The following is a 68,930-nucleotide window of genomic DNA, read 5'->3' on the forward strand; positions in this document are numbered from 1 at the left end:
TTAGGAAGATTCAAATATAACATGAGTCAAATTCGTAGAGCCCCTCCATTTGCCCATGGCTTGTTTTCCTTTGTTTATTCAGTACTGCAAAACATAACATATTGCCCACGTATGCTGTGCTAGATCTGCTCTGGGCACTGGGGATACAGCCAGCGACAAGACAGTCAACATCCCCGCCGTTGTGGAACTTAGGACTCTTGTGGAAGTCAGGCAAGAAAAAAGGAATGATGTTGAGCACATTGAAGGTAATTAGAGCAGGTTAAGGGACCTGAGTGGGGATGGGGATGGGGCTAGATTCAAGCCCTTAGGGTGGTCAGGGAAGACTCACCTGAGGAGGTTTTAGAGCAGACCTGAATAAAGCGAAGTAAGCAGGTGACCATCAGGAGGAAGAGCATTCCGGAAAAGGGACCAGCAAATGCAAAGGCCCAGAGGTGGGGAATCAAGCTGCAAGTCTGCAGCTGAGTGGGTGGGGGGAGACTGGACATAGCTGAAGTCAAAGTAGTCAAGTGCCAGATCATCGGGGGTCCTGTAGACCCTGGTGGAGCCCCCACCATTCTAAAGATGGGCCACCTTACAGCTCAGGCGGACGGGGGGGGGACTGAGCACCGATGGTGCAGGGGAGTCAGGATCCCTACAGAAGCAAAATCTGTGAGTAGGTGAGACGAGATGCCATCTCGGGAACACCTTCAGGGTGGCCCTTACAGGAGTCAGAGAAGGCGACTTCCCCTCACAGGAGAAGGTGGAGCTCTCTGGTACTGAGGAAGACAGGCTGGTGGATTTGGCAATGAGATGAGAGAGTTTTCTCCTTATTTGCTGATTGTTTCTTTTTCTTTCTTTCCTTCGGTCTTTCCTTTTGTTGTTTCTTGTTTTGTTAGATAAGAAAGTCATCAGTGACAAGTGAGGAGCTGAAGGCAGAAGAGAGAAGACGCAGGAGAGCCTCTGGGAGAGCGGGACAGGATGCACCAGGGAAATGTAACGACATAGGGTTGCCCCCCAGTGCAGAGGACCCACTTGGGCCACAAAAGGGCCTGTATTTCCCTCTGAGCCTGTCCATTGCTGGACACAGGTGGGAAATGGGTGGTGAGCTGAGTTTAAGCAGAGTTGGGACTTTCCAGGTGAGTCAATGGAGAGAGAAGGGACCACAGGAGATGAACACGAACACAAGGGGAGTCATTGTAGGGGAGACCAGGCTTCTAAGCGAGAGAAGGACGGAAATGAGGCCACAAAGGGGATGGCAGACTATCCGAATGTGGAAGGTCTGTGGGTTAGAGAAGCGGGAGGGGTATTTCGATACCCTCCAGTTTCAGATGTGGTTTCAGAGGAACTCAAAATATTCTAGATAATTCCCTCACATAATAAATACTTATTGGAGGCCTACTATCATTTTTAAAACTACCTACAATTTATTGAGCACTTGTTATGTCAGACACCTTGCCAGATGTTGTTTATTTACTGCCTCTCATTTAATTCTCAGGACAATCCATTAGGGTCCGTACTGTTATTATCCCCATTGTACAGATGAGGAGACTGAGGCTCACAGAGGTCTGGTAGGTTCCACAAGCACACCCAGCTGGGAAGTAACAGAGAGCTCTGTATGGTACCAGGCTCCACCACGTGCCAGATACTGTGTTGGGTTTATGTAATCATGACATTCAGTGTCAGGTACTTCTCCTACTTGCTCTCATCCTGAAAACAGAGCACTGGCCTCAACTGCCCAGGGGTAGCGGCTGGGAGTCGGGGTGGAGGAATCTGGAATTCTTCCCTTGTGTAGTCTGGATGGGGCTGTCAGTGAAGGTGTCTGCCTTCCTCAGCTGAGGGCAGGACATGTTGCCTGAGCTCAGACAACCGGACTCTTGCTCCAGGGACTTTGGTTCTGATCAAAGAAAGATCTGTTTGAGAAAGGGGAGAAAAGGATGGAACTAATTCATTCTGACTACCTCAACACCCGCAGCATCTCCAGTCTCTGTCCTTCCCTAACCTGGCTCCCCAGCTTCCTGTCACCTCTGTGAGTTTGCCACCAGCCTGCCAACAAAGTCCTTTTCTGCTGAAGTTAGCTAGAATTGGTTCCTGAGACATGCCGTGAAAGACCTGCAGTGGCATATCAGGGGAAAAAAAAAAAAAAGACAAAGTAGTACAAAGCTAACGTGAGTGACTCATTCCTGGGATTAATGGGTACCGAGCAGGGCCAGGACTAGGGCGCAAAATTAAGGAGGTATCCCCCTCAGGCTGTGTAAGTGCAGGGCTTGCTCTAAGAGATGCCCTTCTCCTTCTGGCCCCCAAAAGTGAATGGCCTAAAGAACAAAGATTAATTCTCTTTTACATAAGAGCATGAAGTGACCGGGAAGTATTCCAGGTCACCAGGTAGCTTTCTGCTCCACGTGATCATTCGGGGACCCTGGCACCCTCTGTGTGGTGGCACTGTCATCCCCCTGCAAGGGCAAGGCTGGGTCCAGCCAGAGAGAAGGACAAAGAGCGGGGAGGAGGCTGGCCCACTGACTAAAGGCCTTGCCTGAAGTTTCATTTCCACTGGCAAGAACTTAGTTACCTGGCCATTCTTTTGTTTTTTTTAAGATTTTATTTATTCATTTGAGAGAGAGCACAAGCAGGGGGAGAAGCAGGGGGAGAGGCAGAGGGAGAGGGTGAAGCAGACTCCCCACTGAGCCTCTATCCCAGGACCTGGAGATCATGACCTGAGCCCAAGGCAGATGCTTAACCCTCTGCGCCACCCAGGTGCCCCTCCCTGACCTTTCTTAACTGCAAGTGGGGCTGGGCAGTGAAGCTTAGCTGGGCAGCCATGTTACGAGGGAGGCAGGGAGAGGGATTTTGGCAGACAGCTGGTGGACCCTGACAGTCACTGACCACATGGAGACCATGTCTCAGTAATAATCAAGGCTGCTGGGTATAAGCACCATGGGGGCTCAGGGAGGGAGAGCTGTTGATGGGCTGGAATAAATGGGGAAGGCAGGAAGGAGCAGAATGTTCCTTGGGAGGTTCATTATAGGAGTTCTCTTTCCCTGGAGCCCAGGAAAGGTAAGGTGAACATGGCTTGCCACTTTCGATGGGGCAGGAAGGAGTGTGGGATTTGGAGTAAGCGAAAGCTGGATCTGACTTCTAGTTCTTGCATTGACCTCAGGTACACCCTTAACCATGCCACACCTTTGACTCCTCCTTTGTAAAAGGATTAAGATGGCAGCAGCATCAGCAACAACAATAATAGACAATAACAGTATGGGTACCAACAAAGTTGTCATGAGGATCCCACAAAGCAATCGTCTATACGAGACTCTGATATCCAACAAACATGTAGACCGGGGTGGGCAAACTATGGCTCCGGCCATCCCCTAGGACACAGTCACACTTGTCTGTGTATCTGTTGCCTGTGCTTGCTTTCCCACTCCAACAGCAAAGTGCAGTAGTTGTCAGAAAGACCATATGGCCGAGGTTTCACTATGTGGACCTTTGCGGAAAGTTCGCTGGGGACCTCGGCGGGGGCTGCACTGATGTTAGCTCTTACTGACCTTCAACTTTCCTGAGCACCAGTTTCTTTACCGGTAAAATAAGACTAACAAAAGTCATCTTCGATGTTTCGGGGACCAAATGAAACAACACATGTAAGACTGCTTTGTAGACCGCAAGGTGCCCTATAAAGGGTGGTCATTGTTTAATCCTTTCTGGATATTATCAATCTCCTGCAGTCTCTGCCGAGCATCTGTAAAATGGACAACAAAATACATACTTCTCGGGATTGTTGTAAGGATCTGTGAGACAAAATGGTGAAACCATAAACTTTAGAATCAAACCAGCACAGTGTGGCGGCTTGATCTGCGGGCCACTAGCTGTGTGATCTCTGGCCCGCTCGAGCCTCAGTTTTCTTATCCACAACAAAGGGATCGGCATAATACCTACATTAGGGTTGCTGTGAGTATATAGGGAGATAGCACGAGTGAGGCCTTGGCTCGGTGCCCGGCCTTGCTCTGATCCGCAGGTGCGGTGACAAATGCCACCTCCCACGGGACTTCACTGACAGTACAGCTGAGCGGTAGCCCTCTGCCTCTGCTCAGCGCCCACGGTCAGCCCCGGGTGCCGGTATAATTAGCTCCATCTCGGTGGTGAGTAGCCACGGCTGCTCACAGCCTCTGACACGACTGTCACCTCCCACTCAGTTATCCCCACTGTTGAGTGTGCATTACATGCCCGCGGAGCGTGAGGCTGAGTGCCACCAGAGGACAGCTCAGCCCTCAAAATCTCCGAGTTGTCACAGGGAACCGAAGCCTTTTCCTTCACTCCCGGGCTGTGCCAAAAGAAAAGTTTGAGGGAGAAAAGGCCGCCTCTTGGATCGGCTGCGAAATCCCGCTCCTTCTGACCCCACAGCCCGCAGGGTGGGTGGTGAGGGTGGGAGGGAAGGAAGCCTGTTTCTTTAAGAGGCCTCCGCCAGTGGGGCGGGGACAGCCGGCGCTTCCCCCGGCAGTTGGGCCCGCCCTCTCCTGAGTGACAGGCAAGCAACCCAATTGAAGAAAGAGAGTTCAGCGTGACGGCGAAGCGGAGCAATAGGAGCCCGGGTCGGCCTGCGGGGGCGGGGTCCCGGGCAGGCGGGGCGGGCGGAGGCTGGAGGAGCCGCGGAGGCGAGACCCGGGCGCGGGAGCTGGGCCTAGGTCGGCGCCCTGGTGAGTGAGGGGCGCGCCGGGCGCCGGGGTGTGGCGGGCGGCGGAGAGGGGCCTGGCCCGAGGGATGCGGGGAGGAGAGGCCGGGCCGGGAAGAGGGCCGGAGGCTGCGGCCTGCATCTGCCCCAGCGGTTGAGGGGCTGGAGGGCGGGCCCCGGCTGCACCGCGCCGGTTCGGCAAGGGGTCGCGGCCCTGCCGGGCCGGAGGGGCGCGGGTCCCCGACCCGGAGGGGCGTCGGGTGGGGAAGAGGGCGGGCCGAGCCTGGAGGAGCGGAGGGAGGAGGAGGGTGAGAGGATGAAGCCTGCGGGCGCGAGGAGCAGATGGGGGAGGGACGGGGTGGGAGAGCGCTCGATGGGAGCCGGGGGAGTGTTTGCGGCCGGGTGGCCCTCGGCCGCGGCCGGGGAGTCTCTCTCGACATCGCCGCCGCCGACGCACTCGCTGCCCATCACCCCGCCCCGTCGAGCCGGCCGGCTATGTGGCCCCCAGTCCATCTACTTCTCATCTCCGCCGCTCCCCTTCAGTTCAGGCGTCTGTCGCCTCCTACCTGGGCGATTGCATTGTCCTACCTGATGTGCCCCCCGCGCTCGGGCCGCTCTGCTGTGGGCCTCGCACCGTGGCCGGTGGGATGTTTCAAAATGCACATCAGATCCGGACACTCCGCTGCTTAAAACTGGCCAGCTGCCCACCTCTTGCAGGGTCAGCCCCAGATCCTCGCCCAAGCCCTGGAGATCTGGAACCTCCAACCTCTCCCTCCCGCTCAATACTCTTCACACTGTCCTTTTCCTGTTCCTTCTACATACCAAGCCCTGGCCCTCCTCCGGGTCTTCACACTAAGCCTTCTCTGCCTGGCTGGCTCTTCCCCGCCTGTCAGTTCATCCTTCAAATCTTCACTCAAGTATCACTTCCTTAGGAGGCATGCCTGAGCCCTGACTCCTCCTCCAGGTGAATTCCCCACTTTTGTCACCCTGTGTACTTCTTCACCACACTTGAACAACTGCAGTTTTACTTTTATTTGTGAAAGTATTAAAATGTCTGTCCATTCCAGCAGATAATAAGGTCCAGAAGATAGTGTCTGGTTTTGCCCCTTGTATCTCCAGCGTCTTGCACAGGACCAGGCACTGTAAATATTTATTAAATAAGGGGATGGAGGACATGGCTTTGACAGGAGGAAGGGGGTGTGAATCGTGGTCCCTGCTAGCCTGCCGGTGGGGGAAGGAAACCAACATTGGAATACTTTCTTTGCAGAGCAATACCCAGCGTCCAATAGAAATAAAATGCACTATGTGTAGTTTAAATTTTTTAGTAGCCACATTAAAAAAGTAAAAGGAAACAGGTGAAATTAATTTTTGGAACACATTTTACTTAGCCTATTATATTCCAAAATAACATCATTTTGACATGTGATCAATATAAAAACACTATTAGTGAGATAGTTCACAGTTTTGTGGGTGCACTAAGTCTTTGAAGTCTGGTGTGTGTTTTCTACCTACGGCCAGTCCGTTTCAGTTTGTGGTGACCACATGCCCAGTGCTCGGCGGCTGTACAGGACACAGGTTAGGTGCTGCCGTATTGGACTGTGCAGTTCTGGAAGCTTCGTATACCTGTGGCATTTAATCCCCTTTAGAGTCTTTTGAGGTAGTTATTGTTACCTGCATTTTACTAATAAAAATGAGGAAGCTCCTAAAAGTTACATTGCCTGCTGGTGCTCATCCTAGAGTTTGTGAGTGGAGGAGGGAACATGAGGACCAGGACCTCATGTGTTAATCTGGAGTCTGGTCTCTCTATACCTTGTGCTGCCTCTGGGAGGTGCCAAGGAAGTTTGGGGGTGCAGGAAGTGGGGACTGAACTTGAGAACAGTGGCACCCGTGGCTATATTGTGTATTCTGTCTGGTTTCATGCAGAGCAATGTGTCTGGACGCATCAGTACCACCTGTCTAGGTGGCTCAGGAACAAGCATATTTGATGCATTTGGAGGAAAACCCTGCAAGGCAAGTCCTTCTTTGACCCAGTCCCTGTACCTCTCAGCAGTCTACACCCTGGTCCCAGGATCTGGGGAGAAAAATATGCACGCCGTGCAGCATCGCAGCGGTCCTGGGAGCACCACGCTCGAGTTAGCATCCTGGCTGCTCAGTTCCACAACTGCTCACCGAGTTAGGTTCCCCTCAGTGCGAGGCCAGCACAGTTCTAGGCTATTTAGGGGGACTGGGGAGTGTAAGTCACAGCCTTCATTTTCAGGATGCTTACCGCGGAAAGACAAGACCAGATCACAGGGTGATCTAGATGATGCGCAAGACAACCTTGTGGTGTGATGGAGAACCAGAATCAGCAGTCTGCAGAGCCTGCAAAGTTGCTGTCGAGGCCAAGCTGTGAAATGTGTTTGAAAGTGTTGAATTTGAGTTCCTTTAGGTGAGGTGGGTGCTTTGCAGTTTGCCTCCGTGCCTGCATAGACGCTATTTGGCTTATTTACTTATCTGCCCAGCTGCTTAAGGCGTTTGAGTTTGTCACCCCACTAGGCATGCTGGTTTAATGAGTCACCAGGCAAGATTTGTTGAGCGCCTGTTATGTGGCAAGCCTTGTATTGGCCATGGCTCTGGCACTGACTAAAAAGTCTCCAAGGTGCTTTTTCTAGAAGAAAATAATAATAATAATAATAACAGAACACCCTTACCAGCAGTGCTTTGCCTTTGTATTGATTTGTCTCCTCCTCTGCCTTCACATATGTTCTCATTTTGTCATCAGTATCCTGCAGCCTGGAGGGTAGGGGTTTTTTTTATGCTGGGAAATGTGGTTACAGTGTTTTTGCAACTTCTTCAAGTTCACACAGCTGGAATTCTGCTTACTCTGTGTCAGAAATTGTGCTTATATGATTAACATAGATTATCTCACTTAATATGCATAACCACTTTAGAGAGTAGGGTTGATTCTAATCCCCATTTTACAGATATGGAAATTGTTAGAGCTGGAATCCAAATCCAGGTCTGGCCCACTCCAGAACAAAAGCTCCTAACCATTAAGTGACACTGGTTCACCAGAAGGTCAAGGTAGGAAGAGACCCCAAAAACATCTAGTCTGACCCCCTCACGTAGATCAGGACAAGAGGGTTAGAGAGGCTCGTGGTCGTGGTGAATCTGGGCAGTCGGGTCTCCTGTGCTGCAGAGAGGGAACTAACCCAGGCATGGGGGACCAAGACCTTCTTTTGTCCCCAACTGGTGGTGTGGCCTTGCCAGCTTCTCTGGACCTCAGTTCTCTTATTTATAAAATGAGAGGGCTTGGCCTGATTTTACAACGAGAACAGTGCTGTTTTGTTATGGTCGGTATTGAAAGAGTTGGGCCCAAAGCCCGGGCCTTCAGCCCTAACCCAGGACTCTTCTCAGCTCACCATGCCCCCTCCCCCCACAAGCCCTGCCACCCTGTTGCAGCCACAGTGGTCTGTTGAAGGGGAACAGTTTCTTAAAGTTCATCAGTATTTTCCATCTCAGTGTCTGTTTCACTTCCAAAAACTGAGGCAAGCAGTCTGTAAATACTGAGCCCTTCTAAATCTGTCGATTATTATAGTTAGGGATTTGTAAAGTTCTAGGCAATGGACAGTCCTCTGTAGTGTTTTTTATTCTTGTTGAAAGGCCGTTAGGTCTCAGGACATCCTGGAGGGTATTTTTATTTATTTTATTTATTTATGTATTTATTTTTAGAGAGGGAGAGGGGGAGAGAGAATCTTAAGCAGGCTCCACGCCCAGTGCAGAGCCCAAGGCGGGGTTCAATCTCACAACCCTGAGATCATGACTGGAGCTGACATGAAGAGCCACCCAGGTGCCCCATGGAGGGTACTTTCAGTGTGGAATTCTGCAGGTGCTGCAGCGTGCCAGGCATTGTGCTGCCAGCTTTGGGGAAGGGGGGCGGGTAGGAGACCCAGGCTGGATGCGTCCCTGCTCTCGGATGGCTCTCAGCCCTGACCACCGTTAGGATCACTTGGGTGGGGAAGGGGTTCGGTGGCGTGGGGTGAGCATTGATGGTGCACAGCCAGAGTTGAGAACCACTGGTCTAGAATCTGCTTCTCAGGCTTGACCGTGCGTGTGAACCCCCGGGGGTCTTGTTAGAAGGCAGATTCTGACTGAGTGGGTGATCCTCCATGACTGCCGGCTCCCGGGCGCTGCCGATGTGTTTGTGTGCAGCTCACACTTTACTAGCAGGGGAGGAGGCCGCACATAGAGAATTACAAGTCAGTGGGACTGTGAAGCTTTGTATAAAAGACTGGGAGCGCAGAGGAGGGTGCAGTTAATTCTGCCTGAGGTGCGGAGACGAGGAAAGCCACACCCATGAGTGATTGTGTGAGCTGGGCCTTGAAGGATGAGTAGAAGTTTGCCAGTTGGCTAAGGGGGAAGGCATAACGGCTCAAGCAAAAGCTCAGACTCAGAAGAGCATGATGTTTGAGGGAACAGGATGGTCTGGTGCGACATACTAGCATCTCCACGGGAGAGTCTGGAAGGCAGTTCCACCCTGAAGAGCCACTGAGTGGAACTGGGGTCAGCCTAGTGCTCTGCTAGGGAGTTTAAACTCTGGTCTCTACGTATAGGAAGCCTGTAGAGGGTTTCTGTGCAGGGTAAGAGGAGACCTAGGTGATCCTTAGGGTAGGTGTTCAGGGGAAGAAGCCCGAGCAGTTACCCAGTTCTCATACCCTTCCTCACTGTGCTTTGGCCCAAGTTAGTGGCTTTTGGGTGAGTCTGGTGTTCAGCAAATTTCTACAAAGAGAAACGTTAGCCACTATTGGCATGTGACGGGCCCTGGGCGTTTCGAGCAGTGCGTGGCAGAAACTGAAGCTCTGTCAACCCACTTCCCCCGCTCTGGACCCGAGAGCTCATCCTCATCCAGCGGTCCGAACTCAGGGAAGTTGAGTCACTCCGCAGATGAGAATATTTCAGAGGGAGAAGCCTCTAGTGAGATTGCGGTTTCAATTAGAAAGAGGGTGTGACCTCTAGTTCCCTTCCTGGTATGGTGGACTCTGTTGCAGGAAACATAAACCAGACTCACCCACACCGTCCCCCCACTGAAGCAAAAGCAAAAGAAGAGAACAAAAAAGCACACATCAATCCTTATCCTTAAAAGAGTGGGAAGGAGGGGGGAGGGAGGATGGGGAGCTGGAAACCGGGAATCTTCATTCTGAATTCCTTACTGGTGGGAAGGGATCCTCTTTCACTTCCTTCCTTCAGATGGGCTGTGTCACCCTGCCCTCAGAATCCAGCTCTTTGGAGCAGTCACTGCATGGGTGATGATAAAGCTCCACGGGGCCTTTTTTCATGGTGTTGATTTCATAAGCACGCCTTCCAGAGGCCACTCCGGGAATGCTCCATTGGAGACACCGAGGTTACTATTTCTCTCGTTTCCCCAGCTTTGCCTTTGAAACCGTGCACTTTCATTCTCCTGCCTTACAGAATTACCTTCCTCAGATCAAATGTGTGCCTCTCTCCTGTTTGTGGCATGGTGAGTTTTCCCAGCCGGCTTGATGTCTGCAACACTTGCTTTAAAGGGGGTGGGAGGTGAGGGGTGGCGAGCGGTTTCATCTGGAAGAGGGGTATCACTTCTTTGCCCCTTGGGCCTGGATGTAAACCACAGCTCCCTTATCCCGGCTGTTTGCTGTTGAACTCAAGAGCACCACTGAGCGCCGAGCAAGAGGCTATTTATAACCCCAAGAGTTTTGCAATGTTATTGAATTGCTTCGACCTAATTTCCACTTCCTTTCTAAAATGAAAATGAAAAGTAAGCAAGCAAGTACTGAAGGAGTTCCCCACAAGGAGACCCTTCATTCAGGAATGTGCTTGGGAGAACATGACCCATCCTACTCTCCTGTCCCCTGCCCCCTCTACTGAGCGAAAAGCAGAGGGATACTCGCCCCTTTCTTTTTGGTAGAGTCAATCAAGGGCACTAAACCTGGTTTTCCGGTGAGACGCGTTCTTATGTCGGAGATGACAACCAGACTCTCGACAGTGGAAATACTGTGTAACTGGAAGGTGGTGGGATGTGCAGGGAACACCAAATTCACGCCAGTCCCTTTCCATTCAGAGGCAACCCTGATTCACAGGAGTTGAAGAAGTCAGAGGTGATGGATTTGCGCAGACACCGGTGCTTACTGAGCCATAACTGCGTGCCAGGTGCTGGGCTAGGTTAGTGGGCAACAAGGGTACCTTCCTTGGAGGAAGAGCTAGTGAGGAAGAGAGATGCATAAATACTTCACTGTGCTTTGGCTCCAAGTTAGTGGCTTTTGGGTGAGTCTGGTGTTCAGCAAATTTCTACAAAAAGAAACGTTATTATACAGCATCAGCTGTATAATAATAATAATACCTGTAACAGAGTAGGACAAGAGCCCTCATAGAGGTCTGAACAGAATGCTGTGAGAACACAGTGGCCCCATCCTATTTCATTTTGCTAGAGAAAGGTGGGGACAGCTCAGAGTGGTAGAGAGGAAGTGACATCTGACCTGGGCTTTGATGTTTGAATAGGAGCTCTTTTGACAGTCCAGGGAAGGAAGAGGACATGCAGGGGGACGGAAGAAATGAAGGAACATGGCCTGCCTCATAGAAACAGCAAGCAGTCTGGGAAGATCTGGCTAGATGGAGAAGAACTGAATAGCACGTGAGGAAGTGTGGATCTCCTCTAGACAGTGGGGGAACCACTCCCTGTTGGACCAGGGAGCTCTTGTTATGCAGGTCTCTTTCCTTCAGGGTGCTTTAGCTTCAGGTACAGCAAACCAGAATCCTCCAGGCACCTGCTGCGGGCCACAGACAGATCTACCTGCTGCTCACATGGCTTTCAAACAACACCAAACTACCCGGAATCTAATTATTATTATTAGCTGTGTGATGCTGAGCATGGTCCTTAATTTCTCTGTGCTTCGCATTGTCTTATCTGTTAAATGGGCGTAAAAATATGCCACCCAGGGTTACTGTGTGGATTAAATGAATCAATATATGTAAAGTCCTTAGAAAAGGACCTTAGCACTATGTAATAGTTAGCTAATGTCATCAGCATCAAAGAAGTATCATGTAGAGGGAAAAGAACAAACTTTGAAGTCATACAACTCAACAAATCCAGTTCTGATCTGATTTCTTTCTTTTTTTGGGGGGGAGGGGAGGTGTGGGAAAGAGCCCTGTGGAAGACAAGCTTCTCAACCCTTCTGAGCTTCAGTTGTCTCATCTGTAAAGTGGGGATGATTTTCAGGGTTCCTTGAGCATCAGCTGTAATAATGCTATAGAAGTGAGTGATCAGGGGTGCCTGGGTGGCTCAGTCGTTTAAGCGTCTGCCTTCGGCTCAGGTCATGATCCCGGGGTCCTGGGATCGAGCCCGCATCGGGCTCCCTGCTCAGCAGGAAGCCTGCTTCTCCCTCTCATATTCCCCCTGCTTGTGTTCCCTCTCTCGCTGTCTCTCTCTCTCTCTCTCTCTGTCAAATAAATAAATAAAATCTTTAAAAAAAAAAAAAGTGAGTGATCAGGGACACCTGGGTGTCCCATTGGGTTAAGCGACCGACTCTTGATTTCAGCTCAGGTCTTAATCTCAGGGTCATGGAATGAGCCCCCCATCAGGCTCTGCGCTCAGCGGGGAGTCTGCTTGTCCCTCTCCTTCTGCTCCTCCCCTTTTCCCCCCTCCCCGTAAAATAAATGAATAAATAAGTAAATAAATAAAATCTCAAAAAAAAAAGAGTGATCAACTGTAAAGAGGCTGTCTATCCATTACTATTATATACAACATGATTACTAAAAGGTCACTTAGATAACTAATCTGTTTTAAACACACCAGACTTATCTAAGTGGGTTTTACTCTTTACTAATTGAGCTCGTGTTAAGTAAGGGCCTACTCACTGTCATTACCCTTGGCCTGTTTCGCTGCTGCCTGTGGGGGCCCCCATATCAAGAGTTCCTTCAAAGCTTGGGGTCAAACTTAGTCTTGGGCCTTTTCATTGCAGTGAACAGAAAAGCAGACTAGTTCCATTTAAAGGAGGTTTTTTTGGGGCAGGATCCAGGGAAATTTCAGGCGCCTCAAGTGTAGGAGTTGGAGCCATGGAATCTGGGAAGGCTTTTCCATCTCTTTTTGGGACTTTGTGGTTTCTGGTTTCTGGCCTCCACTTATCTACACATTTCTGGATTCTTCCTGCAGAACAGCTTCCTCTGGAAGACTCTTGGTTTTTGCTTCTTGGTATCTTTGGCTTGCTGGTGGCTTTGGCTTGCCAAGGTACCTGCTCTGAGGCTGACTATGACCTTTCTGCCCCAGGGCCCCTTGCCATCCAACTTCCTTAGCCTGTGTCTTTAAATTTAAGAGAAAGAACTGGATTCGTCCAGCTGAGGTTGAGCGTTCACCTCGGTCCCACCAGCTGGGGCAGGGTTGGGGAGAGTGTCATGCAATACAAACGGACAGCCTGCCCTGTGTGAGAAAGGGCAGAGTTGCTGAGAATGGGGGCTCATAGTATCTCTTGAATAGTCTCGGTGGTTGCAAATCTCCACGCTTTAAAATGACTATGAATTTTTGAAACAGCCAAGAATCACTCAGGGCGAAATTTAATAAAGAGACAGTCAACCTAGGAAATGCCAAGTGGGGTCAGAGTAAAGTGGAATGGCCAAATAATGAGCTTTAGCTTCATTGTCTCCAAAGACAGTATCCAGAAAGGAGTTCTAACAAATAACAGTTGTTTCTTAGCAGTACCATCGGAAATAAGGGCGTGGTTTCTTTGGGTGTAGACTTTGAAATGGGCAATCTTCATTTGGATTTGTAAGTTCTACTTTAGAATCATGGACTTTTAGACTTAGGATGCACTCTACACGTGCTTTAGTTCAACACTCACATCCCACAGTAGAGACTTGGGTGAAAGGGACACGTCCACATTGCCCAGACACCTAGGGATGGGACTGTGACTGGGTCCTGAGTCCGTCGGGTCCAAATCCAGTTGCTTCTTCAGCAGGACAATCATCCCAGCTCCTTCTCTTGCACCTGCACCACCTACTTGTTGCAAAGAGAAGAAATAAATGAGAAATGGTCTAAGAAGCCATCCTGTGCACTTCCGTGTATATAAAGTGCAAAAACAGGCAACACTCATGTATGGCGAGAGAAGTCAGAAAGGAGTTGCTTCTTGGAGGGCTGGAAGCTGGGGGATTGACTGGAAGGAGGTAGGAGGGAATTTTTCAGGGTGATGAAAATGTTCAAAGTCTTGTTTCGGGTGGTGGTTACAGAGAGATGTGTGTATTTCTCTTCTATATATACACACGTACATGAGCTCTGTGTGTTTCGTATGTAAATTATGTCTCAGTTTTAAAAAATGATCTCACAACTGTACAGTCATACCTCCTAATTATGGCACATGTACCGGTAAGGGTAAGGATGCTGCCCTAGGCATCCAGAGAGTCACGGTCCCACCCCTGCTTTGCCATGTTACCTTTCAACCAGGAGGTATTCTAATGGGAACAGTCCATTGTGTGTCTAGGCCCAGGAGCATCACATGCGGGAGATTCTGCTTGGAGCTGCAGACGCCGCAGAAGCTTTAGGGACCATCAGCCTAGCCCCCCGCAACCCTTTTAGGCTTGATTTAGTTCCAACGAACAGAAATTCAGGCTAGCTCAGAGGGGAGGGGAAGAGCACCGGCCAAAGTCGGCTCCAAGTTCTGTCCCCTTTCCTACCTATTAGCTGGTTGAACTGGGGCCCTTTTAACCCACCTCTGAGCTCCAGCTGTGTCATTTCAGAGGTAATAGTCTGGTTCCGTCTACTTCCTGAGGCTGCTGGGAAGGCTCAGCAGAATCAGTGAAAGCCCTCGGAAAACCATCTGTGCATTGTCACGTGCTGGAAATGCTGTTGACACTTGCCTTCTGGGGCAGCCCACCCTGATGGGGAAATGGTCATGGAAGCTTTCCTCTCACGGAGACTCATGGGTGTGTAGGGGAAGGGACTTTTACCCCTTTCACCAGACGGGTCTATGCTCACGGGGCTGTGAGGACTGACATCCGTGTCTGGGCCTAAAAGTTGATAGCACACACGAATAGCAGCTTAGCAACGGCTCTGCTGCGAGTTCAGGAGAGCCAGGCGGTCTCCATTAGCGAAGCGTGAAGTGTGGGGTGAGTGGCTGAGCCTGGCGGAGGCCGGAGAAAGGTCTTTTGCATTAAGAGAGCGGCCTCTCCTGAACCTGTAGGCAAGGAATGTAAATATACATGGAAATAATCCATCAGTCGAGTGACTTGCCTTCATCAGACCTTGGAGAGAGGATGCTTTAGCTGCTGCTTGGAATACCACTAAGCTAGCAGAGTTGCCTAGGAAACCGGTCACATGGGCCCATCTTCCAGACCTGTTCAAAATGATTTATTTTCCTTTATTTTGGAGACAAATGGGGGAGGGGGGTTAGAGGTACTTCCGAAGCCTCGTCCTCCTAGAGAGGGGCCTTTGTGTGAGGCAGTCCTCACCTCCCTACGCTTGAGCTCCAGCAGCCCTTGCCCTTGGCAGTAGGGACTAAAATAGCATTTCCTGTCCCAGTTCTCTTCCCCATTTTCTGAACTCTGCGTCATCCCACACAGAGGAGGCCCCACATTGTGTCCTTTGAGGGGAAAGGAGTGGAGCAGTAACTAGGGAGGAGGCGAGAGAGCATGTGGCCGGGCCCTGCTGACACTGGGATCCTCCTCGGATGGCTGCGGAACACAAGTGGGCTGGCTCCTCAGCCAACCACTCAACCAAGCAAAGGCTCTGCCTATTCTTATCTGTCTCAGAGCATATGCTTCTCCCTCCCAAGGTCCCCAAGCAGGAATTTGCAGTAAATTCATTCTTCTACCACACAGTGCTCCTGACCCTTAGACCGAAGTGTTGCGTTGGCAGATCTTGCTACTGGCTGATCTGCCGTTGATGGATAGGTTTGTCCCACTTCCACTTGCTGACTTAATCTAAAAGAGACAAAAAGCCCAAGGAGAGGGTCTGAGTGTGATATAGAAAAATTCCAAGCAAGTAGTTCCATATGTTACTCTGGACACTATCTGTCTTCTGATTCTCAAAAATATCTAATGAGTGAAAAATGAAGGCAAACTCTCTGACTCTTTCCTTCTCTCTGATTCTTTCTCTCCAGGCGGCTGTGTCTGTGTGTGTTTCTTGGGGAAGTAGGGCCCATTGGGAACAATGCCACCGCCATCAGACATTGTCAAAGTAGCCATTGAGTGGCCAGGTGCTAATGCTCAGCTCCTTGAAATCGACCAGGTGAGCTCCTGAAAGGAGAAGCAGAAGCAGTGATGCAGGACGGGGGAGCTGGGAAGGGCACGGCAAGGGGTGTCTTCAGGGGTGGGGGCCTTCGGCATCAGGAGTAAGAGCCAGCAACAGGAAGGTCAAGGCCTGTCCCGCCCCATGGAAGGTCAGTCCCCCGGCTTGGGAGAGGCTTTCTCTCCAACAGAAGCTATCAGGGAGGCAGGCCCCAGGGTGGTCCTCCTTGGCAGCCCCTCTGGCATGAGTAGCATGTGGTTGTAGATGAAGGATCTCTCTCTCTCTCCCTCTCTCTCTCCCTCTCTCTCTGTCTTTCAGAAACGGCCTCTGGCATCCATCATCAAGGAAGTTTGTGATGGGTAAGTAGAAATGCCCTCGTTCTGGACAACGGTAGGCTAACAACTATAGGAACACTGCCCCACCTTGAGAGGAATCTCCAGCTAGTTGAGTCCCGGGAATGGAGCTTTTGTGGATCATTGTCTTACAAAGGAAGTAGGCTGAGGAGGATGTCCCTAAGACCTCGTAGAAATCCTTCTTTTTCCTACAAGCCCAGGAATGCCCTGCCTGAGGCCCTGGTGGGGTGTGAGGCCCACGCTGAATTGTGCGGACCGCTGCACCAGTCTGTGCCCAAGGCTGGGCAAGTTGTCTTGTCAGCATCTCTGCTGGAAATGATGAATACATCTACAGCTTTTTGCCAGGCCCAGCGAGAGGGCCGGACGGCTGTACTGTGTGTTTCTTCCACAGGTGGTCGTTGCCGAACCCAGAGTATTACACCCTCCGTTACGCAGATGGCCCCCAGCTCTACATCACCGAACAGGTGAGTGCGGGAGCGCAGGTCAGCTCGGGAGCGGCAGAGGAGGTGGCCCGAGGAGGTGGGCAGCTTCTGTTTACAGGGGAGGGGCTGCCTCCCAGGCGGGTTGGGGTGCACCAGCCCTGCCTCCTCTAGTGGCTGGAAAACCGTGCCTTCTACCTCCTGAGGGCCAGGGGCACGTGGAGGGGATCTGAGAAGTTCTTGGGCAAGACGCACGCAGAAGGAGGCCTGACCTAAGAGGCTCAGTTACAACTACTATAAATGACAGCAAGTTCTCGTCAGTTCAGCTGGCTTGCACAATTTTAATATTGTGTCTTAGTCTTTTTTCTCTTTGTTACCCAGACGCGCAGTGACATTAAGAATGGGACCATCTTACAGCTGGCTATCTCCCCGGTAGGTATCCGGCTGTCATCAGGAGTAAATTTATTTAACACATGTAGGAGCACCCACCATGGGCCAGACCCTCTTCTAGAAACCAAGACTACAGAGCTTAAAAAGTCAATCTTTGAGGTGCTCCTGGCTGGCTTGGTCAGTGGAGCATCTGACTCTTGCTCTCGGGGTTGTGAGCTCGAGCCCCACGTTGGGTATAGAGATTACTTAAAAAAAAAAAAAGTCAATCTTTGCTCTCACAACCTTGTGAGGAGGAAACAAAGGCCTCTCTCAAGCATCTTGACAGAAAGTTGCTTAGGGAGCTGTGGGGACTCAGAAAAGGGGCTGCCTGGCTCAGCCTGAGGATTCCCAGAAAACCTTCCCATAGAAGGGAACGCTTAGCACAGATGTTGAAGGATAAGCAAGAGTTAGCTGGAGAGAGAAGAAAATGGAAAGTATCCCAAGCAGAGATATGTGCTTCGTGTGGGGGAGGTGGGGCCTGTCGCAACCAGTAGGGAGCCAGACCTGGAAGGGTCCCGGATGGCCTGCTCTTGGGTTTGGACTTGATTCAGAAGGGAATGTGGGGACATTGAAAGATTTTAAGCAGGAAGGTACATTATGTTTAGATTTATATTTTAGGAAGATCACTGTAGTGACAATGTGGAAGATAGGCTAAAAAAAGAAGGTTGGTGGTAGGAGGAATCTTTAAGAAGCTAATGAGAAATGTTAACAGCCCATGAAGTGAAGGCAAGTGACAGTGGAGACGAGGGGACGGGCATGAGAGATATTTAGAGGTAAACCTGGGGATGTGGTGATATCCTGGATGTGGAAGGAAAGGGAAGACGCCCTGATTCCTGCCAGTGGTCCTGAAAGGTAACTAAGGAAGCGACCAGAAGGGCAGAGAGAAAACCAGAAGACCCGAGGGGGGAGGGAGGGGGCAGGGAGCGTGAGGATAGAGGAAAGCATGGTCTGCAGTGAGCAGAGATCGAGTGGACTGAGAGCAGAAAAGCTGTTCACTGATCCGGGAAGTCCATGGTCCCCGGTGACCTCTATGAAGACAGTTCTCGTGCTGTGATGAATGACAGCCAGGCTACAGCGGTGGCAAAGTGAGGTCCCCGACTTCACCGCACTATCAGGAGGCTTGGTTATAAAAGGAAGTAGACAGCAGAAGGCAGGAACTCGGGGACGTGGAGCCAAAAAGATAATGCTTTTTAAAAAGAGGTAAAACATTCCTGGGTTACAAAAATCAAAAAGTTTGACAAAGATACAGTGGAAGGTCTCCCTCGCACTCCCGTCCCTCACCTACCCAGTTCCCCGCCTCCTCTGACCCTTCCTAGCTGCTAACTTCTGTTGCAGTTTCTTACGTGTCTTTGAAAACAAGTTAAGATGGAAGAGAGGAAGGTTGATGGTGCAGGAAAGGGGGTGATGAATGGAACAGGACCTCACTGGGTCAGGACAGGGGGAACCCGAAGCCCGGATGGAGGGATTTTTGACCGCTCAGTCCCCAAGGAGGATGGTCGATGTGGGGGTCACTTAGGTGTAGAAGGGCTGCCAGCAAATTAAGGGCGTGATGGCCCCTGTTTTCTTGGCGAGGCAAGAGACTGGTCCATCTGAGCAGAAGGGTGGTGTGCAGTAATAACAGCTAACAGTTCCAGAACGAGTGCTTCGCATACAATGTATCATCTCATCTTGACAGACCCCCGAAGAGATGGGTACCCTCGATAGCCCCGTTTTGCAGATGAGCAAACAGAGACTCAGGTTAAGAGACTTGCCGCTTGTCCCACGGATAAAAACGTGGCCGAGCCGCCTCTCGAACCCAGGGCTGGCTGACTCCGGGCCGGTATCCTCCACCCCCCACCGTCAGCTCTGCAGCTTGATGTGACCGTCTGGGAGCTGCTTTCGTAGGTGTGCCGCAGCATTTTACGGACCTCCTGTGCAGGGTAGCTGACTTGCCCAGGAGTCCATCTCTCTGGAGTAGGGGACAGTGGCCCAGAAACGCTGTCTCAGGAGGAGCCTTAACATTTGGAGTTAGAAGTTTCTAAGTGTGGTGCAGACCAGTGCCCTTCAAATTGTTCTGTCCTGTGACCTGTCCTCGCAGCATGCCTTTTCTCCATGGTGGGGAGCCTGGAGGATTTCTGTGTCGTCCCGAGCCCTGCCTCTGTGATAATAAAAGAGGAGAGGCAGATGGGGGAGAGGGGCAACCGGGCCTGACTCCTCGGTCAGCGGCAGGAGCCGGGCTGCAGTCACTTGCTGAGCACTGTAAGAAAAAATAAAGACCACAGCAGCATTTTGCTCTCAAGGCTCTTCTGTTCCAGCTGAGAATATTAATTAACAGACAAAAAATAGAGAATGACGACTTGCGGGTCAGTCGCTTGCGGGGGCCCTGACTGCAAAGCCAGGAAGTTCAGCAAGAGGAAGGGCCGGCGGACTCTAGGGGAGGGCTTGTGGCTAGGGCTTGCAGAAAGGAAGCAAGGCATTCTGTTGGGAGAAGTTCGTGTGTTAGGAGAAGGCTTGGTCACCAGCCATCACTTTGAAAAAGCTGTTTTGAAAGCTCCCGGCTCCTCGGTGTCCTTAAAATTTCCCCAGGACTGTCAGTTTGAGGAACAATGATAGAGGCTTTCAGAGAAAGTTACAAAAAAAACTTGTCAGGCTTATCCCATTTTGAGATTGAAAGGGACTTTAAAGGTGATCAGCAGATTAAATCCTCCCCCCAATGCAAGAATCCCTTGTGTAGCATCTTTGACAGCTGGTTGTCCAGATTCTCCTTGGTTGCTTTTAGTGACTGAGAGCTCATTACGTCAAGAGACAACCTGGTCTACTGTCTGATGGCTTAAATTAATAGAAAACTCCCCTCTGTTGAGCCAATATCTGTGTCTCTGTGACTTGCCAGAGGTGGTGGACTGTTGTCTCCCTGGTCTCTTTTGTAGTCCTTCAGTGGGAAGTTTTTGTAATCCATAGAGCAGGGTGCCTATATACACAGCTCCAGATCGGTCTTGGCATACTGGTAACTCCCTGAGTGATCCAATAAGCATTTATTAAGCCAGCTCCTAGACAGCATGAACTAGTTCTGCCTCGGGCTCGGATGTCCACAGAAAAGGCTTTATGAGCTACTAACTCACAGAGCAGTAACCTGCCGCAAGGAGCAGACAGCATACATCTTGTCCCTGGTCTCATAGTCCCGGGCCGCACGCCAGCTGATGGAGAGGACCCAGTCATCCAACATGGAGACCCGGCTGGATGCCATGAAGGAGCTGGCCAAGCTCTCTGCTGATGTGACCTTCGCCACTGAGTTCATCAACATGGATGGCATCATTGTGCTGACACGGCTTGTGGAAAGTGGAACCAAGCTCTTGTCCCAGTGAGTATAACTGAGCTCCTATTGGGGGGTTTCAGAGACCGACTTCACTCGGCAGGGCATCCTTTTCTCATCTCCACTGAGTCGCTTGAATTTACTGAACACGAATTTACTGAACACCTTCTGCATACAGAGCAGTGAGCCAAGTACTGGGCTCTGCCCAGAGGGATTCGCTATTGTGGTCCTGAATCTTGTACTCCAGGTGGTCTTCACAGATGCCAAGCAGTAGTAAAATCAGGGGGTACAGAAGTCAGGTCATGAAAGATCTGTTAATTTATGGGAAATGATTGGCCTGGTGGAAGCTGGTGAGCAGACTGTCCAGAATTGACCAGAACAGGCATCTGTCTATTCTTAACCCCCGCCCCTGCTTCCTCCCTTTCCAGTCACCACCCCACTCCACACGCACACGTGCACGCGCGCGCACACACACACACACACACACACAGGCTTTCTCTGTGCTCACCATAGGTTCGCCATCTCCCTACCGCCCATTTTCACAGGGAGGACGAGCTCCAGGACTTTGCGTAGGTCACAGACATCTCTGATTCTCCAGTGCTAAGATGAGTGTGGCGGGATAGCATGCCCGTGGTCAGCCGTGAATGAACAGCTATTTAGTTAGCCGTCTAGGCCTGTGGTGGCTTTCTGTCCCTCTCAGGTGGCACAGATGGAGGCAGAAATCTTCTTTTCAGCTGATGGACCAAGCTATTGAAATTTTCAGCCAAACCAGGCACCTAATCATGAGTGTTTGTTTTAAGTTTTGGATTTTGCAGCAGCACGGACATCCTGAAGCCTTCAGCAGCCATCAGAGACTTCTGCCGTCTCCAGGGGGTGTAGCATTAGGCTGGCCTTGGTTTCCTCCTCTTTAAAATGGGGATGCTGCTTACACCGCAGTGCTGTCACGGGGAGTGTTGTTAACGGGTCTGACCCTGCCTTGCCAAGAGCACCGTGCAGCTGCGTAAAGGGTGGTGTGTAGAAAGAGGAGGGACACAGGAGAGAAGGCATTGGAATCCCCATTCTCCATCAGCACTGCAGCCAGCGTGTTGCATGCATTGTCATCTTGCCCTCGCCACGACCCTGTGATCTTCATGCTGTGAGATTAACTCAGTTTTACAGAGATGGAATTTGAAGTTTGAAAAGATAAAATTTGCACAGTTAGTAAATAGTTGAACAGGAATTGCGCCCCTGTCCGAAATTAGTACTCTTTGTCCTGCACTGCTGCCTCTTGGCCTTGAACATGGGCGGTAAGCTCCCTTGGGTACCCCTGCCAAGTGTTGGGATTGTAAAGGTCTGATACCTTTCTTGGTTTGGGGAAACAAATGAGTGCGCGTGTTTCCCTGTGGTGAGGTGATGTGGGGAAGGAAAGCCAATCCCCTGGCAGCTCTTTTTTCCCAGAGATGGATACCTGGACAGAGTCTGCTGCACACCTGGCCAGGTGTGCATGCAGGAGCTTACTCACAGCTGTGCTGACTGTCCCTGGCGCTTTTGCTGAAATCCGTTCCCGTCGCGGCTGCTGCCACACCTGTGTCCCCCGGCTCTGAATCTTTGTCCAATTTTGTGTGTGTTTTGCCTATGTCTCAGCTACAGTGAGATGCTGGCATTCACCTTGACTGCCTTCTTAGAGCTCATGGACCACGGCATTGTCTCCTGGGACATGGTTTCAATCACCTTCATTAAGCAGGTGAGGCCTCCAGCATTCCGTCGTCCTCCTCCTCCCTCTGTGGCCGGTTGTCCTGTCAGTTTATGGAGAAATGCATGCAAGACAGCCGTTCTGCTGAGGGTCAGCTTTCTATGCCCAAGGCCCAATTTTTCATCCGCACGCTCGGGTCTTCCTGGGGCTCCTGAAAGAGTTGCTTCCCTGTTCTCTCAGGGCCTGCTCTAAGAAGATGGAAACAGACTCTGGGAACTGGGTGTGTGTGGCCCAAGCGGGATGGGATTGTCAGTGAGACTTGGGATGACACCAGCCGGGCCACTAGTGGCAGCCCTGAGCTTCCAAACTGCTTCCTGAGCACTCCCTTCTCTTTGGCTATACGTGTTCATTTTCTCCGCCTTAGATTTCTAAGTCTGCCTTCTGTTGACAGATCTGCAAAGCAGCCTGTTTGGATCGTCAGATCGAACTCGGCGGGTGGGAGGGGATACTTCTACTTTAGCCTTCCTTTCTTCTATAGGAAGGGGAGGTGTCAATTCTCAAAACTGGACTAAAGCCAATGAGTCATGTATCCACCGACCTAGAATCACACCTGTCATTGGCTTGGGACATTGGGAACTTCCTGATGCTGGAGATATTTAGGCAAAAGTGAAATGACCATGTGTCAGGGACATTATAATGGGGGTTGAGAATAATGGGGAGTTATTAGATTACAAGACTTTGAGGCCTTCCTGCCTCCCGAGTCTCTGCTGTCCTGTGTGCACGTAGGGGCAGAACGTGTGTCAGGAGAAGGGTACATGGAGATAAAAGGAGATCCCAGTTTCAGGAAGATCCTCTGCTTTCTACACTTAGCGTTTTCATGCCTCAACCCTTATTTTGAAAACAAAGGATTGAGCCCTTAGATTTTGAGGAAACACAGTTGGCTTGGATCATTTGTCATTTGACAAATGGAGTTGCCCATGCCTAGGGAAATCCTGGCATATCGGCCAGGGTGGCCATAAACCAGATACCACTGTCCACATGGGGACAGCTGCCCCCGTGTGGGCCGCACACCTGGGAGGAGAGCCTTCGTGGGCCAACATCAGAAACCCAAGCCGTCCAGCACTCTTGGGCCCTGGGCTTCCTGACTGACCGGCCCTCGCTGGCTGTAGATTGCAGGGTACGTGAGCCAGCCCATGGTGGACGTGTCCATCCTTCAGAGGTCCCTGGCCATCCTGGAGAGCATGGTCTTGAACAGCCAGAGTCTGTACCAGAAGATCGCGGAGGAAATCACCGTGGGACAGCTCATCTCTCACCTCCAGGTGTGAGTAAGAGACCCTGCCCCAGCCTCCCTCTCACCTCTCATCCTCTGGCCATCTCCCAGGCCTCCTCCTTTGCTTGTGTTCCACACCGCTGGGCTGCTTGTTCACTCATTCATCAGCACATCCACACTGCTGCTGGGACGCTCCCAGGATTTGGACCCGATCATGTCATGCTCCTGCTAAAATGCTCCGTGGTGCTCCTCGTCCCTCAGGATGAAGCTGAGTGCTCCCAGCCTTTCTGTCCCACCACACGCTGGCAGAATTAGATGCTCTCTCCTCTCTGGGCCAAATAGTCTCTCTTTGTACCTATGACAATGATATAAATCCTTTATTTTTGTTACCTGTCTCCCATTTTAAATTTTGAACTCTCTGGGAAGAAGGACCAATCCTTTGTGGATCCCCTGCTTTGATTTAAGTAGAAGTCAATTAGTGTTTGTTCAGCGAACATTTAGCGAACGAGAGGTATGCTGTAGGGGGTAGCAAAAAATATCTCACAGGGCATGAGTTCAGGCTACCGTCAGATCCTGGCTCTCCTGCACACTGACCAGGTCTCTGCCTTCAGCAAGTTTCCTGGTCTCACCTGGTCTCGGTTTCCTCCTCTCTAGACTGGGGTTAGTCCTCCCCACCACTCAGACTTGTGAGGATCAAAGGAGATAAAAGATCTTGCATCTGTGGCCAGCACAGGATAGGTATTCATTTCAGGAGTTGTTTGCTTTTCTTTGTTTTCTAAGAAGCTTAGCACAGGGGTGCCTGGGTGGCTCGGTCGGTTAAGCGTCTTACTCTTGATCTCAGCTCAGGTCTTGATCTCATGAGTTCAAGCCCTGCATTGGGCTCTACGCTGGGTGCAGAGCCTACTTAAAAATAAATAAATAAATATAAATAAAAGTGAAAAAAAAAAAACCCAAAAACCTAAGAAGCTTAACACATCCTAAAACATTTTACCAGACAGTAAAACCAGAAGACCGATGAACCCTTTGGAGCACTGTTCCTCTCCTCTCCATTCTTTTCACTTCACTTTAAGCCCTCTAATACAATTTGAGGGGCCTGGACTCATCCAAACAACATGGTGATACTGTTGACTCCTTTCTGAGTCTTGCTCCCTTTTAGCAAATCGGACGTGGGCAGATGCCGCCAAATGCCCTGTCAGTTCCCAGCTTCACTCAGCTCTGCTCCCGACCTGTACCCCCCGCCCCCAACTAATCCAAGTCATAAGAAAGCACAATTTGCAGTTCTGATGTCTCCTTGTCACTTCTAAGGAATTCTTCAGTCTCTGTTTTCATACCCCAAAGCCAAAAAGGTTGTTTGAAGTGAAGGGAACTTTATAAACTCCAGATGGAGAGTTCTGATTTTCCTGACATCAGACTTTTCTCTATTTCTTCCTTTCTGAATTGGGAATGACCCAGCTGTGTCCCCCAAGGATGACAGAGGAGCATGGCATTTCTTAGGGGTCGGTCTGCGACTATTTTCAGCCCATAGCTGTTACTAGACATTATGTTCTCTGCTGTTTGGGCTGGGACACTGAGTACCTTCCATGAGACCGCCAGGATGCCCCGCACCTGACCAGGAAGTCTGCCGGCCACCGAGTGTACCCCCAGTGTGGCAGGTGGAGACATCTTGCCAAGTGCTAGGATTATAAGATTCCACAGAATGGTTGTAGTTAATTTGTTTTAAAATGAAACAAGTTTGTAGTCGAAGACTTTGAAAATACAGAAAAGCACAAAGAGTAAATCCTTTGCCCATTTCCCCACCTCCCGACAGAACCACTGTCACATTAAACTGACTGCCCTGCTAGTTGTTTTTTCCATGCATACTTTTAACAGAACCGAGAGCTTACTCTACATACTCTGTGTACCTTGGCTTTTTTTACCGAGTAATAGCTCTTGAACATTTCCCCATGTTAAAGATTTTTCTAAAAGGGTAGTTCTACATCTTTTTTGTATCCCATATGCCTTTGAAAATCCAGTAACAGTTATAGACTCTCACTTCCTTGGAGAAAATAACACATAGTCAACCAACTGCGTGGAATAATTTTTGCACTGTTTCTAGGGTTTACAGACACTCCAAACCCATCCCCAAATCCGGGGTGAAGAACCTTTACAACGTGATTTTTAATGACGACTTAGGACTTTAATGTGTATAAACAGAGTTCTGATTGTGGACATTTGGATTATTTACCGTTCTGTTCTTTCTTTTCTTTTTTTTTTTTTTTGACAATAGTTGAATGAAACGCTTTGCCAATACATCTTGCCCAGCTCCCTGATTACTGTCTTTGGATAAATTGCTATTAGTAGAGTTGCCAGGTCACGGAGTATGCCCACTTTTAAGGCTTTTGAGATGTCACCCTGGATGATTGTTTGATTACCATCTGTGAGCGACTGTTGCAGATGCAGCTGAGTGTCCTCTCGCTGGTCAGTGTTCTAATCGCCCTCTGCCTTCTTTCTCCACTGGCACAGCTCCAACCAGGAGATTCAGACCTACGCCATTGCACTGATTAACGCGCTTTTCCTGAAGGCTCCTGAGGACAAGCGACAGGTCTGTGGCTGCCTTTTCAAGCTTTTCATCTGGGCTCTTCCAGGAGAAGAATTGTCTCCCACGCACCCTCTGTTGTGCAGACAGCCGTCACACGGCCATTTCCCCAAGAGTCCTTCCTCCTGCCCCTCTGTGTCAGGGGCCCTCAGAGCGGCCTTGCTAAGGAAGGCCTGGGAGGCCCAGGTCTCAGGTCAGAGCATGGCCTGCAGACTTTTTCCTCCGAAGGGCCCAAGAGTAAATATCTTTTGCTCTGTGGGCTCGTGGCCTGTGTGGCAGCCAGTCAACTTTGTCATTATAGCACGAAGAGCCTCTGACAATAGGTAAACAAGCGGGGGTGGCTGTCTTCCAAAAAGACCTCGTATACACAGCTAGACGACAAGCCCAGGCTGGTCTTCGTTGCCAACCCAGGCTAGAGGATCGAGAAGGGAGAGGACCCTCTCGGCATCACCGTCCAGTCCAAGGAAAGTGGGACAAATGAGATCCTTACTTAAGGAAGCCAGAGTGGGGGGACTTGGCACGAAGTTTGATGTATAAAGATCCTCAGATTCAAAGCTGCTTTCTTCCCCGGCCCATTAGCTGTGCGGCACGATGCACGCAGCTCTGTTCTGAGGCCTGGTGTCCTCTCCTGTGATATGGGAGTAGCAGCCTATGCCCCGGGTACTGCACAGGGGTGTCATGAGGAAAAGCCCCCTGTTTTACGAGTGAGGAAACCAGGAATAGGCCGGGCCAGGGAACAAGCAGGGACCTGAGCCCAGGGCCCGGAGGCCTAAGTGCTTTTCCAGGCTGGGCAGGTTCTTTAACCTCTCGGGTCTCTAATGAAAGAGCCAGGTTAGATGATCTCTAAGGGCCCTTCCAACTCTGACACTCTAGATATCTCTGGTTAAAAAGCCCAAGTGGCATACAAAAGAAAGACTATTAGATTTTCTGTCCATACCATGGGCCCTGGAAGTTGAAATTCATGTTGTGGGATCATGAACCAAGCTCTTGGTGGCTTCCCGTGGGAGGACCAGGAGCATCTATGGTTCTGTGTGTCCTTGTCTTTCTTGGATGGCTTTGTTCTGTTAATCTCTCCCTTCCTAGTCCTGTTTTGAATGTAAGCTGACAGCTCATTCTTCCATCTGCTTCTCTCTGTGCTTTTTGCTTTCTGCCGGCAGGACAAGCACCTTAACCCTCTAGACCTGCCTGTCACTGTAAGTAGCACCGCCATGTGGAAAGGGCCCCAGCTCTCTTCCAGGTGGGGAGGTCAGAGCTGGGCGAGAACCTCTTGTTCTGACCGAGGGGTTCACGGAACTCCAAGACCCAGGGAAAGGTTGTGTGCTGTAAATCTCATTCATCAGAACACTCAGGGAACGTTCTGGAGACTAGTGTTACATCCAGGATTAAGGAGACGTCTACCCCAGGGACTGCTGCCCAATCTTTCCTTTGTAACCTGTCTTTACATAAGTTCGTGGTTCAGCCAGGGGAGATCAGATTCAGAAACAGCCTGAGACTTTCATGTAGATGATACCACGGATACATCGCCTTCCAGCTTGGTATGGCAAAGAGTAAAGATAAATCCATGTTGCTTTGGATGTGTACTAGACCATAGGAATTTGAAAAAGTTTAGACAGTTGTCAGGAGGGAATTTGCATGCTTGTTTCTTGGTTGGAGCTTTAGAAGTCGGCTTTCCGAGGCTATGAAAGAGGATGAGTGCTTTCCCCCAGCACTCCAGAGAAGCTTCTGGTCTAAGGCCATTATATTCTAGCAGTAGGCCAATGTCAATTACCCACTTTGTAAGTTGTCCACAGCAAGATTTAATCTCAAGCCAACCTATAGCTACCAAAGAAGTTTCTAGGCCACCTTCCTCCTCTGCCAGCCCAGCATGTGCTCAGGGGATGCAAAGTAAAACTTAATGTTCCTGGCAGCGTCAGCCATTTGGAATATGGCTAGAGATGTAGAAGGGAGAGGGAAAGGCCTTTTAGCTCTGAGAAAAATGAGAGTGCTCACAGATACTGCTCCATGGGAGAGGTGTGACAGCTCCCTCAGGCCCACTGATTTAGAATTATCCATAAAATTAAATTAAGGCAGCAGTTTAGAAAGTGAAGTCATACTAATTAATGTGGTAAGAAGCAATGGCCGAGATTGGCAGGAGGAGACAGAAGAATTATGAAAAGCTGTCAGAAAGATTAAAAGCACAGGAACCTTGGGACCATTTTGTTGAGGGAAAAACAGCCGCACATTTCGGAGGTCCTCGGGGTGGCAGAGTGGCAGAACGTACCGCTCTTCTGGGGAAGCCAAGTCCTCGGCAGTGATGAAGTTGTAATTATTGTTGTCCCTTCAAAAATAAAGAAATGTCTATCATATATTTTTAGAGAATTTGTGTAAGAACGATCAAAACAAGGTCCTGAAAGGACCCTTGAAGCTTCGCTCCCTGGAAGACTCCTTTATGTAGGATCCTTTATTTCCTGAGTGTGCTAAATAAATAAAGAGTTACTGTCAAAATCTGAACGAAATACAATAAAAACTCTGACCCTATTAGGAGAAATTACCCAAAAGCACCAACATGCTGTTCTCCAAACCAGTCAGAAGTGAATCACGGCTACTTACTGTGGCAGAGTGTTGCGCTGGGGGGCCCCGGAGGGGGCACTGGGGCCAAAGCCCTGTCCTTGGGTTGGAGGAGGCCCTTCCAGCCTTGGGGGTGGGTGTCTGCCTGGAACGGTGCATGGGAACCATCTCGCTGCTCTGTGCTCCATACGCATTGTCCGTTGCCCGGCATCCTTGTGACCCGACTGTCTCGTCCTGAAGTGGTCTTTGTTCCCCTTGGAAGATGATGTGGTTGACTGTGCCATTGGGGAGGGACGCCCTATCTGAGTCAATTTGCCCTCCCAGAAAAAAAGCATGTGGGAATTTTTCAGAGTATAAAATATGTTTGATGGTCTGTGGGTTTTTTTTTTCCATTTGCCCGCTTTTTATTTGAAAGGAGAAAAAATTTCAGAGAAAAAGCCCCAGAGCCACGATATCACTTGATAGTGACTATCAACTTGATAGTTGTCACAGCTGGGTGCCTGCCACCTTGCCTTACATTTGCTTGTTTTTCTCAACAGGATATGGCCAATGCGTTTGCGCAGAAGCACCTTAGGTCCATAATCCTGAATGTAAGTTCCCAGAACAAGCTGTATTTTGTTACTGGTGATAGCAATTATTACTGTTACTGTAGTTGTATTATTATTATTGAAATTACTGTTGCGTGGGGAGGGCGCTCAAAGGGAACCTACCAATAGATAGGTGCTAATAAACCCTTGTTAAGCTGGAATGCTTTTGCTCGTAATCCTCTGTCAACAGAGCTGTTTCTGGGAGGCCCTCCCACCAGGAATCCCGGAGCCTCTGAGGAGCTACGAAGGCCAGCCAGCTGTGCTGTTTGTTGCCCTGAGGCTCCAACAGTTTTTATTCAGAAGGAATGTGTTAAAATAGGCCCCAAAGGGGAAAGTAATTCGTTCAGCTAACACCAATCAGACCTGAGCTGTGTGGGGCACGAGTAGGGAGGAATAAGACAGTGTGTTTGCTCTCAAAGATATTCCGGTTCCCTGGGACGGCGCCAGAACACCGTGTGCTCAGTGCTTCCATAGAGCTTCACGGTCTGGGGGATGGAGGGGTAGCAGGTGTCTGGAAGCCTCTAGAGGAGTGAGGGCAGGTGAGGCTGAGGCTTCCTCAGCAGACCGAGAAGGGGTGTGTGACTGGGCGGAGGGTGGGTCAAGGAGCAGATGCGTGCTGGGGCTGGAGGCTGGAGCGCAGCAAAGACCAGGTCAAGTAGGGCCTTAGTCTCTCTCCCAAGCGCAGTTGAGGGGATTTCATAGGGATGGTGACATAACCAGGCTGGCATTTAGAAACCTCACACTAGCAGGTGTGTGTGTTTCTTGGGGGTGTATGAGGGAGGAAAGTAGAGGGGGAGGTGGCGGGGAGGGAGGCCTCTGAGAAGAGGGCTGACTCCCTGTCCCCACGCGGGGATGTGGGTGGGAAAGAGTGGCTGGGGCGGGGTGGGGGGCAGGTAAGAGCTGGAGAAGAGAGCTGGGGATCTGGGTGAAAGGGAGGCCGTTTTATCAGTTGTCAAAACCAAGGGAAAACCAGGAGGCCACAGTGAAAGGAATAAAACGAGAAATGAGAAGTCAGGTGTGAAAGGCTTGGTAATTCTGAGCACGAACTTTAGAGTCACCAGCCTCCACTCTGCCATTAACCAATCTTTGATCTTGAGCAATTCACTTAACTTCGATTTGCTTTGATTTGCTCATCTGGATGTGAGGCCTGAATGAGCTCTTATATTTACAGCGCTTAGCAGGGTGCCTGGCCCTTGGTAAGCACCCAGCTCACATCAGCAGTTCTTTTACTGTAAGCAGGAGACAAAGGTAGAATTCAAGAAGTGAGCTCTGAGCACTTGCAAAGTCAAGCAACGGCCTGCTCTGAACACACAGAGCCCACCTCTTCACTTTGCAGAACCAGCTCCTGCCTACTGGCCGTTTCCCTGGTCAGAGCCCCACCGCCAGCCAGGCAGGAGGGACGCGAGCAGACGCTTCGGCCCACCGCCCGTGAATCATGCAGAGCACATAGGTCCCACGCGTGCTTGTCCACATTCCTGAGCAGCCCTCTTAGGTGCCGTCCTGTGCATGTGTGGGAGGGGGGACCCTTCTAAGGGAAATGTAATGCATTTCGAGGCTTATTATTTACCTCAGTGGGATTAGTTCCGCTCATTTCTGGACAAACCTTGGAACAAGCGAAGATTCTACTAGAGAAGACAATTCAGGGTCAGGACTCAGGACTTAAATGGTTTGCTCCGAAATGGTTAATGCGTGCTCACTGAAGTCCCAGCAGTTCACAGAGTGAAGCCAAAGAGTGCAGGCCTTGAATCCCTCCGCACTCAAGTAGGACTTGAGCTAAAAGCTCTGCAACCGTGACTTCTCAGACGGGCTGAGTGATTACCTCCCCGCTGTGATGTCTCTAAGTTTGAGAAAGGGGGATTCAAGTGAACAAAAACCATATCACATTAACTGGGGTGGTTCTCAAAGTGGTTTGATGAATTATGGAGAGAGGAGAGGAGGAAGGAAGGGTAGGGAGGCATCGGAGTGGCAGAGGGAGGGGGCACGGAGAAAGGAAGAGGCTCAGAGGGAGGCAAAACGAGGTGTGGAGGGGGGCCCTGAGGAGACCCCGCAGCGAGAGGCTGGGGGTGGGGTGGCTTGCTAGGGCGGGGGGAGCGGAGAGCAGCAGACAGCCACCATGTGGAGGAGGTGAGGGCCTTAGCACACACTGGTGAGGGGTTAGGAGCAGCACTGCCCGTGGAACCTTCTGCAGCATGGAGGTGCCGTCCAGAATGGGGGCCACTGGCCATGTGTGGCTCCTGAGCACCTGAAATGTGTGTAGTGCAACGGGGGAGCTAAATTTGTAATTTTTAAAAATTTCAGTTAAAATACCCACATGTGGCTTGTGGCTGCCGTATTAAGCTGTGCAGATCTAGAGAAATGAAGAACACTCTGGAGTCACATGTCAGGGAAAGGAAGTCTGAGCAGCGCCGTCAAGTGGAAATATAGCGTGAGCCACTTATTTCATTTTTTTTTTTTTAAGGATTTTATTTATTTGACACAGAGAGAGACAGCGAGAGAGGGAACACAAGCAGGGGGAGTGGGAGAGGGAGAAGCAGGCTTCCCGCTGAGCAGGGAGCCCAGTGTGGGCCTGGATCCCAGGACCCCGGGATCATGACCTGAGCCGAAGGCAGACGCTTAATGACTGAGCCACCCAGGCGCCCCCATTTATTTCATTTTAAATGTTAGAGTAGCAACAGTAAAAAAGGAATATGGGCAATCAATTTCAATAATATATTTAATTTAACCCACTATATCCCAAATACTATGATTTCAATGCGTAATCAATAGAAAAAAATTGGTAATGACATATTTTACATTTTCTTTTTTTTACACTAAGGCTCTGAGATCTGGCGTACATTTTACATTTGCGACATATCTCAGTTTGGACTAGCCACATTTTAGGTGTTCAGCAGCCCCATGTGGCTGGTGGCTACCAGATTGGGACTGCACAGGTCTAAAGACATTGATCTCGAGCCAGAGCAAACTTTAGAGTTACGGAGCTTTAGAGCAGTGCTGTCTGGAAGAACTTTCTGTGATAATGGAAATTGATGTAGGAAAGACGTTATTAGGATTCGAAGCCGACGGCCAAGAAAGAATTCTTGAGACGTCTTTCTTTGGTGCAAAGAGGTGATTTTATTACAGCATGGGGACCCATGGGCAGAAAGAACTGCATGGGGGTCATGAGGAGGGGCCCATTATATACTTTCAAGTCAGGAGGGGGTTAGGGATGGTGTAAGTCTCTGAGGAATTTTGGAAGCAAGGTTTCCAGGACCTTGAGGGGGCTAGCTATTGTTGGGAAAAGGTCATTTATTACTGTCTAATAAAACCTTAGTCATGAGACCCTTCAGATGTGTATCAGTGGGCCATATGCTTGGGGGATGATTGCCAACATGTATCTTGGGGGGGTTTAGAGATAAAGGAAGTTTCCAAAGGAATTCTTATATGTTAAAGTAGACTTACAGGATCCTGGGGAGGGGGGGGGGGTTGGCGGTCAGGCTAGGATTGCCTTTTGCCCTTAGCAAAGTATTAACATTGAGGCAGTTGAGTCCCTAGAGGAATGTCACTCTGCCTGTTTGAAGGACTTGTCAGTGGGCTCTGGGTAGTAAGGAAATTTAATAATTTTTCTTCTGCCTTTTTTTTCCCACATCAGAAATGTTTTATATCTACTCTATCATTGGGTGGTAGTCACTGGCTACCTATACCTGTTGAGCTTAAAATCTAGCTAGTGTGACCAAAGACCTGAATTTTTAACTTCAGTGAATTCTAACATATGCCGAGTGGCTTCCATATTGGACAGCACAGCTCCGGAGACATAGAGCTAGACTGAGTGAGAGAACATGAAGGACACGGAGGGAGTGTGTGTGGGAAACTGGGCAAGAGTCTCATTTGGGTGAGAAGAGACCAAGAACGATTCAAGATGGCGGGTAAGAGAGAAAAAGCAAGAAATACGAGGGAGCAAGCCAGGAAGAGCAGCCATTGTGGGAGTGAGAGCAGGGCAATAGGAGGCAAGAACGTCGCCAGGCGTTGATCAACCCAAGGGACACAGGGAGAGGTAGCATGTGAGAAAAAGAGGTGGGGTATGAGGGAAGGGGGGAGCCTGAAGTGGGGTGGGCGTCAGAGGGACGGAGGTGAGAACTGAGAAGGCATGGTGGGGGTCATGGAAAGAGAGGGGGCGGGACAATACAGGGGACACAGGGAGGGGAGCATACACAGAGTGATAGGAGAGAAGGTGGCAGGGGGAACGTTGGGGGCTGGACAAGGAGCATTAGGTGCTCTCCTTTGTGTAGGTGTCTCCATACTACTTCAGGAAAATGTCCTTTCCTAAAGCCTCTACTTGGTGAGGCCATGCACAACATTGTATTTTTCTACGGGAAGACAAAGCGGAGTCCTCCGCACACACTGTCTGTTGTCTTGGATTGAGTGCCCACTTGGAGGAAGGTCCAGCCACTGAGCCCTGCGTCAGAATCGTAGCAGGGCAGCCTCCCTTGTCTTTGGCGTGACCGGATACAGCCTCTGCCCTTGGTTCCACTTCCCCTGCCCAGGGGAGTGCGGAAAAAGGGACTGTGCCCTTGGGGCCTGCAGTGAATCATCTCAGCCTGAATCGAGACCTTTCATGCTCCATCCCTTCTAGAACACGAAGTCTCCAAGTTCCGTGTGTGGGAGGGAAACCCTGTTCCCTGCCCAGCATACTTTCTTTTTCACCAGCATGGATGTGAGTCTTCAGGAGAAGAAAATCGGTTCAGCCCTTGCCCCTGCCTTTGCTTTTTCCAGCATGTGATCCGAGGGAACCGCCCAATCAAAACTGAGATGGCCCATCAGCTGTATGTCCTGCAAGTCCTGACCTTTAACCTTCTGGAAGAAAGGATGATGACCAAGATGGACCCCAATGACCAGGTAGGTGCTCCGTGGGACCAAGTACTCCTGGCTTAAGTTGTACGCCGTTTGATGTGGTGCATTCCACCGTTAGGCTCCGCGCTGAGCACCTGATGCGTGCCAGGGACTGTGCTCGATTGTGTCTGCAGAAATGGTTTGTGTTGCCCTGGAAACCTGGCTCTACCTCCCTGCCGTCTCTTCCCGCTGAGTGACTCTCTGGGCCAAGCCCACCTCTGTCCCTTGAAGGCGGAGGTGATGCCTTCTCGGAGACTGAGCAGGGCCAGGGTCCTGCCCAGGAAAGCCCAGCCTGCTCTTTCTTTTCCTTGCTTCCCTGGGTTAGCTGATTTACCTGCTGGCTGTCCGTTTCACTTCTCAGGCTCAAAGAGACATTATATTTGAACTGAGAAGGATCGCATTTGATGCAGAGTCCGACCCTAGCAGTGTCCCCGGGAGTGGGACTGAGAAGCGCAAAGCCATGTATACCAAGGACTACAAAATGCTGGGATTTACTGTAAGTTTCCCAAAGTATGGATCTTGGGAGGCCTGCTCCCCTGACAGGAGGTCAGAGGGCGCACCCACACAGAGCCCCGAGGACCCCCCCTTCATCATGGTGGCCCTGGAATCGATGACACCAAGAAGCTGGAGGGGCCCTGACACTTAGTTGGCCTTGGCGCTGGGAGGTCATGCATTTCCGTGCAGCATTTGGCCCCTTGGAACGAATCCATCTGTTGGAGGGTCCAAGAGGTCAGTCACATGGGTAAAGAGAGGACCTCTCCTGAAAGCAGCGAGGTGCTTTGAAAAGCAGAAGTGGATATCTTATGGTAGGACACATTTGATGATGGAGTTAATTCAATTAAACACTTAGCATGCACCGACCCACTCAGCACACAGTATGCTGGGTGCTGGGGAGACGGAATGAGTCAGCACAGTCCCAGGTCAGGAGCTCCCCGTCTCGCAGAGATGGTGGGCAGGAAGGAGGTAACACAAGAGCTAGTGGCATGGACAGGAGGGCAGTAGGGCGTCCCCTCAGGTGGCACCGCACACGGGAGGCTACCGAGTCTCAAGTCCGGTTCCTTTATTTCCCCAGAACCATATCAACCCAGCGATGGACTTTACCCAGACTCCTCCTGGAATGCTGGCCTTGGACAACATGCTGTACTTGGCTAAAGTCCATCAGGACACCTACATCCGGGTAACAGCTGGGGGCCAGCTGGCTCAGCCCTGCCACCACATGTCTCGCCTCCCTAATCCCCCTGCCTTCCTCCCCCCAGATCGTCTTGGAGAACAGTAGCCGGGAGGACAAACACGAGTGCCCCTTCGGCCGCAGCGCCATCGAGCTCACCAAAATGCTCTGTGAAATCCTGCAGGTTGGGGAGCTGCGTAAGTCCCAGCCACCCCCCTCTTCTTTCAGCGACTCCGTAATCAGGAGCCTAGGGGGACTCGGGGTTACAAAGCTAGGGGTCAGTGGGACGGGACAACTAGTGTGCTTTGTGTGGGCAGTCACCGGGTGAGCCGTGAGCCGTCTTATCCTCGCTTTTGGGAATCATGGCTGCTGCTTGGTTTGAGCGGGTCATTTCACGTGTTCAGGAGCTGCGCCTCCATCCATTTGGCCCCGTGTGTCAGGCTAGCCGAGCCTGAGAGAGGGCAGAGCCAGACCGAAAGAAGAAAGCTGAGCAAGTAGAGAAAGGCCCATCCCACACTCTTCACTCACCTTGGCCTTGCTCTGCTTTTGTTCCTCGGGACTTGAGTGCACGCGAGCGCCCAGCCTCACCCTCCCTGCTTCTCTTCCTCCGTAGCCAACGAGGGCCGCAACGACTACCACCCGATGTTCTTTACCCATGACCGCGCGTTTGAGGAGCTCTTCGGGATCTGCATCCAGCTGCTGAACAAGACCTGGAAGGAGATGAGGGCGACAGCCGAGGACTTCAACAAGGTCCGTGTCACAGAGCTCTGACGCCCACAACTTGAGGCCGTCACGTGACAGTCTGTGACCACTCTCCGGAGCCTGGGGAGCCCCTGAGTTGGGAAACCAGCGTGTCGGCAGCCCCGGGTCACAAGATGCCACACCGGAGAACCTTGGGCCCCTCTGCTTGTGCTTCCTCTGTGGCCTGGAGCAGGGGTCTGCCCCTCGGTGCCCTGGGCCCCTCATGGCCCCAGAGGAGCCAGTACCTGCCCGCCTATGTCCCGTAGAGGGCAGGAGGCTAAGCCTAACCGTACAAGCGCTGGTTGACTGAGCACTTACTATGTCAGGCCCTGCTGCGGTTCCGTGGCCAGGAAACGTTAGGGAGAGGTGTGGACTGGCAGGATAGGCCCGTCCTGGCTATCCACTCAGTAGTCATTCCTGACGCACACCCAAGTCCCCACGCTCCACAGAGCACTCACTGCTGGGCCGTCAAAAGCTGACAGTCCAGAAGCCACTCAGCTCATTGTAAACAATCTGCAAGGTATGAGGAGGAGAAAGTTCTCTGTAGTCCACCACCCAGTGATGACCATGTTCACGTCTTCCTCTAGTCTTTTCTCTTGTACACTTTGCCCTGCGTGGGCGCAGAGCTGCCCGACGGGCCATGGGATGGCCTGTTTTCTCTTTCACTATTGTTTGAGGAAGTGTATATCCAAAATCGAGTCTTCCTTTCTCTGGCTTTAGAGATGAGGAGAGGGAGGCCTGCAGACGGCAAGCGGCTTGCTCAAGGCACAGATTAAGAGATGGGGTCAGGATCTGAGCCTCTTTCTCTCCGACTTCCAAACCTGTGCTCATTTCAGCACACTGTCGACTAGTTGAAATTTGTGGGAAAGAAAGCATTTGTCCCTAGCAGGCATTTGTTCCCGAGAACCACCTAAGAAGGTGTGTGCCTCGGAGAGTCAGTATTCTTGCTCACCCAGCAGGTGTCTGGGGTGACTCCAGGGCGGGGGCAGAGCCGGGCTCCCTGCACCGGGCCTGGCCCCTCAGCAGAGGGACTGAGGCAGCCGGCTTCCTTCCCGCTCAGGTCATGCAGGTGGTCCGAGAGCAGATCACTCGAGCTTTGCCCTCCAAACCCAGCTCTTTGGATCAGTTCAAGAGCAAACTGCGTAGCCTGAGCTACTCTGAGATCCTGCGACTGCGCCAATCCGAGCGGATGAGTCAGGATGACTTCCAGTCCCCGCCAATCGTGTAAGTGCCTCTGGGTGGCGGGGGGCGGCGGGGGGTGGGGTGGGGGGGAGGCACCACCAGCCCTGCCGTGTCTTCACCTCCCCTTGCTTCCGTGCGCGTCCCCCCAGGGAGCTGAGGGAGAAGATCCAGCCTGAGATCCTGGAGCTGATCAAGCAGCAGCGGCTGAACCGGCTCTGTGAGGGCAGCAGCTTCCGGAAGATTGGGAACCGTCGGAGGCAAGGTGAGGGGGTCTGGGCGGCTGGGCTGGTCCTTACCTCTCCGAGTCACCACACGGGGCAGGGAGCCTGCCGGACAGAGCCTGCAGAGAGCAGGCCGGGAACATGTCATCCTTTTGCCCTTCATGTGCCCTGGCCTTTGCCAGAACTGTCCCTGGTCACCTGCTTGTCTTGCCTTGTGTTCCAGAACGTTTCTGGTACTGCCGCTTGGCACTGAACCACAAAGTCCTGCACTATGGTGACTTGGATGACAACCCTCAAGGGGAGGTGACGTTTGAATCCCTGCAGGAGAAAAGTAGGTTCATTTCTCTGTCAATGTGTCATAGTAGCTGGACTCGATGTCAGGAGACCTGAGTTTTTTTTGTTTTTTTTTAAAAGATTTTATTTATTTATTTGACAGAAAGAGAGAGAGAGAGCACAAGCAGGGAGGGCAGCAGGACTAGGGAGAGGGAGAAGCAGACGCCCCGCTGAGCAGAGAGCCTGACACTGGGCTCGATCCCAGGACCCTGGGATCATGACCTGGGCCGAATGCAGACGCTTAACTGACTGAGCCACCCAGGCGCCCCAGGAGACCTGAGTTTTAGTCCTGGCTGTCTCAAGCCGATTATCTGGTCGTGGACCACTTGTCTCCCTGGACCTGTCTGCTCATCTGTCAGAGGTCCTCTCTACCTGGACTACCTCACAGGGCTGCTCGGGGAAGCCCGTGGGATCCCCAGTGGGAATGGGGCTGGTAGACTGTCAGGGGCGCTACCAGACTGTACCTACCGAAAGGCGGTGGCACAGCCGGGGCTCCGGAGCCAGACTGCCTGGGCTCCAATCCAAGCTTTGCCGGTAATTCTAATTAATGCAGGTTAACTCGCACCTCTGCCTTGGTTTCTCGTGCGAAATGGGAGCAATAGGCACATGTCCCTCGTCAGAATTGAATGAGTCATGTACGTCAAGGCCTTAGGGCAGGGGCTGGCAGGCAGTGAGCACGGCTGTTTGCGCTGGGGGCCTTGTCGCCTTCCTCACGGTGCCGTGGAAGTGACGTGAGCGTCTAAGGCTCCGGTCCTCGGGGAGACGATCCCAAAGCCCTGAACTGACCCCCGGTGAGATTGGACGCAGCCCAGCAGGCCATGCCCCGGGAAGTAGCACCAGGCCACTCTGTCTGAGCTGACACAGCCCTTTGGTCTGGGGGCTGGGGCTCCCCTTCCAGCACTGATGCAAAGACCCACTCGCAGCGTGAATCTTCCAGAGACTAATGCCCTTCATTTCCCAGTTCCTGTTGCAGACATTAAGGCCATCGTCACTGGGAAGGATTGCCCCCACATGAAAGAGAAGAGCGCTCTGAAACAGAACAAGGTGAGCGGAGCAGCAAGCCTGCCGGAGTCATGGTCACGGTCACGGTCACGGTGACGCCGGAGGGTTCAGGCGGTAGTCGCGGTTTAAGTACACGCTCTCCCGCCCCCCTTCTCTCCCTCTAAGTTATTCCTACGGCTCTCTTACTAAGAACAGTTTTGAACATACACAGAAACAGATAGAACCCCCACATACGCATCACCCAGCCTCAACAACCGTGGCCGGTCCTACCCATCCGCTTATTTAATTACATCAAAGAAAAAAATCAAGTATGATGTCACTTCCTCTTAAATATTTAGAATGTATCTGTAAATGATAAGGACTCTTCACATAATTGCAATACTGTTATCACACCTGAAAAGAAATTTTAAAAGTTGTCATTTAATATCAAATATTCCATATATGTTTGCATTCTTATAAATAACATAATTTCTCTGTATAAAAATTTATAAATGCTTACGTGCACACACACACGTGCACACATACACATACTCATACCCGTTTTGTTACTGAAACAGAATCCAAATAGGATATGCACATTGTGGTTAGTCTTTAGTTCCTCTTTCTCTTTTCCATCTTTGTTTTCCTCTTTGCGGTTTATTAGTTGAAGAAACCAGGTTGCTTGTTTGGTAGTTTCTCAGAGTCTGAAATGTGCTGATTGTCTCCCCGTGGTATAGTTTAACTTGCTTCTCTGTCCCAGATCTGTACGTTGGTGGAGAGATTTAGGGGGAGGCTTGATCCAGTTCAGGTTTGACCCCCTTTTTTGCTGGGGGGGTGGACAGGATGACTTCCTAGGTGGCGTTATGTTCTATCAAGAGACACATGATGTGATCGTCTTTCTTTTTGCGATGTTAGCAGACTCTTGGTGCTAAGTGCCTCTTCCACGAGTAAATTAAGATTTGCAAACTAGTGGTGTTCTAATGCGGTCATTCTCATTTATGAGCTGAACTACTTCTCTAAACAGAAACTTACCATCATCTACTCTTGGCTTCCCAGTGGTCCAGTTTATATAAGAAAGGAGAGTAAGTGCTTGATTCTTTCCTTTTATAAAAGTACCTACTTTTAAAACAGTGAGTTGGTTCTCTGGTATCATCCAACATTGACCAATTTTGTGTATGTGTTTTGTTTTGTTTTGTTTAGTAGTACTATGAACTCATGGATTTAAGCAAATTGATATTTGTCCCAGTCCATTACAGTTATGTTGTTGATGCTTAAATTCTGTCATCTTTGGCCACAATTTGTTATTGTTGTGGTGGGTTTCTAAACCGTTAAGACTTTCAGTCTGATCACCAACATACATACCTACATATGTAGGTCACCTACAGTCTTGGACTCTGAGATACAGAGGTTTTGAGTGTTGAGAAATGACTTTTCTCCAGTGTTAGGAGCATCCACATGTTAGGTGTGACTCAGGTGGGGGGTGGGTGAGTTAGCGCTCGTACCACGACGCCTCGTCTCCAGCCACACTGGTGCACGTGCTGGGGGCCTGGTGATACCACATCTGAATCAGTGCCTTCAGTGACGGTGCCAGGTGACAAGGAATTTGGCCAGGATCTTGGCGCTCAGAGCCCAGGCCACCCCCGCCCCCACGGAACTGAAACCCTTTCTCTTTCAGGAGGTGTTGGAGTTGGCGTTCTCCATCCTGTATGACCCTGATGAGACCTTAAACTTCATCGCACCTAACAAATATGAGGTAAGCAGTGTGGTCCCGCTTTGGACAGCCCCGCCCCTTCTGTGACTTCAGCTGAAGGCAGGAGTGGGCAGAACAGGGACATCCCCCAGAGGCAGGGGACCACAGCGTGTCATGAAGGCTTTTTGGCGCCGGCGATCTGCCAGGCTGGCGTCCATCCCCCTGGGCTGGGCTCCCCAGCTTACTGCTCTTCAGCAGCAGCCATAAGTTGCAGTTAGAAAATCAGGGTCACAGGGGATAACCGAACTTGTCCGGACTGGGAAAACTCTCCCCCTTTTCAGTCTCCGCATGGCCACCTTCCCGAGCGAACCCGACAGATCCTCCGTCCTCAGGGCTCCTGGGCACAGGTGGTAGAGGGTCTGGCCTGGGCTTTGGGGCTGACGGGTCTGGTCCGCCTGATGGGCCCCCGCAGTGGTACCTGCAGCACTGGAAGATACTCGGTGTTACATGAGTAACTGTGCTTGAGCCCTGTGTGGCTGCTGAGCTTGGGGAGCATCAGAGGGCACTAGAGGTGGGGCTTCTGGAAGAGGAGACACTTTGGCAGCCCCGAGCTGCCAGTGGAATTCTGTTGGGAAGAAGTGAAGAACTAGCAGGTGGGGAGACAGGTGAGCAAAGGCAGGGAAAAAGACTGAGCAGGAGTGAGAGAGGGATAGGTCGACAGTTCTCTGTTATTCCTCCTTATCATGAGACCCTCAAGTTCAATTTCTCTAGCACTTACTTTTAACATTTGTTGACTGGGCTTTTTTTTTTTTTTTTTTAACTTTTTTTGAAATAAAATTGAGATGCTACAGTGATTCCTTTTGGGTCCTGCTTTTTTTCCCTAATATTTATCCCCCTCCCCCCAACCATTTCTCATTTCCTAGGCAGTTTCGGCTAGTTGATGCCCCAGTACTCAGGTCTTGTTTTGCTGTATTCATTAGTTGCATTTTTTAAAAATCATATTTAAAAAAATAAATAAAAATAAATCATATTTCAGATTATCTTAGGAAGCTTAAATGTAAATCCCTCATAAAAGCCAAAAGGTTTTTTTTTTTTTTTTTTTGAAAGTGAATGATCACCTCCCATTTTATCTTTGCCATTATCCCAAATCAGCTCTGCCTATACTAAGTAGTGTCAAAAGAGACTACGGTGAATCCTGTCATCAAAGGGACCTCGGCAGGCCCTCCTGCTGACCAGGGGCCACCATGTGATGTTTTACAACTTGCTTCCACAGTACTGCATCTGGATCGATGGCCTCAGTGCCCTTCTGGGGAAGGACATGTCCAGCGAGCTGACCAAGAGTGACCTGGACACCCTGCTGAGCATGGAGATGAAGCTGCGGCTCCTGGATCTGGAGAACATCCAGATTCCTGAAGCCCCGCCGCCAGTGCCCAAGGAGCCCAGCAGCTATGACTTTGTCTATCACTACGGCTGAGCCTGGAGCCAGACTCCACGGTAGCCAGGAAGGGATTTGGGGCCCAGGAGAAACACCCACAGACTGGTGCCTTGTCTTTTGCTTGTACAGAATCTGTAGTGACCACGGTGGCCAGTGAATGCCAGCCATTCCTCAGACTCCCCTCAGACCACCCAGAGCTTCTTCTTGGTCCCTGCCCACCATAAGTCACGAAGGCAGGGTGCTCGGCCCTCGCTGTCACCGCGGAGCCTGGGATCGGAGCGTGAGGAATGAATAGCAGACGCCCTTGTCTTCCGGGCCAGGGACTGCTTGGGCTGGAGTTAACAAGAGTCACTCACCTTTTCTTCCTGAGCCTGCTCTCGGGTCAGCTGGATCCCGTGTGGGCAAGAGCTAGCCCAGCAAAGGCTGCCCGCAGAGGACAGACGTTCTAGGTGTGTTGAGAGCCTCAGAGAGACTGCCTTTGGGTGACCCGTGCCTGTGTCTCAGATCCAAGCAGAGGCCTTGGCCTTTGCTTGGTAGATGCCTTGCCCTTGCTTTCGTCGCCTTCGTGAGGGCTCACTCTGGCCTCATTCAGTGCCAGTAAGCTGCTGCTACTGAGGCTCGGCTCTAACATCTCTGGTCTCCGGAGCCACCAGATCTCTCTTGCCCACACAGTTGTCTGGGCGGATGGAAAGTTCTCCCTACCAAGCTCTCAGGCTCTCATCCTGGCAAGTCAAAGACATGCGAGCTAAGTCCTACCCTCTAGTCTCAAAGAACTCTGCAGGGAGAGCCCAGACAAGGCCTGGGCCGAGACTGGTGAGGCCACTGGAGTCCACTCCCTTCCCCCCCCCCCCCGCCATTTTTATCTTTTCCTTCCTTAGAGAGAAATCTCCCGCCTAACCTGAATGGCAGCCCCCTCCTCTTTGCTTTCCTTTGGCCTCCCCGACCTCAGGAAGTTTGGCCTTCCCTTCGCCCTCCCATCCCAGTGCTGTGGTTTCTGCCACTGGCCATGATTTCAGGGAGCTAGCTGAGGCCACGGCTGTGCCCACGGGCTTCCCTGGTGCTGCGGCACATGTAAACCACGCGCCCAGCCTCTCTCCTTGGACATGTGAACACAGCGGCATTCAGTCTTGGTAGGCCGGCATGGTAGGTACTGCCCGATGAAGAGTGTACTATATATTTTCTTTACTAGAGGCCATACTTATACAGACGTGTATATATATTTATATAAGATCTACCTATCCTAGGACGGAATGTTTGAGGGAAAATAAAATTGGAGGCTCTCCCTAAAACAAAAAAAAGAAAAAGAAAAATACCACTTCCAGTTGTGAGCCAAGAGAGTAACCGAGAGCAGCCAGGAGCTTCCCATCAGTAACCATGTTTTCAATAAATACTCTTTCATGTACGTACCGTGGTACCTATTAACAGCTGTTTCTCTGTACTTGCTCTCCGCCCAAGGGAGCTTTCACCTTGACAAGCTTTCATTTCATTATGTCTTTTCAACCACTTTGCCCTCCCTGGGCATGTGCACGCACACACACGCGCGCGCACACACACACACACCTCGACAGTTCAGGATGCTCACAGATTGTTGCACCAGGACAAAGTGTTTTCTGCTGCGGCTTGCCGGGCACGGCCAGGAACGGCATACCGTACACCCCCATGAGCATAGCCTCCCTCTCCCCCCTGCCAGGGACGCAGCCAGGGAACAGCTCACATTCTTGTGACTTACAAAGAAGACACGTTCTTCACCCTGTGTGTCGCCGGTGCTTAGTGCCCAGCCTTCCAGCTGGTGTTTTAGGCTGTTGCTCCAAAACTCAGCCTTGGTAGCTGGGAGGCTTGAATGAGGGTGGTGATGAAAATAGATACTTTCTTTTCCCTCTGAGGGAGAAGGGGGCGAGGACAAGCTCTTTCGAAAGGCACAGCAAGTGCGTGCAGTGCAGGCCTTGAGGATTGAACACAGCCAAGACCTTGGGCAGTGATGGGTGCCATTGTGGGTACTCGGTAAGTGCTGAATGAACAAACTCGGCTGCAGGATGCCAGCTGGCGGGGGCAGGGGGCAGCAGGGGTTTGCATAATGCACTGCTTACACTCTGGGCTTGAACATTCTGTTCAGAGGGGCCGGGGAAGCTGGCCGAGTCACTCGCAAGGATCCATGTTTGCAGCCAGTGTTAGAGGAGAGCACAGGAGGCACTGGGAGGAGAGGGCAAAAAACCCCTAACTGGCCCCCATTCTGCAACCCTAGCCTGCTCTGCCCTCCTGGGGGTTCTTGCACCAGGCTCTGCCTCTTTTAATCCATCCTGCAACATGAGTGGGATCTGAATTTCCTAGCTGGCATTTTTGAGACCACTGCAACTGCCCCACAGCTACTTTTCCAACCACAGCTTTTGTTAACTCCCCTTATAAACAGCTGGGCTTTAAGCCAGGCCCCAGCCTTCCCCTCTCCTCATTTCCTCTGCCTTGACACTCCCCCCACCCCCCACTCAATCTACTGAAATTAAGATAATTCTTAGAAAGTTTAAGGCACACAAATGTTTCACAAATGTGTATTATTATCTCCCATGGATCTTCTAAGTCCTAAAATTTAATGCCCCTGACTTATCACACTCCTCAGCTGGCTTAAGCTCGCAGAAGAAAAAGCCCATGAGAGATTTCTTTATCTTTGTGGTTCTATGATTGCCCAGCACTGGGTTGGAATAAGGTAAATTAATCTGTTCCGTAGAAGTAAACAGGTGGGGGCGCCCGGTGGCTCAGCCGTTTAGTGTCTACCTTCGGCTCAGGTCATGATCCCAGCGTCCTGGGATGGAGTCCCGATGGAGCCCCTCATCAGGCTCCCTGGTCGCGGGAAGGCTGCTTCTCCCTCTCCCACCTCCCCCTGCTTGTGCCCCCTCTCTCGCTGTCTCTCTCTGTCAAATAAATAAAATCTTAAAAAAAAAAAAAAGTAAACAGGTGGCTATTTTCCAGCTGCCCCGGGTACGCATGCCTCCGCAGCACGCACCGGGGCTCCAGAGCGAGGCCGATGGAGCGCAAGAGATAAGCTAAGACAGCACAGGGGTTGCTCAGCGCTGGGTCTCGAGGACGGTGCCAGCGGGCCCACCTCCTGAGCCCCGCCGCGCCCCGCCCCGCCGCCGGCAGGCCCCGCCCCCGGCGTCTTTCGGCGGAAGTGCCCCCCCGCGGCGGCGCTCGGCCCGGCACTTCCGGCGGGATGATCCGGCCCGGAGCGCCTGCGGCCGAGGTGAGTGGGCGCGCCGCGGGCCCTGCGCGCGCTCCCGAGGGCGGGGGACGGCCGGCCCGGGCCGGGAAGCGGGGTCCCGGCCGGGCTCTGCGCGGCGCAGCCCGCCCGAGCTCCTGTCCTTCCCGGGCCTCCGTGTCCGCGCCGTGGAGGGGCCGGGGCCTCCACTCGCCCTCCCCGGCCGCCTGCCGCGCGCGCTTCCCCGGCGCTTCCTGCGCGCGCGGCGACGAGCCGGGTCCCGACCCGGGCGGACCTGCGCGGACGCGGCCCGGCCCGCCGAGAGCCGCATCCCGCGGTGGGGTGGGAGTGCGGGGCGCGCAGTAAACACGTGGGCAAACAGGGCAACGTCAGCTGGTGGGAGGTGCCAAGAGGATGAGGAGCGGGCCCTCGAGGAGGGTTCAGCCGAGCAAAGGTCCGCGCAAAGGTCCGCGGGAGAGGGAACGGCTAGTGCAAAGAAGGACGCGGGCTCGACGGGCCTGGCAAGCGGCCAAGGGCCAGCGTGGCGGGCTCCGGGGCAGTGGCGGGAGAACGAGGTTGCAGACACGGGCAGAGGCCAGATGGTTTAAGGCCTCCTCGCGGGCCTGCTCGGGGCTTGGGATTCGCCCTATGAGGGCGTGGTCTGCTGTCAGTGCGTAAGCCTTCACTCCCGCTGCTGTGTGGACTCCTGGCTGTGTCGGGGAAAAGGAGGAAGCAGGGACACCAGTTAGGAGACCGCTGCAGTCCCTAGGTGAGAGATCAGCGTGCCTTAGACTGATGGCCGAGCGCAGGTGAAGACGGGTAGCTGGTCCACAGGGATCTGGGAGGAGGAACTGACAGGATAGGATTGGAGGAAGGAAGGAAAGAGTGGTCAAGGATGAGTTCATCATTCATTTGGGGACTTAGGCTTAAGTAACCAGGTGTATTGTGCTGGCATTTACTAATGACTTTGGAATAGGTTGGGGGCACCTTCAGTTTGAGGTATCTTGGGTGGAGCTACCAAGGAGACTCTTTGATGTACCAGCCTGGAGCTGGCAGAAAAGGGTAGGGCTAATGAAAAGAATTTAGAAATCACTGGAATGTCCATCAGATGGGATGAGATTACTCAGGGGAGAATGAACTTTTACAGGTTGGTTGACAGGAGGAGCCAGCAAAGAAGTCCAGGAGTCCAGAAAAGCAGAAGAAAAAGCAGGAGAGGGGCGCCTGGGTGGCTCAGATGGTTAAGCGTCTGCCTTCGGCTCGGGTCATGATCCCAGGGTCCTGGGATCGAGCCCTGCATCAGGCTCCCTGCTCAGCGGGAGGCCTGCTTCTCCCTCTCCCACTCCCCCCGCTCGTGCTCTCTCTCTCTCTCTGTATCTCTGTGTCTTGAATGAATAAATAAAATCTTTAAAAGAAAAGAAAAAGCAGGAGAGTGTGGTGGGCATCCAAGAGGCTTTAGCAGGAGGAGGAAGTGGTCAGTTTTTAAGGTGCTGATGAAAACAGAGACTTGGTCCTCAGAGGGGCAACAAGGAGGAAGGTGTGGTGACTCAGTGGAGCAGTGGGGACAGGCTGAAGTGAGTCTGGGCTGCAAGAGAGCAAGGATGGTAGTGCTGGGGGCCCTGGGAGAGTTTTGCTGTAAGGGGGCCAGGAGGGGTGTAAGCCCCTGCCACAAGCCACCATCAAGCGCTGTACTGGATGCCATTGACTCCCTTCCCAAGAGGCGGATGATTTTATCCTCCTTTACTGGAAACTGAGGTCCAGAGTTCAGGTCATTCGGGGGTCCCAATGTTCCCAGAGGAGCCAGGACTGGATCCCAGGTCTTTCTCACTCCAAGCCCACACTTGCACCACTAAACTGCACTGCCCACATTACAGTCACAGAGATTGAGGGGAGCCAGGTGCTCCGGGGGGCTGGGCACCAACTCTACCCTGGTGTGGCTGCCACCCCAGCTAGGCTGCCCCCTGGAGAGTAATGCAGAATATGGAATTCCTTTCTTGGCAGGTGAGATTTGAAAAAGAGCATTTGCCCCTTTAAAAGCCTGGTTTCCCTTATCATAAAAGAAGGGTGGGGACCTTATCAGTTACACATCTCTATTTCCAGTGCTAGGTATACAATGGTGCTTAATAAATGGCCATTGAGTAAATGGCTAGATGATTTCCAAGAGCCTCTTTATCTGAGGACTGATTTTGTGTTTGGGGTTAGGTGACTGAATGACAGTAAGAGAACGAGTGTTGTTAACTTGGAGGCAGTGCTCCCTGTGGGCTGAGGTAGTCATAGGGACTTTCTGGAGGTGGGGGACCTGGACTGGCTGAAGAAAGGGTGGGATCTGAACAGGAGGTGGGGAGTGGGGGTTGGCACAGATTGCCCTGCTGGAGCAGGAACTGCACCAAAAGCAGAAGATGTGAGAAGTTGACTCACAGAAAGGTACAGACTGCCCTGCCATGGGTGGGAACCCCGGGGAGCAGGTGCTAGAAGGTAGAATGCACTGTGGTTGCCTGTGTGGTGTAAGTGGTCATTCTCAGGAGGGAGCACTTTTGCCCCCCATGACATTTGGCCACGTCTGGAGACATTTTTGGTTGTCACAACTTGGGATGAGGAGGAGGGGCTGCTCTAGGCAACTAGTAGGTAGAGACCAGGATCGCTCCTGGACATCTCACAATGCACAAAGAATGATCTGGTCCCAAGTATCAATAACGCCAAGATTGAGAAACCCGGGTATAGGGAAAGAATATGGGCCTTAAGGTCTGTTAGGCATAGATTTGGTGCCCATGTACCCTGCTCTCCAGCTGTGCCGGCAGGAACCTGCGGGGGGGAAGGTGCGGGCGGAAGCAGAGGAGACTAACCTGTCGTGTTGTATTGCGGGGGGAGAGGACGGTGGCCTGGAGGGCAGTGGTGGTCAGGAGACGTGACCATATTGGGGATCTTTTTTTAAGACTGAGATGACAATATTTGCTGATTGAAGGTGGGCTGAGGGAGCAAGGACTCAGGATGGGAACAAGATTTCTGGCCTGAGCATCCAGGTGAATGGAGGTGCCCCTGGCTGGGGTGGGAAGAGGGGCAGGTTTGGACAGCTCCTGGGAAACGGGAGTCAGTGCTGGGCAGGCTGGGGGTGAGTGCCTGGCATTAGACATCCAGGCGTGGACAGACGAGTAGGCCACTGGAGATTCTTCTGGAGGTGACGGGGAGATGTCAACGTACTGATAATAAAAGGTCGCTGAGAATAGAATGTGTTTCAGTACGTCAGTTCTGGGTGCAAGGATGCTAGAAGCCACGGTGAAGCAGCTGGTGCTCCCCCCACCCGCGGGACCTCGGGGAACGTGCGGGCCACCGTGCACAGCGCCGTGGCCATGCTGGGCCGCTGCTGTAGATGGTGTGGTTTCTCCGGACTCGTTATCAAAAACACTTACATCAAAAACATGCGCATGGCAAACATACTCTCGGAAATTGTAGTGCATAGGAGAACCATGGAGAAACTGCTCTGTATCACAGATAAAACAGTTGGGTTCTTGGGGCGCCTGGCTGTCTCAGTCAGTAGGGCGTGTGACTCTTGATCTCAGGGGTGTGAGTTCGAGCCCCATGCTGGGGATAGAATTTACTTTATCTATTTATTTTTTTAAACATTTTTTTTTCTTAAAGATTTTATTTATATATTTGACACAGAGAGAGCACAAGCAGGGGGAGCGGCAGGCAGAGGGGGAAGGAGAAGCAGTCTCCCCGCTGAGCAGGGAGCCCAATGCGGGGCTTGATCCCAGGACCCTGGGATCATGACCTGAGCCAAAGGCAGCAGCCTAACCAACTGAGCCACCCAGGCGCCCTAGAATTTACTTAAAAAAAAAAAAAATGAAACACAGTTGTGTTCGAGGTTCAGGTACTTATAAGTAAGTCTTATACCTACATGGATTGTCAAGGTTACAAAGGATGCAGAGCAGTTCTTAGTTATGTGGACCGTCGCTCTCAGGGACCCCCCCCCCCACCATATCACTAAAAGCTAGGAGAGTTCCCCCAAAACACCCCCACAGGTTTCCGAAGTTCCCCTCACGAGAACCTCAGCCCTACCATATCCTTCCAGCAAAGCCTTATGCTAGCTCCCAGTTTGCCTCGGGGGAGGGCGGTGATACCCAGCTTCCAGCATACAGAGGTGAATGAGATGACTCCCTTCAGAAAGGACTGGAGGTGGGGAAAGCAGGGTATGTTGGATCAGATGGTCCTAGGAAGGCTTCCAGGAGGTGGCATTTCAGCAGGTTGGGAATGTCTCAGAGGAGGAGATGGTGACTGAAGGGACACACACATGAAGCAGCAGGTGGGATAGCTGTGGACCTGGGTCAGCCCGGTCTCCTCAAAGTTTGTGTGCTCTGGACCCTCATTAGGGTTGCCTAGATTGATAGGCTGGGAGTGGTTTAGTTAGGCAAGACCCTAAAGCAGGCACGGCCTCTATGGGAGTGGTCCTTAGAGGCTAAGGGCAGGGTAGGTTGGTTTCCTGGTTTCCTGGTCCATTTTTAATGCCTTAAAGATCAGATCAGTGCCCTGAAAACCAAGTGCCCACTCTCTTGCACTGAGTCATCAAACCATATGGACAACTCACAGTGTGCCCAGTGGGCGCAAGACTACCATGAGCACAGTGGTCCCTGTCTTCCTGGAGCGCACAGCCTCCCAGGGGACAGACACCACTCAGATGGGCATGCCCTGCACAGGTGCACTGAAGGGAAAGTAGGGGAGCTGTGGGAGCACCCAATCAAGGAGGGGTCGTCCCTGAGGAAGCAGCGGTTGAGCTGAAGTTGAGTAACATCAGCTGAGAGAGGACTGGAGGGTGGGCAGCGTGTCTGTTCCTTCAGGCAGTAGGAGAGAGCCTGTGTGTTTGGGGAACTGAGGCAGCCAGTGGGCTGGGGACAGAGAGCCCGGAGCTGAGGCTGGAGAGGCCAGCAGGGACAGGTCAGGAAGGCTCTTGGTCTTTATCATAAGAGCGCTGGGAGCCACTGAAGGGCTGACATCTGATCTGACATGATCAGATTTACGTTTTTAAAAGGTCACTTTGGCGGCAATTCATAGAGAACAGCTTGAGGCGACAGAGTGGATGTGACTGGAGCTCTGGGAGCACATTGCTGGGCCTGCGCCCCTTCCTGCCTCCCCCACCCCCGGGTCCGCTTTGGTCTGCTCCCTGCGGGCAGGGGTGGGGCGGACCAGTCGGGCAGCCCTCGCTCTGCCGGGCCACCCAAGCTTCCTTTCCATTCCTCTAGCCTCGGACCTGGAGACCTGTGAGGCCTGCGTCCACTTAATCATGGAGAGGGTTGGCTCGGGCCACCAGCCCCTCGGGTGAGGCCTCTGCCTGGGGCTCCGTGGATGGTTCCGAATCATGGAGGCGAAGAGGACTCCTCCAGCCAGGAGACCTTGTTGAAAGTCGTGGCCCAGCTCGGCCGGCTCTCCCTGCGGCTGTTTTCAGGAGGGGTGCCTGCCCCCACTGACCCAGAGCGAGGGAGTTGGAGCTTCCCCGGATGGGGAGGTGGGCCCTCGACGTGGCCTTTGTGTGGAAGGCGGTGTTGACTCTGGGGCTGGTCCTTCTCTACTATTGCTTCTCCATTGGCATCACCTTCTACAACAAATGGCTGACGAAGGTAAGGGCAGGCCTTGCGGTGCGGGGGGCTGGTGGGGAGGGGGCTGCGGCCATGGCCCCCGCGTCCCCGAATATTTAGCAGCAGGATGGCACAGGCTTCAACTAATCAGACTGGAAGCCAGTCACACTAGTGATGGGACAGGGCCCTAGAGCCCTGCTGCACCAGGGGTTCCCCTCAAATGTGTGGATTGAGGGGAAATCGGGAAGAGGGGGAGACACCGAGGATGAGCTGGGGTAACTTGGGATTAAGGCAGCAACTGTTTACCAACTGGCAGAGGACTTCAGTATTTTCATGACTGGTTGGGCCACACTGGCCAGCGCTAGCTGTGACCTGGGGGGCGGGGGGCTGGAGCAGGAAGCTGACAGGCCTGTGGAAGCCGTGGGGACAGCACCGTGGTCCGACTGAGCCCTGCCACCTGCTCTCGGCCTGGTCTCCACAACTGGAACTACGGGGCTCTCACCCCAAGTGACTGCAATGTCGGAGGCGGGGGAAGCCCCCTGGCCGCTGTAGAGCCCTGATGAAGCACCCAGTTAGCGCCACTGCCTGCAGTGGGGGGGGGGCCTGCGTGGGGGGTCATGGGGGGCTGCGAACCCGCCCGGTTGTCTCTGCTCTGGGTCCCGCAGAGCTTCCACTTCCCGCTCTTCATGACGATGCTGCACCTGGCCGTGATCTTCCTGTTCTCTGCCCTGTCCAGGGCCCTGGTTCAGTGCTCCAGCCACAGGGCCCGTGTGGTGCTGAGCTGGACGGACTACCTCAGGAGAGTAGCTCCCACAGGTACGTGGCCGTGGGGCGGCCGTGGGCGGGGGGGGGCTGGAGGGGGGTCGCGTGGAAGCCGTGGGCTAAGAACAAGGAGCCTTGGTGGCTTGGAGCAGAGGCCCTCTCCACCCCGCCCCCCCTCACTCCTCTCTGCCTGCCTCCCCCCAGCCCTACTGCTGCCTCTTGTGTCCTCCCCGCCCCCCCCCCCACATACACACAACACGCACGCACGCTCACACGCACTGGGAAGAGCCCCCCCCATGCAGCACTGGCCTTGACCGGCGCACCGAGCCCACGCCTGCTCTCACCTTGCTGTGGCGGGACAGTGGGGGGCACCTCGGGGCACAGAGCGGGGAGCCAGCCCGGGCCCAGCGGGGAGGGTCTCCCAGAGCGTGGGCTGCAATGGCCGAGCGTTTAGTGCCTGTGTAGGTCTGCAGGGGGACGGAAAGCGTCTCGGGGCGCTGGGAACTCCGCGCTGGTGAGGAAACGTGGGCGGAGAGGGTGGCAGGGACAGATCCTGGAGGACCAGGTCCTCCACGAGGGGTGCGCCTTCCATCCTGAGGGAGGAGAAGCCACTCTGAAGAGTTGCTCATGAGGGATGCTGGGACCAGACGCATTAATCCTCTTCCTGGGGGACATTCCCAGCACTTACCGATCAGAACAGCCTGAGCCCCTAATGGTGGAGCTGCACCCCCTCCCTTTGTGGGCCAGGAGTTAGCCCTTCAGTTGCTGTGAGTGAAAGGAAGGCCCAAGGGCCTGAGAGAAAGCCGGGTGTCCAGGGCAAAGCAGGGGGCGCTCAGGGGCCTCATGGAAGTGTTTGAACACCTGGCCCGCCCATGCCGGCCCGCCCTGGCCGTGTGTCCGGTGGGCGCCCCTATCTCCACAGCCCTGGCGACAGCGCTTGACGTGGGCTTGTCCAACTGGAGCTTCCTCTACATCACCGTCTCGCTGTGAGTACCAGCCCCCCGCCTCCCGCCAGGCTCAGGCTCAGGCTCTGTCTGACCCTGTCTAGGCGCCCCCCGGGCCTGGGGGCCGGCCACGCCACCACTCTCTGGGAGTGGCACCTGCTCTCAGCTCCGCCCTGACAGCCAGCAGCGCTCTGGGAAGTTGACGGGCTCCGAGGGGTGCTGTGCCTGCCTTCCCCGGGGGCCTGGGGGAGCCAGGCGCTCGGCAGAATGGCGCCAGTCATGCTGGGGAGGAAGGGCACTGACCTGTACAGAGAGGCAGGTGTAACAGCTGTTTCTCACCTCTGGCCTTGCACTTCAGGGTACACAATCCCTGCCTTCTCTTTTCCCCCTTCCCTCCTTCCTTCCTGATCCCGGTCTCCACGGAGGAGCAGATAAGTAAGAGGACTCACTGAGCCCAGGGTTCACCCGCAGCCTCTTCTCTCTGGCGATAGTCAGAGGCCCCTTCGTCAGAGGTTTCTTCCAATTAAAGGTCACATACCAGCCCAGATGACTCAGGCCGCCTTCCTTTGGTCTTTTGTACCCTGATTGCCCGGCTGCCCTGAGCAGAGCCGGGTGCCCTCAGGGAAGTCAGAGGTCCCCACAGCTTCCCACCCTTCCCAGCACAGTCAGTGGGCTCCTCTCCCGGTGGTGGGTCTGAGCCCTGGGCCCCGGCGCTGCATCGTGGCTAATTTGTCCTTGCAGGTACACAATGACCAAGTCTTCCGCTGTCCTCTTCATCTTGATCTTCTCCCTGATCTTCAAGCTGGAGGAGCTGGTGAGGCCCCAGCTCCCCTGGTCCCTCCTATCCCTGCAGATGCTAAGACTAAAAAGGGTGTCTGAGCAGTGGCTTGTCACTGTGTGTGACAGAGGAGACGAGCCCAGCCCAGGTGGCAGTAACTCCTGTCGCTGAGGAAGGACCTAGGACAGGCCACTGCTGAGAATACTTAGCAACTGGTGTGGCAGGTGTAATGACCAAAAGAATGACAGAAAGAGAAAGGGTTCAAGGATAGGGGCCAGATGCAGCCAGGTCCTGGAGGCAGTCGCCCTTTATTTGCGAGGTCCAGGGTGCTAGGGGACCTCCCGGGGGCCTAGAACAGCTGTAGGAAAGCACATCAGAAGGTTAGATCAAGGAGGGATGCTGGGTACATGTCCACTGAATGTCAGCCCTGCCTACGTTGATGGGAAGGAGCTGGCCGGAACCCCCAGGGTCACAGGGAAGAAGGGTTTCTTGCCCCAGAGTCAGCCAACACAGCTCCTGAGCCCAAGCTCCAGGGTTGAGCAACTCAGGACCCTGCAGTCAGTGGCCCCTGCTCACCACCCTGATAGCGTGCGGCACTGGTCCTGGTGGTCCTCCTCATCGCCGGGGGCCTCTTCATGTTCACCTACAAGTCCACACAATTCAACGTGGAGGGCTTTGCCTTGGTGCTGGGGGCCTCATTCATCGGTGGCATTCGCTGGACCCTCACCCAGATGCTCCTGCAGAAGGCGGAACTTGGTGAGAGAGGGCCCCGGGCACCAGGCAGGGTGGAGGCAGGCTGGGCCTGATGACTCACCCCCCGCCCTCATTCTGCAGGGCTCCAGAACCCCATCGACACCATGTTCCACCTGCAGCCACTCATGTTTCTGGGGCTCTTCCCTCTCTTCGCCATCTTTGAAGGTACGTAGGGTCGTCCATCTTGGGGGCACCTCAGTACAACAGATCCCCCTTCCTTGCTCGGAGCCCACCTCCGTGGTAGCTGCAGAGGTTATAGAGATCAAAGATGCGGTCTGTCCATTGGCAAGCCTGGTCTGAGGGCTGGACAGACGTCAAAGCAGGTGGCTGGCATCCAGCCTGATAAATGCTTACGCAGAAAGTGTATGTAAAAGACAACAGCCGATCATGACAGTGGATGTGTACAGCCTGGCAGCTGTGCCAGGGCTCTTCTGACCTTTTTTTTTTTTAAGATTGATTGATTTATTTATTAGAGAACATGAGCGGGGGGAAGAGCAGAGGGAGAGGGAGAAGCAGGCTCCCTGCTGAACAGGGAGCCCGACGCGGGGCTCGATCCCGGGTCTCCGAGGTCATGACCTGAACTGAAGACAGATGCTTAACCGACTGAGCCACCCAGGTTCCCCTGTTCTGATCATTTTAAACATACTAACTCTTATACTCCCCCAAACCCCATGTGGCAGTACCAGCATTATTTCCATCCTGCAGGTCAAAGAAACAAGTGGAGAGAAGTAAAGATAACCTTGCCCAATGAGCCAGAGTTTGGTTCCAGCAGCTGGTTCCTGAGTCCTTCCTCTTAACCGTGATGTGTTCTGTCTCTTAGAAGGAGCAGAGGGCCAGGAATTCTTTCAGGATGCTAGGGTGGAAAGCCAAGTCAAAAAGACTTCCCAGGCCATGTATTTTGGAGGCTGGGGGAGGCTTTGCTGGGCTGACGGGCGCAGGGCATCGCAGGAAAGCATCAGTAGGTTCCGAGGGTGGAAGTGTGTGGGATGGTCTGTGTGGCCCTGGCCGTGGTGCAGTGGCTGGGTAGGGGGCCCCCCCCGCCCACCATCACCTCCCAGAGAAGAGGAGAAGCAGGGAGTACTGTCCAGGCTGCAAGTGCACGCCTCCTTCCTTCCTCCCTCCCTCCCGGGTTTCGAGATTAGTCTCTGTCCCTGTTTATCCTTCTTCCCTGAGTCCCTTCCTTCTGTCCTCGGGGTCATTACAGAGAATTCTGTCCCACATCCATTTAAGTTTCAAGCCGTGAAGCGTCTCGAACCTCCCTGAGAAAATGATTCTGCAGCCCCCCTTTTTCTTCCAGTTAACGCCTCCCCCCCCACCCTCGCCTTCTGCCCCCTCCCGTCCTGGCCACGGACACCCTTCCCCATCCCTGCACACCCTCAGCCGAAAGCCCTGGTCGTCGTCACTTAGTAAAGCTGCGTGGATTTAGCTCCTTTAATCTTTTCTGGTAAATTAATCCCCCAAGCGCCTTCATTACTTATGTTGCTCTTTCCCGAATTCCCTTCAATTTGCTGACGCCTTTGCAATACTGCTGAGCCCAGCACCAGACAAGATGTCTTACATCGGGAGGCTGTTTGTCCGGGAGGGCCTGCACTCTGCATTTCTCTGGTGCTTCCCTCCAAAACCTCAGCGAGCCCGGCCCGCCTCCAGCTCCCACAGGTGTCACCGCTGTGCTTCGCGCGGGGCCTTTCCTGCGCACAGCCACGGAGTCACTCTGAGGGACGGTGTGGGAGCGCCAGGAATCCTCTAGAAGTCATGCCAGACTCGGTGTGTGGGTGCCCGTAGGGGTGTCTCGAGAACAAGGCTTTGTCCTATATTTGTGTGTGGGCGTTTACTTTTTGAGAATTGTTCCCCACGTTATACTGTCTGTCTGAGGAACGCAGGTCTAGTCGAAATGCTCTCACTGGGGGAGTGGGTCCCGAGAGGGGGCACGTCTCAGCCTCGTCCCACAGCTGTGTGATGGCAAGAGCCGGCTTAAAGTGGAGAAGGTTTGGGAGGATAAAATGAGGCCCTGTTGATAGGTGGCCCCCCTGACATTGAGAGCGAGGGCTTGCCCTGGGGTCCGGGGCGCTGATACTCGTCACTCATCACACAGTGGGCTGCCCCGCCTCTCTTTGGCCCACTACTTACCACAGCTGCAGAGGCCACGTGAAGTCACGCTCCTTCCCAAAGACAGACAGGTCAGCACCGTGGGAGGACAGAGGCTTCTGTCCGATTTTCTGTGCGGTGCCAGGCCCTCCACCCTAGCCCGCAGGCTCTCGGGGGGGCCCTCGCTGCTTCCCCAGGTCCCCAGGTGTCAGGCCGTCCGCACAGCGTTCTCTTCCACCTGCCATCCCCCTCCTCGGGGCCACAGCGAGTGCACAGGTGTGCGGGGGCCGTGACTGCCCCATGCTGGGTCTCCTGCTCCCTAGGGACACCAGCACGTGGCCTCCCACTCTCTCCCTCTGCTTTCAGGTCTCCATTTGTCTACGTCTGAGAAGATCTTCCGTTTCCAGGACACCGGGCTGCTCCTGCGGGTACTAGGGAGCCTCTTCCTTGGAGGGATCCTCGCCTTCGGTCTGGGCTTCTCTGAGTTCCTCCTGGTCTCCAGAACCTCCAGCCTCACTCTCTCCATTGCTGGCATTTTTAAGGTACAGACTTGGGGGTGGCCCCAGTCCTGTCTTATAGCGCGGCCCCCAAGCTCAGTAGCAGCTTCTGTCCCAGCTCCCACGCCCCAGACCCCAGAGAAGAGACAGAAGTGCCTGGTTAGGGTGCTGTGCGCCGTGCTCTTGTCTGAGACTCCCTGTCATTGGGGCTGCAGCCCCGGGGGGTGGAGGCAGTCCTCCCTGGTTCACAGATGGGTGGCTCCTCCACCAGGACACACAGCCAGCAGGTGGCCGAGCTGGGATTCTGACTCCACTGGGCCTGGGATGCATTCTCTTGTTACCATGAGTGCCCACTCTGGTCGTTTGGTAGTGGCCTGGAGCCAAGGGTTGAGACGCCCCGTCCACGCTCGTGGGGAAAGGGTTCCGTGATTGATTGGCGATGTCTGCCATGGTTACAGCAAGGGACAGCGCTAGCACGCGTGCCCGGTGTTTGCCTGGTTTGCCTTTACTGCTGCCTGGCATCACACGTGCCTCTACTCCCAGGCTCCCCCCTCCCCTGCCACCCCTCACCCCACCCTGCTTGGGCCCATGGGGGCGGGGTGCGGTTTCTCCCTGACGAGACAGACGCTGATGCCGGAGCAGTGTTGCCTAAACCCAGAATCACGTCTCCCCAAGGGGCTTAGGAAGAGGCGTGAGCTGTGGTTCTCAGAGTGAGTCATCCCACCAGTCCCATCGGCAGCCACCGTGTCTGCAGAACCCCGTGGCCAGTGTGTGTCCCGTGGAGCCCGGGGTGATGCTGCATTCCCCTGCGGCAGCGTTGCGCTCCCCACGTGTGGGTGCCTTCTGGAAGCACAACTCTCCTTCACTCTTCACTCCTGTGGACATGGCTGTGGGCTGGACACTCTGTGCTCCCAGCCCTGGGTCTGCTTTGCCTCTCTTAACACTGACAGGACACTGTGCAGAGCACCTCCCTTGCTGTGTCTCGGTAGCACGAAGGGAGGAAAGCATCGCAGGCAGGCCTGGTCCTCCGAGCTCAGGGAAGCCCTGTTTTTGCCCCGCTGGCCAGCCTGCCCCGGCCCCAGGAGCTCCGGCGGGTCAGGCTCTCCCCTGCCGTTGTGCCCGGTGCCCCTGCCGTCCACCCTCCTTGCGAAGGAGCCCACTCCAACTGATCGCTTCCCCTTCCTGTCTCTCCGCCCTCAGGAAGTCTGCACTCTGCTGTTGGCAGCTCATCTGCTGGGGGATCAGATCAGCCTCCTGAACTGGCTGGGCTTCGCCCTCTGCCTCTCGGGCATATCCCTGCATGTTGCACTCAAAGCCCTGCATTCCAGAGGTAACCCGAGCCCCTTTCAGAAGCCTCTTTTCTGATGACGCTCCCTGCTCCCCGTGTGACTCGGCCCCTCTGGCCTCCCCTCCACCCAGTCCTGGGGCCCCAGCCACCCAGCCAAGAAAGGCAGGTGGCTCTCGGCTTGCCCAGAGCAGTAGCCGCTGGGTGGCTGTCTACGCAGTTCAGCTGCCTCCGCCTAGGCTGCCCCTCGGCCAGGAAGTCAGCCTCGTGGTTCTGCCACCGCCACTCAGAGGATGGTTGTCTCCAGGGAGTGGGGGGAGTGGGGGGGACCTGGGTGACTCAACATGTGCATCGGGGGGCACCAAGAAAGCCATGATCAGGTCTACAGCCGGTTTTTCTCTCTCCCTAGGTGATGGTGGCCCCAAACCCTTGAAGGGCCTGGGCTCCCACCCTGACCTGGAGCTGCTGCTTCGGAGCGGCCGGCCGGAGGAAGAGAACAATGAGGAGGAGGACTACTTTGTGGCCCAGGGGCAGCAGTGACCAGCCAGGAGACCTGCTGGGAACCAGGCAGCTCCCAAGCCTCACACCTCACAGCAGCCTGGGGACCCGGGTGGCTCTTCACAACAGCCGGGGAGCAGTGGGCCAGGACTCTCCCGGGCTGGGCCTCGGGGAGCACGGGACCACATGGCAGGGCTCGGTCAGGGAACTGGTCGAACAGAGGGGTGAGCATCAGACCAGAGCAGGGCCTAAGCCGCGCTGGAGTCACAGCGGGACAAGGGAGCGGGCTGGTCTCAGCTGCTTGCCAGGCTCTGACAGCCCGGGTGGTGATTTCTGGGGGAGAGCAGGTTTCTAAGGGGACCGGCTTTAGACTGCGGAGCGGTTGGGAAGGGTTGATGGAGAGCCTGGAGCCTCATCACCTGGAGCGCGTCTTTTCTCAGTACAGGTCTATTTATAGTTTGGAAATAAAGGATTTACGGTCCACTGGCCACTTCGTGTTGCCTAGAGGGGTGGGGGCGGGAAGGGGCGGTGTGGGCCTTGCTCTCCCGTTCTTCCCCTGCCCGGGACCTTCAGATGACTGGTCAGACTCCAGGCTTCCTGCGTCTCTTGTACTCCTCTTGGAGCCCCAGTGCCCTCTCTCGGGGCCCCAGCACACCTACAGGCAGGAAAAAATACGTGCGGAGCACTATTCTGGGGCAGTTGGTGCTTTCACAGCGTGGATTTGAATCCTGACTGTCACTTTGAGCTGTGTGACCTTAAGCAAATTACTTAACCTCTCTGTACCACAGTGTTTTTCTCTGTGAAATGGGAATAATTATCTCAGTTGTTCAGATCGAGTCAATATTGATAACAGATTAAATGTTATATATATAAGTGTTTATTTTGCAAATTCTTTCAACAACCATGGAATCAAGACCCTAAATGAGTGCCGGAACTAGGATTCACGGCCAGGCCTGTATGCCACGCGTATGCCCATGGAATGTGGATGGAATGGCTTATGGGCCTCTGGGACCTGAGCTTTCTGCTCACCTACCTTGGACCAGTCACGCTGTAGTCCTTCTAAAACGGGAGGGCTGGGCCGAGATCCTGGCTCTGATTTGCCAGGGTTCTGAAGCCTGGCCTCCGCCCGCCGGCCTGCTCCCCACCCCCACCCCCACCCCGCCCCCCCAGGCCAAGTACTTCGAGGCCGAAGTGCCTGTAGGCGCTCACAGCAGGTGGCGCCATTGCCGCACGTGGCGCCACCACTCTCCGAATCCAGGCTGGGGTCCTCGGAAGGGGACAGTGGTGTCTCCGGGGTGGGCACCAGGATGGGGCTTGGTGTGACTTTTGCTCTAATCACATCGGAGCCACAAAAGCTCACTCTGTTAAGCCTAGGAAGACAGTTCCACTTTAGAAGCAGGTCGGCGAACTTTTTCTGTAAAGGGCCAGATAGTCCGTGTGACAGCTACTCGCATCTACTGTCCCCCTCCCGGCAGGACGGCGGACAGACACAGACACAAAAGGGTGTGGCTCTGTTCCAGGGACACCTTACTTCCAAAACCAGGACTCTGCTGCCGGCTCTAGTTTGCCAACCCCTGCTGTAGAAGAACCCTTAAGAATGATGGAGACCCGCAGTCTTCCAGCGAGGGAAACTGAGGCCCAGGAGAGGGGCAGTGACTAGCCTGAGGTCCTCAGGGCCTCCGGGCTCTGGAGGAATTAGGACGAGATCTGCGTCCAGCTCCGCAGTCACAGTGCAGACAGACCTGCCCCTGGGAACGGAGGTACCGCTCCAAGAGCTCCCCGGAGCTGGGGGCTCCTCTGTGCCTCACCTCTGCCCCCCCTCCCGGATTCTGCAAGCGCAGAGGCCCGGGTTAGAGGCAGCTCACACCCCACCCCGGGTGCCGGGTGGAGGGGGGGAGGCCCGCCGGGGGGGGGGGGGGGGGGGGGGGCCACCCACCTCCGCCGGAGGGGCTGCTCCAGGGCGGGAGAGCCTGCCACAGCCCCGCGCTGGCTCAGGTGGATGAGAGCTTCCTGTCTGCTCCCCCCCGTCCCCCCTCTCCCCCCACCGGGAGTAAGGACTGCTGTCTGGTGCAGTAATTACAGGGTGCGAGTGGGGCCCGCACCGCCCGCATATTGAGTTCAATGACAGCCCCTCACTTAGCAGCAATTACCAGCTGAGCCAGGCGGAGGCCTCCCTCTCCTCCCCCACCCGGCCCACCCAATCGCCTGGCCTCCTGGGCCAGACGGCGTCCACTCGGGGGCCCGCGAGCCCCGGAAGCACCCATGCTATCTGCAGCCTTTGCATCTCGGGGCTGCAGCGTCGCCATGGCAACTCGGTGCTTGCACAGGTTGAGGGAAGCTGAGGATGTGACTTGTCTCTCTAAGGCTGTGGCGTCTGTCCCCACTCAGCCTCCAACTCTGGGGCTTCTGCAGAGGAGGGAGGAAGGAGGGCTGACCTGCGGGTTCAAGTTTTAAGTGCTTACGTGCCCACCGTCTCTCCCCCGGGGCCTGCGGTGGAAGGAAGGTTAATGCCCCTAATATATGAGGATGGCTGCAGTCGGGGTCGTGGCGGGGGGGAGGAGAAGCAGCCGGGTTCGCCTGTGGGGGAGACCCGAGACAGGAGCTGGACCTGAAATGCGTTCATCTTCGTTCTGGCACCCTTCTCTGCCTGGGCTTGGGGGGCCACCCCCGTCTGGTTCTGCTCCTTGCTGCTGAGAAAAACCTGAAAATCCCAGTGGCTGGAGAGTGGAGTCCCTTGTCACCAAGAGAATTGTCTCCGTGGTACTTGCCACAGCTTTCTGCATCATGCAGTAACGTTGGACTGAGAGGGGTCCCCAATTTGCAATTCGGAGGACAGGGTGGGGACTCCCAGGTGATCCATTTGGGTCGACCGCCCTCAGTGAGCGTTGGCCACAGGCCGGACGCTGTGCTGGACTTGGGTTAGCACATTCACTGGGCACCCCTAGGCCTCTCACAGAGAGGTTATTTGTCCCCAACAACCCAGGGAAGTAGGGGTGGATTGTACCTATTTCAGAGCTGTGGAAACGAAGCTCATGGAGGTTAAGCAGCACCGTGACGGAGAGCAGCCAGGGACCCCACCAGACTTGGAGTTACCTCTCCTCTCGGCCCTGTGATGAGGCACGTGCCTTGGGCACATTGCTGATCCCCTCTGGGTCTGTCTCCTTGTCTGTAAAGAAGGAATAATAATAACCCATATCTCTTAACGAAGCGATTGAGTAGATGAAATAGACTCATCTGTGTCAAACCGCACAACGCCGGGCACACGCTAGGGGCTGCGCAGCAGACGTCAGCGGCCAGGGTGTCACATCACTTGCCAGGTGACAAAGCCAGGGAGAGGCACAAACACGGGGGCCCCGGCCCTGCAAAGGCGCCATCCTGCCTACCATGCCTGGCACAGCAGAGACATTTAATAGATATTTGTTCTGTGAAGGAATTCCCAATAGTGGAAACTAAAGGGGATTTTCCAGGTTCTGGGGACCTCGGCCTAACTTCTAAATGAGTCCCCCTGTCCCCACCCCAACCAGCACCACCCATTCCTGCCATCCTCCAGCCTCCCAGCCACCCCCTTGAGCCTTCACCCCTAACCACACAGCCCTGACATCAGCCAGGCCCCTTTGCCCTGCTTTGTAGCAGCCAATTAGCTTGACTTCTGTTCCCATGGTTATTTACAGCTTCGTTGGCAACTAGTGCATTTCCCAGAAACAGGCCCACAGCTCTGGTCCCACTGGCATCCTGCTGGCAGGACTGTCCCTTTCTCCTGGGTGTCTGATGAGAACTCTCCCGCTGGGACAACAGAGGGACAGAGCAGAGAACTGAGAGAAAATGCCCTAAGATGTATTGAAAAACTGGTTCTGGAGTATCTATCATGTGCCCTGGCCAGTGAGAGCTGCTAGAGATACCAAGTCATTAAGACACGCTTGCTGTCCTCAATGAACTTCCGCAGGGCTTTTTAATCCACTGGGTTCCCTGGGAAGTAGATGCAGAGTGGGAGATCGGGCTGGAAGACCTTGTTTAGCAAGTGCTCTTGGGAAAAACACCTGCGGAAGAGAGGGAAAGGATGCAAGTTTGGGCAGGGGAGAAATCCAGCTTTGAGGCAGTCCCGACAGAGAGCTCTGGAGAGGGGATAACTCTTCAGACTTATCCCACGTTGGGATAACCCTTTGCACTTCCACATTGATCTGTCACTCGAAGTGAGCCTACCCTGGATGAAGGCATGACTTTGGGTTAGGCAGTTGCCTTCTGATTAAGACAATCTCCAAAGAGGGCTGAGAGTTGAGGGTCATCTTCCAGCCAAGATCCCAGTGGCTGCGGGAAATCAGTCTTTCAATCCCAGAGGGGTTCTGAGCAGCCCTTCACAGCATCCACCACTCCTGGGGTCCACAGCCTGACTTCAGAGATGACCAGAAATCTTTGAAGAGGGAAGCAACATGGCATGTATGTGCATATGTGCATTTTTCTAGGGGAGAGTCCTTGACCCCCAAAAGATTAAGAACCACTAGTCTGGGGAAAGCCAAGCTTATCCAAAACTTCAAAACAACATGATCAGAGATGCAAACTATAAGTACTTAATAAATATGAATGAGTGGATGGATGGATGGATGAATGGATGATGGATGGATGGTTGGGTGGATGATGGATGGGTGGGTGGATGGATGGATGAATGGATGGATGATGGATGGATAATGGATGGGTGGATGGATGGATAGATGGATGGATGATGGATGGGTGGATGGATGATGGACGAATGGATGGATGATGGACGGATTGATGGATGGATGGGTGGATGGATGGGAGGGTAGATGGATGCCATAACAGAAGAATGTATGGGAGGGACAGAAAGGAGAACAACCAATTTTGCCTGGTGCAGGAGAAGAGCAAAAATTCTGAGGAGGAGCCGACCCTTTTGAACAGAGTCTTGAAGCCTAAATAGGAGTTGCCAAGCAGACAAAAGGAGAAAGGCATACAAGGCAGGGGGAAGAGCAGATGAAAAGACACAGAGGTATGAGTGATTTCTTTCCCTCTTGCAGTCCACCCCTAGGAGGTCCGTGTTATTAGCCACCCCACTTTCCAGATGAGAAACAGGCTCCGAGAGGCCAGGTGACTTGCCCAAGGTCATTCACCTCGCTCCCCATCATAGCAAGAAGCCAATCCCCTGGGACTCACACCTCCCAGGGCCCACCATCCACTGGGTGGCCCTCTGGTTGGGATGCCAGCCGTCTCACTACCCTGCTGAGACTAGACCCCTCAGACTAGTGGCATCAAGAATGGCCCACGGGGCGCCTGGGTGGCTCAGTCGTTAAGCGTCTGCCTTCGGCTCAGGTCATGATCCCAGGGTCCTGGGATCGAGCCCCACATCGGGCTCCCTGCTCGGCGGGAAGCCTGCTTCTCCCTCTCCCATTCCCCCTGCTTGTGTTCCCTCTCTCGCTGTGTCTCTCGCTGTCAAATAAATAAATAAAAAATCTTTAAAAAAAAAAAAAAAAAAAAAAAAAAAAGAATGGCCCAGGGCTGGTGATGGGGCAGCCTCCCACTGGCAATATTTTGCTCCAGGAGGAATCCCCCACTGATCCAAAGCCTCCTGTCCTGTTCCAGGGCTGCCCCATGAATTAAACATGCCCCCGTGGTTAACTCAGTAATGCTTTTATTAATAGTTAATTACTCAACGCGCACTGGGGAAATGAGAGTCGCTCAGGCCTCGTAAATTAAGGCAGTGATCTTGTGAAGGAAGCCAATAGGAGTTCATTACCCGGCCCCTCCCGCCTCCGCCCCTCCAGGCTTGCCACTTAGCGGTGCTAAACGGGCTGAGCAGGCTGTGGGGGGACAGGCCTTCTGCAGAGGTGGAGGCGCAGGGGGCTCTCCCCCTCCCCTGGTGTCCGAGGAGGGACCGGCCACGGGCTGAGGTGTCTGCCAGGAGACAGCACCTTGTCCTGGGCCTGTGGCCCCTGTCACTGGGCAGGGGGAGGCGGGACCCGCAGGCAGGGCAAGGCCACCTGGGCCAGGTGCAGGCTCCCTCACTCAGCCCCTGGGCGGACGGAGGGCAGCAGAGCCCAGACGCCCCGCCTCGCAGCCGCCCTCCCCCACCGTGGCCAGACTGCTAGGTTTTTGTCGTCCCCCACCGCGGCCAGACTGCTAGGTTTTTGTCGTGGCTGAAGCCAATTTCCCGTCCTGATTTTGCGGCTGAGCTTGGATAAGGGGCCCGTTCTAACCTGGTTTGGCTCTTCTAAATTTAACTTTGTCCCATGTTTTGTTTCCCAGGAAACCAAGCCCCTCTGTTCCTCTTCCTGGGGGACCAGAACCAGCACGTGTTCCGAACCTACTATGTGCCAGGCCCTGTCCCTGTGCTTGATCTTCATGAGCGCTCAGGTTTAGCCCTGACTTCGGGCCAGAGACCCCACCCCCCTGGGGTCTCCATTTCTTCTTCTGAAAATGGAACAATAATACCTGTGTCAGGAGTTGCTGGATGATTAAAGGCGGGGATCCGAGAGTGCCCAGCACGTGGCCACACGCGGCCGCCGCGGGGACGGCTCTAAGTGGCAGCCAGGACCCTCCCCAACCATGCTGCCATCTTACAGACAAGCATGGGAGGGTTTAAATACGCTCTTTGGCCTTGCCTGAGGATCCAGAAGGTCATAATGCAGAAGTTCACACTTTCCTTCCCTGGAGGCCACGTGGGGAGCCAATCGCCCCTCCAGAAGATTGGCCAAGTCCCAGGAGCCAGGAAAGCTCAGCCCTCCTGTCTGCACTTTGCAGAGCCTCACCAAGGCAGCCCAGGGTCGGACCCAGGAGCACGGCCGGCCCCAGTCCAAATCCTGCCATGCCAGCTAGCTGTCCTGTCGACCCCCTCGAGCCTCAGTTTCCACTTCTGGCAAAATGGGTTCATGGGTGCATCTGCCTCCTTGCAGGTTCCTAAGGATTTCTGTTTGAAAGTGCGCGGCACCCAGCAGCCCTCTTCCAGAGCTCCCTGCACCTGGGTTTCTTCATATGTAACCTGGGGATAGCAAAAAACCTCCCTCACGGGTTGTTGGAGGCCCCACAGAGATAATGGGCATCAGCCTGCCTCGCCCACAGGAAGATGCAAAATAGGTGAGCAGCTGGTGTGAATGGCCACGGTCCCACAAAGGCAGGAGGGTTTTCCGGAGAGCGTCTGGCCAGTTAAACACTGCCCTGGGTGGATGCAAGGACCTCTGGCCCGATGAGGACCCTCCTGGGTCAGGTGATGCAGAGGGCTGGGGACACATTGCCTCCCCACACCCACGTTGACATCAGCTGCTTTGCAGGCAGAGATCAGCCTCTGCAGTGACCCCCCAGACTGCCAGTGCCCCATGCAGGCAGAGTCTGGGGAGGGAGACTGAAGCCTCCCCTGGCTAGAGAGCACGAGTCACTGAGGAGTGCGGCTCCAGGTTCATATATAATATGTAGCGTCAGATTTAAATGTCACTGCTGCAGGCGGCTGACCCGGGTTCCCACACAATGGGCCGCCAGGGGCGCCTACACAGCCTCTTCATCTTCCTGGCGGTAGCTGACCAAAGGGAGGGGGATTTGGTTTCTTAAAAAACTAAACAGTTGTTGAGCACTCTGGCGTTGCCTGGGCAACAGCCGAGGGGGAGAGAGAAGCATCTTATTGTTTAAAGTTATTCTTGCTCGATTTCAAAGGGCTGCTCGGGAAAGACGGCATTCTCCAAGCAGCCTGGCTGCTCCTCTCTTCCCCCTGCCAGGCTCCTGCCCTCCCTCAGCCCCAGCCCCGCTTCCCAGCCAGAGGTCATGGTCGTGCTGGACATCAGGGCCCCAGAGGCAGGTTCCCTCCCGTACTCTGTGCATTCATACCCAGGCCCGGTGGGGCATGTGCAGAATAAACGCACCAGCCACGGGCTGCCCGTTCAGCTCTCCCTGCCCTGGGCAGACAGACGTGTGGCTCCGGAACTTAGGGGTCAGCTCCCCGGAGTGCCTGAACCTGGGGGGAGAGGGTCTTGGCCATGCAGCTAAGTTCCAGAGGTGGGCGTTCAAGCCCAGACAGGGGCAAGATAAAGGTGGCTGTGCTAGGTCATTGCTTGGAGGCCATGGCTGAGTGTCGCCGCCAGGACCGTGCGAGACCAGGCCAAGTGGCCTCCCGTGCCCTCTGCCTCTCATGCGACACTCTATGGGCATTGTTGACTCTTCTCTCTTCCCCATGAGACTGTCAACTTCCCAACAGCAGGGCAGCCTCTATTCATCTCTGTGGATTCTTGTAAGTGCCTCAAATCCTTTCAGGACCAAAGCAAATTCTGAAAATCCAGATGAGATGTACATGTATTTTTAATTAAAAATGTTTAGAGAGCGAACACATACACATGAGGCAAAATTCAAAGGGTTCGAAAGGAATAAATACCCGTGTTTCCGGCTGCCTAATCTCCCTCTGTGAGGACAGTCATGGTTTCTAGCTTCTGATGGAGACTTCCAGAGATATTCTGCTCATCTAGAAGCAAATGGACATCAAATAAAATATATTATTCACATCTCTAGCTCCTGTGTATAGCAGAGGGCCCAGTACACAAAAGATGCTTGATAAATGTCCGTCAGATACATGGATGCGCAAATGGATGGATGGATGGATGGATGGATGGATGGATGGACGGATGGACGGGTAGATACACGGGTGGCTGGGCAAATAGAAAGGTGGTAGGTCGGTGAGCAGGTGCAGCTCTTGTGCTGTTAGTTCTCTTTCCCCCAGATATCTGGATTCCCCAATAAGAAGTTCCTTGACAGAAAGATGGCAGGCCCAGCATCAGACATGTTGAGCCCGAGGGGCTTGTGTTATTCGGCTGGATACATCCGATAGGCAGTTGTGTTGTGGTTGTATCAGGTGGGAATTTTATTCTACTGCTAATAACAGAGATCCAACTACAGGGGCTTGAATCCACAAAGGTTTTCTTTTTCTCATGATGAGAAGCTTTGATGGAGCTTCAGTCCTCAGGGATATCAGAGTCGAGTTACTGTCATATCCTTGACCTTTCCTTCATGGTCTCTAAAAAGCTGTTGGGGGGGAGGGCTCCAGCCATCATGTCCCTGTTCCAGGGAGGAAGAAAGAGGAAGAAAAGAGGCCAAAGGATGAGTCCACCTCCCATAAACAGCCTGGAGGCCCCACCCGGAGGCTGGGAGATGTGGCTTTTAAGGTGGGCACATTCCTCCCCTAAATAATACTGGGGATCTATTAGTAAGGAAGAATGGGGAACTGGATAAAGAGGAGATAACTAGCTGGCTCTGCCACACGGTGGAGAATCCCAGGGTTCTGGGCCAAAGGATTGATGCCACAGGAAGGCACAGTCCGGGGGGAGCGAGCATAAGCTAAAGCACAGAGCGAGAAAGCTCACGGCTCGCTCCATCTAAGTCCTGTTGGTTCTCGCCTCACAATATCTGCAGGATGGGGCTGCCTTTCCCACTGCCACCTGGTCCAAGAGGTCACCATCTTCCCCCTGGAAGACGGCAGGGACCTTGCACCTGGTCTCCTGCTCCCCTCTGAACCCACTGCTCAGCTCAGTGCTCCATTCTCAGCTCATCATCCAAAGTGACCCCCTAATCAATACATTGGAATGCATCATCCCCTGCAGTAGCTTCCCACACCTCTAAAAACGAAACCCCAAGGCTTACTGAGGCCCTTGAGCCCTTGCTTGATGTGGCCCCTTCCCTCCCCACTCTCCACCCTCCACCCTCCCTTACTCCGGCCATGCTGGTCTCCTGGCTCCTTCCCACTCAGAGCACTTAGACCTGCTGCTCCCTTGGCCCAGAATGAATTTCAATCAGAACCTTTGTGGGGCAGCTCCTCTGCCTCCTTCTGGTCACTGCTCGAGTATCACTTCCCCAGAGAGGCCCTCCTGACCCTTCTGCCCACACTCTGCCCCTCTGCATCCTTCTTAACTCCGGGAGTTAACCCATTTGGGAACATGAACCCTTTGGCACCCGGTGAAGCCTATGGACCCCTTCCCAGAATAACGTTTCAAATGTGTCGCAGAAAATACGTAGAACCACAAAAGAAGCCAATGATATTGAAATAGAGTTCTCAAAATATTTACCAAACACATGTGTGATCGAGTACTGTGTGTGCTTCTCTGTGAAAGCATTATGTAACAAGAGCCAGCGGCCAGTCTAGTAACTATCACAGTTTTGAAGCAGTGATGAGTATCAATGATACTTTGAAATGCCGACAACTGTAATGTGATCGGAAATATCTGATTTCTGCTGGTGGCAAAGTCATAGGCATCGCTGGTACTCTTATGGTGTGTTGCCAACATTTATAATTGAAGAGAAATGCTATATTTCAGTTAGAGGTTAGTGAAATAAAAAATGTAATCCCTCCCCCCCCCCGCCTTTAACTTCACTGACCCCCTGAATTCTGTCTGTAGATTCTTTGGAGGAGTCTGGTTTTGTTTTGTTTTGTTTTTCTTAAAAGCCCCTTTCTCTGTCTGACATTACACATTATTTGTTAACTTGCTTTACTGTCAGTTCCTCCCAGGAGGGCAGAGATCTTATCCGTTGTGGTCTCTGCTATATCTTCAGTACCTAGAACACTGCCAGGCGCAGAAGTGATCAAGAAATATTTTTTAAAATAAATGAGCAAGGGGCGCCTGGATGGCTCAGTCGTTAGGCGTCTGCCTTTGGCTCAGGTCATGATCCCAGGGTCCTGGGATCGAGCCCCGCATCGGGCTCCCTGCTCCGCGGGAAGCCTGCTTCTCCCTCTCCCACTCCCCCTGCTTGTGTTCCCTCTCTCGCTGTGTCTCTCTCTGTCAAATAAATAAATAAAATCTTTAAAAAAATAAAAATAAAATAAAATAAAATAAAATAAATGAGCAAGCAACGGATGAGGCTGGAGAGGCAGAGAGGCTGGGGCCAGAGGCAAGGGGCTTTGAATGCCGCAGTCAGGAGCGGGGCTGTGACCGGTGGCGAGGGCCGGGGAGGTCGGACAGGGAGAAGAACAGGCTGCCT

At 53.2% G+C, this 68,930-nt stretch overlaps 2 protein-coding genes across 5 annotated transcripts; both read left to right on the top strand.

Annotated features, from left to right (window-relative positions):
- Positions 1-4,559: 4,559 nt before the first annotated feature.
- On the top strand, positions 4,560-43,042 carry ELMO2 (engulfment and cell motility 2). 3 transcript variants are annotated; one of them, XM_032419184.1, is made up of 22 exons: positions 4,594-4,664; positions 6,563-6,649; positions 15,739-15,866; positions 16,185-16,225; positions 16,611-16,683; positions 17,020-17,070; positions 20,223-20,404; positions 21,980-22,079; positions 23,198-23,349; positions 25,801-25,879; positions 28,960-29,010; positions 33,757-33,879; positions 34,235-34,369; positions 34,946-35,050; positions 35,130-35,238; positions 35,655-35,791; positions 36,843-37,006; positions 37,114-37,226; positions 37,409-37,516; positions 38,480-38,562; positions 40,175-40,252; positions 41,463-43,042. In XM_032419184.1, exons 3-22 carry the CDS (start codon positions 15,789-15,791, stop codon positions 41,661-41,663), a joined length of 2,163 nt encoding a protein of 720 aa, XP_032275075.1. In that variant the 5' UTR covers positions 4,594-4,664; positions 6,563-6,649; positions 15,739-15,788; the 3' UTR covers positions 41,664-43,042. The 3 variants fall into 3 exon arrangements, with proteins under 3 accessions (XP_032275074.1, XP_032275075.1, XP_032275076.1); XM_032419183.1 differs by lacking the exon at positions 6,563-6,649 and having other exon boundaries at positions 4,560-4,664; XM_032419185.1 differs by lacking the exons at positions 4,594-4,664; positions 6,563-6,649 and adding an exon at positions 6,697-7,067.
- Positions 43,043-44,779: 1,737 nt separating this feature from the next.
- Positions 44,780-58,824, top strand: SLC35C2 (solute carrier family 35 member C2). Of its 2 annotated transcripts, none has more exons than XM_032419852.1 (10): positions 44,780-44,856; positions 50,043-50,417; positions 51,041-51,191; positions 52,060-52,123; positions 52,823-52,895; positions 53,447-53,615; positions 53,694-53,777; positions 56,064-56,239; positions 57,395-57,524; positions 57,889-58,824. In XM_032419852.1, the coding sequence occupies exons 2-10, from the start codon at positions 50,298-50,300 to the stop codon at positions 58,017-58,019; spliced, it is 1,098 nt and encodes a 365-aa protein (XP_032275743.1). In that variant the 5' UTR covers positions 44,780-44,856; positions 50,043-50,297; the 3' UTR covers positions 58,020-58,824. The 2 variants fall into 2 exon arrangements, with proteins under 2 accessions (XP_032275743.1, XP_032275744.1); XM_032419853.1 differs by lacking the exon at positions 44,780-44,856 and adding an exon at positions 45,207-45,580.
- The last annotated feature ends 10,106 nt before the right edge of the window (positions 58,825-68,930 follow it).

The sequence above is a fragment of the Phoca vitulina genome, unplaced genomic scaffold (genome assembly GCF_004348235.1).
Source record: "Phoca vitulina isolate PV1807 unplaced genomic scaffold, GSC_HSeal_1.0 scaffold22, whole genome shotgun sequence".
In the NCBI taxonomy this organism is placed as follows: domain Eukaryota; kingdom Metazoa; phylum Chordata; class Mammalia; order Carnivora; family Phocidae; genus Phoca; species Phoca vitulina.

What these genes read in the sequence shown, in the direction of transcription:
- SLC35C2 (XM_032419852.1), top strand. Translation starts at nt 50,298, where the DNA reads ATGGGGAGGTGGGCCCTCGACGTGGCCTTTGTGTGGAAGGCGGTGTTG. An exon ending in CAGGAGAGTAGCTCCCACAG is followed by an intron (nt 51,192 to 52,059) that starts GTACGTGGCCGT and finishes CTATCTCCACAG; the next exon opens with CCCTGGCGACAGCGCTTGAC. An exon ending in CCTGCAGAAGGCGGAACTTG is followed by an intron (nt 53,616 to 53,693) that starts GTGAGAGAGGGC and finishes CTCATTCTGCAG; the next exon opens with GGCTCCAGAACCCCATCGAC.
- ELMO2 (XM_032419183.1), top strand. Translation starts at nt 15,789, where the DNA reads ATGCCACCGCCATCAGACATTGTCAAAGTAGCCATTGAGTGGCCAGGT. An exon ending in CAATCACCTTCATTAAGCAG is followed by an intron (nt 22,080 to 23,197) that starts GTGAGGCCTCCA and finishes CGCTGGCTGTAG; the next exon opens with ATTGCAGGGTACGTGAGCCA. An exon ending in CAGCCGAGGACTTCAACAAG is followed by an intron (nt 35,792 to 36,842) that starts GTCCGTGTCACA and finishes CTTCCCGCTCAG; the next exon opens with GTCATGCAGGTGGTCCGAGA.